Raw genomic sequence first — 72,089 nt, forward strand, 5'->3', positions numbered from 1 at the left:
AGCCAAAGCTCGGCTCGATCTTGAATGTGTGGTGTAAAATTAAAATTTACATTAGTAAGAAGTAAAACCTTAAAATCACATACGGCTCGTTAAAACTCGACAACATTAAACGAGTCTCTCATACAAAGTCTCGTTTACACTCCTACATACAAAGAGCTACAAACTTAATAAATAATCTATCAAAAAGTAATGGTGGGTCAAGTGTTTATATATTAAATATATTTACAAGAAAAATATTGAGCATGAATTTGTTTAATTTTGAAATAATAATGAAGGGTAAAGTAGTAATTTGAGTGACCCACGTGGGAAGCCAGTTCAAGTCATTAACATAACACCGCACGAGGATTGAGGTTAGCCAGCCCGCACGAACCAAGACCAATAATAAAGTGAGCATATCTCGAACCAAGGCCACACGGGTACGGGTTCCGGATAACAGATCTCATTATGATAATTTTTATTTTGGTCCCTTTAACTTTTGTTCTTTACACTAGTGCTGTATTCGAGAATTGTTAAAACAATTTGGGCTGACGGCGAAATTTTTTTTGGGCCTGACGTAAAATGGTATTTTGTTGGTCTTAAACAATTAAATTTTTAAATGAGTATACTTTGTTATGATCTCGGTGTGTAATTTTTAATTTAACAAAAACATGTTTAAATGAGTTAAGTAATTGAGTTTAAACAGTAAAAATAAATATATTATATATATAAGTTTTTTTTTAAATATTTCAGGCCTACAGAAATGAACGTGCCGGGGTCCGTCAACCGCTCCGCCCTTCTTCAAAACCGGCCATAACACTATTTTACCGTAATTTTGAAAATATAATTTGTCACCGTAAAGTTTATTACCTTTGAGAGTTTAAGGTTGAGAGACATGAAGGTGATAAGTTTTAAAGGAATTGGTACATGTTTAGAATGTTGGCATGGAGGTACTAGTGTCATGTGATATAGGTAATTATTTTGATGATAACACGGTAGACCCAACGGAAAGAAAAGTGTGTGATATTGAAGTTATTTCAAATTTTTAGCATGAGTTGAATAAGTGATTTTGGTGATTATTATTGTGTATATCTCTTGATTTTGGATTCTCCATTATTGTTGGAATTTTGGTTGATTTCAAGAATCTATCCCCCGACTAAATAAAACAAAATTCAAATGCATCAAAGACAAAACATGATTAGACTAGTATAACTAACATGAGTCTACATATACGGTAGTTAATTGTGTCTTTTGTATATAACGCTGATCTAACACTTAAACTTTACACCCTTACTCTTAGAGAATGTAAAGAATTTTATGACAAGTTTAATAGTGTTATTAATTGTATTAACTGAAAAAATCTAACCGTAGAGTTTTATATCATATTGAAAACATTTTTTCTTTAGTTTATATAACTCTAACAACCATTCTTGTTACAATATGAAAAGGTAGCACCTAATGCAACATATGAACATATCCTGAGCAATAAATGCCATAAATGACGTGTCTGGTACCATACATCTCGATTCTCCTTAAACACATCCACCAAGTTCGTGAATAAATGAATACAAATTGTACAATGTCTGCATTAGGCCCTTGTTTTAACTAGATACACATGTGGGTGATGGTACATAAGCATTTAATATGGCTTGATCACACCCGTAGTGCACCTTTTAAATCATAACACGTAATAGTGTAACACTGTAACACTTGAGAAATGCAAACAATATTTATGTCCAAATCTTTGAAATACACAATAAAAATCCAAATTAATGAATAAATATATAATTAATTAATAAGTTATTAGATAATGCTTGCAAATGATATTGAAGCCCAAAACTATAGGTTTTACTAATCACTCTTATCAAATGTACAAAAACAGTTTACGTTGTGAAATGTATAGTTTTCTTATCCTACTAAAAGTGTGAAATTCATAAAGAAGTTGAGCCAATTTTGTCAATAGGGGGAAGTTGAGGGGTAGCAAAAGTTAAAACTTAAAAGTTGGAAGTAATGTGTGGTGTGGGTCAGGGTTTGAGGTCTTTTTGGGCAAAACAATATAAAAATAAATATAAAATAAAGATTAAAACAGCTTGACCATGACAGTGTTGGTTTGATTGTATCATATTTTGTCTTTTGTTTGACCGAAAGTTTTATGCCATGTCCAAGACACACTCCACTTTCATCCACTTAGTTAATGACACGTACCTTTGTTTCCTCCATAAACCATATATTTGTAATTTGTCCTTCAATAAAGATTTATTCATTCTATACTAATTTTTTTTATTTATTTAATTATTTTTTAAAATATCTCAAAATTTTCATTTTTAGGAGAGATTTTCACGGGTATATCCTTTCAAAAGAGTAGACAACGAGTTTTTTATCCGACTAGAATATGACATCTGTCAGTCGGTATGTTAAAAGTTAAGTTAACGACACGTGTTTGTCAAATATTTCGTCGAGCCACAAAAACTTTTGTTTCCGTATTTTAGTTGGGCAGTGTAAATTTTCAAATATCTGATCGGGCCGCTTAGTTTTTGATGACACATGTCGTATTCTTGTTGGACAAAAAAACTCAACGTACCGACTAAAAGACAAGTTGCCGACGAAAAGATTGTATAGTACAGTTATGGAATTCTTGTATATGAGGATAAATCTTGAATCTGACTTTTAAAAATAGACATTTTGAAAATTTTACCAACTAATAATCTATTAGTTTAATTTATAAAAACTTTTAAAAAGGATAGATTGAGGTGATGCTTCTTCATTTTTTTTCTTCAAAGCTTAATTATTGAATTATATTGTCTTCAATTATTCAATCAAGTTAACACGTGATTGAATCACATTGATAATAATTTTAGGATATAATTATGTAGATGATCGGATCACATCAAGATTTTGATCTAAACTTATTAAAAACTACATATTTAGTATTTAGTTATCACTCAGACACTCACAAGTAACATATTTGGTTTATTGTCTCAGCAAAAGCTAAAAATAAAAATGATAATAAAATTGATAATTCAATAGATATTACAGTTTTAACCTTGTTATTACAAAAACAAGCAAAAAAATATTAAAAACAAATTAAATTCCCAACACCCCTCAAACTCGGGATCGTAGCCACTAAGCCATGAGTACATGGCCCAGACCGCCAATAAGCCATGAGCCCATGACCCAAATGTGGTATGCGAGCTCGCCGCCTCTGCTTCGTTTGACACTTGGCCTCATTCTTTATTCTTTAACCAAACCAAGAATTTTGTTTTGCCTACGTAGTAGAGAGGGACCACATGATAAAATGCATGTTTATCTCATACAATAGAAATAAACATGTCATTATCAAAATCATTACGCTTTTACTAAGACCCACCACCACACGATGTGGACCTGTGGTATTTATATCGGGTGAATTAGGGATTATGTCAAAGATATTGAAGTCAAGTATGTATATTGTTGAAGCTTTAGACCATGGAGCTCAAAAAGATAGTGAAGCCAAGTATGTTATATTGTTGTATTTAATTGATACACTATATTGTTTTCAAGAAGGTCATGAGATATGTAACGGGGTATATAGCATAACCACATGTGGATCAACGATAATATGTACATTAAGTCATCAAAGCAAGGGCTCACGAGTAACAAAGGTTTCTAGACAAAATTGGGTGTTTTGAGAAATAATAGTGTATTTCACTTGGTGACGGGTTGAATTGGGTGTTAGTATGATAATATAGTTAGTTATATAATGGAAACCATGGTCAAGTTAGGAGTGTCGAGCTCTTATATCATTTAAGATTCCATTACATGCTAAACACTAACACCCAATTCAACCCGTCACCAAGTGAAATACAATATTATTTCTCAAAACACAATTATTGTTGGTTGATATGCAACATAGTTGCATCCAAACCCTTATCGTTGTTGTTCACTTCACAACCAAGGAGTTCATAGATTTGTTTTTTTGTTGCTCGAGTTAAGACTTCCAATGACTCGCTATCAACTGGATTGCTCCCACAATCCCACACAAGTACACAACACCTTTAGTTGTGGAGTTCTTATCTTATCCATAGTTAATGCGCCTGAAACACGTTGGTGGTACTTTAACGTTGAGCATTTCTTATGAACTTAGCATATATTATCTATCCCCTCCACATTCAATGTGAGATTTTTCTTATGATGTGTTAAACACACGCCTCTACAGATTCATCCCATCGACGGAGTTTGCCCCTTCCACCCAATCAAAAACCCGATATTCGCCTACGTGTCATGACACCTAGACTCACTTTAGACTCATTGTACTCCATGAATTTTACTCAACAATCATGAGCAACGTAAAGAAGACTTTGATACCATTTGAAACATAGAACCCTTATACGAAGCAATACTCTCCATTTTACCCACAATTAGAGTTGCACAAAAACCCGAACTCGGAACCTAACCCGAGAAAAAACTAGAACCGAGTTTTATACTCGGGTTTTTACTACTTGAAATCCTACCCGACCCTACCCATACTCGGAACCTGGTTTTTCCAATACCCGAAAAATACCTCAAAAAGTGTAGCCCCCTAAAAAAACCAACATGTATCCGAAAAATACATGGAAAAAAGCCCCCAAAAACCCCAGAAAGCATAGTTTTTTCAATACTTGGAAACAGGTATTCAAATATTCTCTTTTAAAATACTCGATCTTATACTCGACCCGAACCCAGTGCATAAGATATGTATTTAGAAACAATACAATACCCGGACCTGAACCCGCATCCATACCCGGAACTAGGTTTTAGAAAAACCTGATTTGTGCATCTCTACCGACAATGAGCTAAAAGACTGGTTGTAGGTTTGACTAAAGGTCACCAATCTTAGGATCGTTCTCATTTAAATATGGAGTTATCTCATAAGCAACCAATACGTATAATACATGATGGCGATGTGATTTTTTTAGAACGACTGACAAACCTAGAATGCCTAGGTGCTCCATACGCCGTATGACACAATGTCTAGAGATTTCATATTAACATTTCTTGTGAACTCAATATCTTTCCTTTCTTTTCCCAGGGAACTGTAAAACACGTATCCAATGAAGAGGAGGAAAGAAAGACAACAAAAGCTTCATGATTCCTTACTTAACATGCTCTATACTTCACCTTCACCACCATCACATAATCAAAACCAATTTGACCAACAAACCCTTAATTTTGCACGGGAAATCGTCAATTCAGAATCCCACAATATCAGTTAGGTTACTCTTGGATTACACAAATTGTGAATTGCAGCTAATGAATAAGTAATCTAATTAACACAATTAATGTTATAAATTTGGGTAAAATGTTCAGATACAAATGAATTAGAGGAAGAAGAAGACGAAGAACAGAGTGAAGAATTAGGGTTTCATAAGCTTACAAGAGCTCAGAGAAAGAGATTAAGAAAACAGAAGCTTAAAGAAGCTGCTTCTGAACGCAGAGAGATTATTGGTCCGCAGTTGCCTGGAAACCAATGGCCGGAAGGTGTTCGACGAAATGCCGAAGAGAGACCCGAGAGCGTAAAAGATGGCAATAATGGTAAGATCACGCTGTTTTATCAAGGAGTGTGCATGAAAACGAAAAAAACTGAACTGAATAAAAAACCGACATTTTTTTAATGTCTATTTAAAAGTAGATCTTACGGTTCAGTTTTGGTTTTGCATGCAGTAAAAACTGAAAAAATTGAACCGAAGTACTGAATCGAATTTCTAGATTTTGATTTTTAATTTTTAAGTAATATATAGAAAGTATCCAAATGACACCACAACCCCCTTTAGGATAGCAAAAGATATAAGTTAAAATATTTAAGCCAAATTATGTAATGATGTAAGTTAAATAAGAATTTAGTAAATATGTAAGTTAAATATTTTAGCCAAAATATGTAATGATCAGTTAGTTATTAATTACCAAAACGATTTAGACCTAAATTTATTATTTTCGGCCCAAAATTTTCAAGCATAAATGGCAAAACCGAATCCGAACCGGAACCAAAACGAAAACCGAAAACGAAAATCCGCAGTTTTCATTTTTGGTTCGGTTTTAGCCCAAAACCGACCCAAACCGAACCGAGCACACGCCTAATTTTATCAAGCATTAGGGCCTATAAGTGAATGGACGCTCAGTGAACTGTTTGGCGAAAAATTCATTTATTTAATAAACAAACGAACATGAACTTAAATTTTTTGTTCGTATAACTGAACAAGCGAACATGAACACATGTTTTCTTCGTTCATTTATGTTCGTGAACATTCGTTTATGCTCATTTGTTCAAGTGCATGCATTTATGTTGGTTTAATCCATTTAACTAAGTAATTTTATTATTTTTAAAAATAATTAAACATGTATTAGCCTTCAATTGGTGTTCGTTTAGGATTGTTTATTTATTATAGTTTATGTTCATAAACCATTCGTTTATAACGAACACATACATGTTCATTTTCTTAACTGACAGACATGAACAAGAAAACCGGTTTGTTTAACTGTTCATGTGGGTGTTCGGGGTTCGCTTAAAGTTTAATGAACGAACAAAAACATTCCATTGTTCGTGTTCGTTCGGTTCTTTTGCAGTCTGCATATATGCAAGCTTTTCATGAAACTCAAAGTCTGCTTATGGTTATTCAGGAACAGAGGTATCATCATGCAGCAAAGTAAAACACAGAAGGATGTCTAAGAATAATGCAAGGGACAAACTAACACCACCTTCCACCAATGACAGCCATGGAGGTACAAATCATGGTGCCCAAAATTAACTCTTTACCTCTATCTTCTTGAATTTCATAAGAACTGATTATTAGTTCCAAATTTTGATGCAAAATCATCAATCAGTTTGTTTGTAATCATCATAATGTTTGCTTTTAGGTATTAATGAATTTATTCAAATGATGTTGGGCTGTTGGTAACTGTCTAGTGGATGTTCATGTTCCGGATTTGATATAGTATGTTGAACCGTGAGTGAGGGTTTTTGAACTCTCTAAACCATAATCGAAGTGATGTCAACTGAAACCGAAGCAAACCAAAACCTTCGAATAGCTTGAATGTAACATAACATAAACAAATATTAACCACACACGTAACATTCTAGCGTGCTAAGCTCAACGTATATTTGGACGTAACATAACATGTCAAGAGCCACTCATTATATATTTGGACGTAATGCATAAGATAATCAAAGTAGTAGGGGAGAGAATCAAATTAAACTAACTAGAAGACGTCTATTATACGGTTCTTAAAGATTTCAATGTATTGTTGGTTCAAAAATAAAAACTGTATCCACGGATAATTTCCATTTAACACATGAAAGATCTTTGAAAGCAAAACCATAAATCAACCGCTCGGACTAGTTTCAAATCAAATGGGAAAAACCGATTACAAAATAAATCGATGCTGACTTTACCGGTTTAAACTGAACCATAAGCATGTAGAACATGGAGTCGAAACTAAACCATATATGCCTGGCGTGTTTGTATAAATATGGAACTGCGTTTACGGACTTTGAATAGGATATCTTCTAGCGAAATATGGGTTCGAGACTTTGAGATACGAGGCCCACTTGCATATAAGGCAAACTAGCAAAACATTAAGCACCTCCGTGTAGATATAGGTGCTGTTTGTTTTTTAAGAGGTAAATCGTCTGCAGTCTGCGGACTACATCTGCAAGCATCTGTAGCAGAAGAGGTGGACCAAACCTCTGCAATCTGCAAGAAATAGACTGTTTGTTTTTAACGTCTGCAAACTGATAAAATAAAACAGAGTGTTTTTAAACAAACCGAATCGAACAAACTAATGGTAATCATCAAAATGCATGGTAACTCATCAAAATGTCATTTTTATTATATAAATATAATTCTTAATAATAATAATAATAATAATAATACTGAATTGGGATTAAAAGTTAAAACCTGAACAGGGGACATGGTCGGGTCCGAGTTCGAATCTCCAATCAATCGTTCATGTGAGGCATGAAATCATTGTTCCAGATCAACTCATCGGAGGTTAAAGGGTCTTCCTTTTCACCGCCCCAGTACTTACGGAGCTTGATGGTGGTGGGTGGTCTGCCGTAGTCTCCCGGAGCAACACCGGTGCCCGGTACTTACGGAGCTTGGTGGTGGGTGGTCCGCCGTAGTCTCCCGGAGCAACGCCGGTGGACCATTTCCGGGGCTTCTTGTTGGGCAAGATTATCTTGGTCGGCAAAGTGGCTGAATTGGAGTCTTGTTGATTGATGGGTGTTGCTGTGCAGGTTAGTGAAAGATACCTACAACTGATTGCAGCCATTGTTATTGTTATTGTTAATTGATTGGAAGTGCTTTGAAATATGCTTGAACAATGATGAAAAAAATAAGAAAAAGAGGAGAAGAGGTGAGAAGTGGGTTGAACAATGCTTCTAGGAGAAGAGGACGTGCAGACGTTTTTTAATGAAACGTCTTCGGAAAAACAAACACACTGCATAGCCCAACGTCTGCGCGTCCTCTTCTCAGTGCAGACAAAAGAGGTACAGAAGTGCTTTTGAGGAAAAACAAACAACACCATAGTCTAGACATCTCTGTTACCAAGATTAATAGATGAAAGAAAAAGGAAATTTAGAAGAGAAAAGATAGTGAGGGAAAGTGAATATATTATTTAACTACGTGTTTCCGAGATTGAAATAAACAAAAAAGAATTTAAGAAATTTGAAGGAAATTAGAAAAAGACTTTACTTTCCAAATCTCTACCATATTATTTATTTTAATAATATGGTTTAGGGTTTTTACTCCATATATTAAATATCTTTTCTGAGCGGGCTTTACGAAACTTAAGTGTTAGCTCGTTAAGTATAACTTAAATTGGAGCTTTACGAACCTAACTCTATTTTTTTTAACAATAATTTTTCCTAAAACATTAAATATAGCCGACTCGAATAATTTACGGATAAGATTGGTACCGTATCAGTAATGAAAAATACTGATACCGGATTTATAAAATAGTGGGTACCGAATATACCGCATTGAATTTATCAGATACCGGTACTCGTTACAAAATACTCATATCTACTTAAAATCACCACCGGTACCATATGCAAATACCCAAATTGGTACCATATGCAAATACCCAAATTATCAATATCGATTACCGGTAACGTACCGGTATTGTCATATACAATACAAAATCAATAGATAATGAATAAGGCAATAACTTGAGTGACCAATAGCAATTAAATATTAATAATTATAAATAATTTCTGGAGCCTTATTCTAGGGTTTGAATCAAACGGATTATTGACGGAACGCTCACTCCGATTTCAATCTTAATCGCCGGTTATATTCCACTGGTAATCACAATAAACTGTTATACATTTACGAGCATATTTGCAGTTTTTATATCTTCGATTCTAGTCTTATTAATAAACATATATCAATTAGAACTGCGAAACTGATACAGTTAGGTTCAATTTCACTATTAATGTTTGCTCTGCTGCGTAATTCTGTTGTAGATTGCTATTATTATTATTATTATTATAATTCAGTTTCAAATGAATTTTAGAATATGAGAGTGAAATTTGTGTGTATTGAGTATTGACTTTGTTACATTGATCGTTCTCTGATGATTGCTTCATGAATCGTCTGATTTGTGCTACCGGTAAACACGCTGAGCTGTCGTACATTTGCGAGCATATTTGCAGTATTAATATCTTTGATTATGAATAAATATGGAGTAGAAATGCGAGACTGATGAAGTTAGGTTCGATTTTGCTATAATGTTTTGCTCTGTTGCATAATTTTGTCGTTGTATTATTATTGTTTTATTTGCATTTTAGAATATGAGAGTGAAATTTATGTGTATTGAGTATTGACTTTGTTGCATTGAGCATTTTCTGATGTTTCCTTAAATAGCCGGATTATTGCTACCGATAAACACGTTGAACTGTCGTAGATTAACGAGCATATTTGCAGTTTTGATATCTTTGATTCTAGTCTTACTATGAACAAATATCGAGTAGAATTGCGAAACTGATGAAATTAGGTTCGATTTTGCTATAAATGTTTGCTCTGGTGCATAATTCTGTTGTGGATTGCTTTTGAGAGTGAAATTTGTGCGTATTGAGGTGGTTATATTGATCCTTCTCTGATGATTGCTTCATAATTAGGTTAGAATTGGTCTTACTCTCTGTGGTCATAGATTATTGTTTGGCTTCAGGCAATCACATTTGGTTTTAGGATTTTGGATATTTGTGATTAGTGTTTATTATTTATGCGATCATGCTACTTTTAGTGTTATCAGCACTTAATAGTGAAAATGGAGAATGCTGATTATATCATCATGAAATTTGACTTCACAGACGTAATATACTGATTGCTCAAGCCTAGGGGTGTAAACAAGACAAGCTCAGCTCGGTTTGTTTTTACTCATGAGAGCTCAAGTTCGGATCGTTTTGACTTATGAGAACTTGAGCTCGGCTCGTGAGTGGTTTTTAAAGCTCAGTTTGGGCTCGGCTTGTTTATTATTTATGAGTTTACATATGTTTTTAATCATTTATTGATATTTTGAGAATAATCTTAAACTAGCCTAAACATGGCTCGGGCTCGTGTGCAGTATCTTAAACATGCCAAGAGAGTTAAAACTTAAAAATACACAAGGCTCGACGAGCCTAAACTGTTGGAATATAATTTCTAGGTTTAGTATCGTTTGCCTACGGGCACGGTTTATCTTTATATAATGTAACTCTATTGAATGGAATTGATCAACCAATATTTTACCATGTTACATAAACGATCTTCTCATACAAGGCTCGAGCTCGGGCTCGATAAGTAAACAAGCTTTGTTTGGGGTTCGGCTCGAGCTCGATAAGTCTCGGCTTGTTTCGAGTTATTTATTGATCCGGTCTTGAGTAGCTCAAGAGTGGCTTGGCTCGTCTCGTTTGCACCCTTATTCGAGACTTGAAGGGGACAAATCATAATAATATTTGCTTGTCATTCATTATTATGAATCTATTGACTGTAAGAGAGTTAATGGAATAGATCATTCCTTCATTTGTCTTGTTACAGCACACTTTAACAGTTTACTAATAACTATTGATGTTGTTAATAACCTAAAGAGTACTAATTTTAACATGTTATTGATATCACAAGTGATTGAATATGCGTTCTCTCTGATGTTCTTTGAAATCTAGAAAATATTTTCGACTTCCTTAAATGGGCGTTCCTAAGCAGAAGTGGACACAAGAAGAGGAGGCTTCTCTCAAAGCTGGGGTCATCAAACATGGACCCGGAAAATGGAGCACAATTCTCAAGGATCCGGAGTTTCGATCCGTTTTGTGGTCACGTTCCAATGTGGACCTTAAGGTGCAAAATGAATTTTACATATGTACATTCAGAATTGTATAAATTTAATCATATGTTTACAGTATATTGATGATTTTGTTTTATCTGGTGCAGGATAAATGGAGAAACATGCACTCGTTTGCCAGTGGATGTGGGCCCCGTCAAAGGGCTAAACTTACAAAGGCAAAAATGCAGCCTGAAAATACTATCATTGCTTCTAAAGAACCTGGCATGCAAATTTGTCTTCCAACTTCAAATTCAGATTTAAAAAAGGATCCATATTCTTTACTTTTAGAAGTGAAGCAGGAACGTTGCACGATGAACAGTACTCCCAAGATACTGACAAAAGCTGAAATTGATGCTGAGCTGGCGAAGATGTGGAGCATGACACCTCAGCAGGCTGCTGACATGGCTGTAAAGGCTGTTGCGGAGGCTGAAGCTGCAATTTTAGAAGCCGAAAGGGCGGCAATGGAAGCAGAGACTGCAGAAGCTGATGCAAATGTGGCTAAAGTATTTGCTGCTGCTACTGCTGCAGTGCGTGGACTCAAGTGAACCACCCTATGCACATGGTAAAACATTAAGTTCAAACTGATCACCTGACTTAGGCTTGACAAACTGGTCGCGTTCAGGTTCAGGTTCGAACATGTTCTGGCCAAAATGGACTTCGGTTGACATGAGTCGTTTTAGAAAAAAATTACTTAAATAAGTTCACCCAAAATATACTTTCTTAGCGTGGCTAGTGGTGGCGGTGGGAGATGGTAGATACGAAGGCAATAATGGCGGCGGCGGTGGGTCGGCAGTAGTGTTGATGGCGGGCGGCTGCGCCTAGTCGATGGTGGCGGCGATGGTGTCAACATCAACGAGTAGGCTGTAGAGGCAAACAATGGCCATGGGTGGTGCTAACTGCTAACCCATTTTTAATACGTTTTATAATAGTTACCCATTTTGATCGTTGACTAGTTTACGTTGATTCATGTTGACCCGTGGACTGATTTGAGATGACCCAAATGAACCCATATATAATTTATTTTTGCCGAAATCAGCCCATTCTATTGCCACTTATAACCTGATTGGTAGCAACATTGAAGTAAGGCTAAGCCTGACAAATTGAACGGGTCAGGTAACGGGTCAAAATGGGTTCTGACCAAAATGAGTTCGGGTCAAAACGGGTACTAAGTAGATTGTGTTTTTGTTTAAATGGATCGTGTTAGAAAGAAAAAAGTATCAAAATTGATGAAGGTGGGGCGGTGGCGGTAAGTAGGTGGTGGCACACTCGATGGTAGTTTGTCCTGCTCACCCCTTTGGAACCATGTTAAGTTAGCAAGTTTTATAACACTTGTTCGAATATGGGCTCTGTTAATTTGAATAAATCCATATTGACCCATTAACTATTTTCTTTACCCAATTAAATCATTTCTTGATGAACGGCTCATTTGTCAGGTACTGCAGAGTAAGATGATTGTCGTAAAACTTAACTATTTATTCATGTGCAGATTTCAGTGGCGATGAAACAAGGTTCTCAACAAGATGTGCAGGATACATGTCAATTGTGAAGATGTGCAGGATACATATCAATTGTGAAGGTTTTTGGTCATGAAACACTGGTTCTCTTTTGAGGTATAGACCAGAAGGTATAACTAGATATGCACACGATACTTGTGTTTTTAGTGTCAGAACAAGTTTCTTCTTGTTGAATCGGAAATCAGTTGTGTTCGGGCTTTCATATGCACCAGAAGGTATAGACCAGAAGGTATAACTAGATATGCACACGATAATTGGGTTCCAATGAAAGTGGGTATTATTGCATGGAGGGCGGCACAAGAAAGATTACCTACCTTGATGGCACTAGCCGCAAGAAACATCCACTTGGAATCTACCCGTTGCCCGCTTTGTGGGGATTATGATGAAACTAGTGATCATCTCTTTGTGTCATGTCAGAGTTCTCAAGTTATTTGGCAGGTTATTGCTCAATGGTGCAAGGTTCCAACCTTATATGCCTTTAGTATTAAGGATCTTTTGGATTTTCATCTCACTATTCAAGGAACAGAGAAGCGGAGGAAGGTTATTCACGCTATGGTGCTTATTACAATTTGGAGTATATGGAAGTTGCGCAATGATAGAGTATTCAATCAAGCGGAAACCTTGCACTCAAAGACCATCGAAGAAATAAAGTCCTTGGGTTACTTGTGGGTAAGATGTAGATCGAAGGAGTCGGATATCACATGGAATTCTTGGAGGAGGTTTGATGTTTTTACTAAATGAAGTTAGTTGTATATGTCTGATTAATAATTTCTTAGTTCCGTGAATTGGTGCTATTTGGTGTATTATGGGGTATATATACTCTTTAGCCGCTGGCTAAGCGGATGAATAAAATTTTTGTTGGTCGTTCAAAAAAAAAAAAAAAAAAAAAAAAAAAAAAAAGTTGTGTTCGGGCTTTCGCTATACATAAAGGTTGAGTAACATACTAACATGTCAAATGTTTTCGGTTCAAAACTACTGCTTTTTGATATGGGTCTAGAAGACCATACCACTAGAACGCTATTAGTTTCTTCGTTTGACTTGAAACAAAGGTTCTAAATAAAGGTGTACCCGGAACCAGACGTGTATTGGGCTGGGTACAGGACTTGTGTCATTTTTGTGTATGAGATTAGGTGATACCCGACCCGATTACCCGAACCATATACCCATATGGCCATATCATATACCCGGATTTTTTTATTTATTTTTTTAACCCCTGTCTAATTTCTATTAACACTTCATTTTTGTAGTTCACTATATGAAAAATTAATTTTCTTTTGAGTTATTTATTTTATGATATTATTTATATATTTTTTATTTTTTGAGGTATATGTATAAAATTATAAAAGAATTATTTTTTGTGAGAACACTTATGTGTATCATATTTTTAATTGTTAATAAATCTTGTATAAATAAAAAGTATACAATAATTAAATCGCTAAAAACTAATAGAAATGTACTTGTAAATCCAAATGGGTATACTCGGTACCCATAGGTATGGGTAGGGATGAGATCGGGATCGTACCCGTACCTTTACCCGAAAGTACCCGTATCTAAAATCAGTAAATCTTGGTATCCATACGCGTACCCAAATTATATGGTACGGGTACGGGTACATGTACTTTGGGTACGGTACTCGCTTTGGTACCCTTTGTTATTTTTTTAAATCTCCACTAAACTAGGTAACGGTACGATACCGACAATCAATTTTCAATAATACCAAAACCATTATACCATAATGAGAACCATAATACCGCGACCAAAACATAATACCAAAGCTAAAAATGAAACAAATCAACCATAATATAAAATTCATTCTCTTTTCCTTTTCTTTGTTTATTGATTCCTTAATTTCTATAGAAAAACAATAAAGAAAATTAATACATGTTATTTAATGATATACACAATTACACATACATGAAATAAAAATATACGAATACACAATATATGAATACACACATATTGATTGAGAATGAAGTTATTCAACTAATATATATATATATATATTATGTTATGAAAATCCCGCTTGAAAATTAAGTTATAAATGCTGGAAACTTAATAAAAACCCATACATATTCTAAACGGGTACCATTAGGGGTGTGCATGGGTCGGTTTGGGGCGGTATTAGGCCAAACCCGTAACCATAACCAATATGGCGGTTAATAGATAACCATAACCATAACCGATCCGTTATGGCGGTTTCGGTTAATCGGTTTTGAAGGTTATAGCGAGTTGGTTATGGGTCGGTTAATCGTGACCAAACCAATGTATAATCGAGCCTAAAACTTTGGTACTAGAAAAATAAAAATGATATGACATAGTTTAACAAAATATATAATTCTTAATATTAATAATATATATTCATCAAACAAACCGATAAATGGATTAACTCTTTAGTAAAATTAAATCATATACTATAAAAATGAGCGTTATTAGTTTATTACCTTCTTTAATTTTCTCATAATTATAAACCGTGTGTCTAATCATACTCCATAAAGTTGAGAATCTTGTAAATGGGGCGGTTCGGTTTTGGCGGGTTTGAAATTATCTTTAACCAAAACCGACCCGTATTTGGCGGTTTTCAAAAATTCATTAAACCGACCCGCTGGTTATGTCGGTTATCGGTTAAAATCGGTTCGGTTTTGTCGGTTATGGTTCGGTTAATGGTTATGACGGTTAATTTGCACACCCCTAGGTACCAGTACCCGTAATATCCGTACTTGTACCCGTACCTATACGGCTGTACTCAAAAGTACCCGTACCTATAATCAGTAAATCTAGGTACCCATACCCGTACCCAATAGACATGTATGAGTACAGGTACTGAACAGGTAAGGGTATGGGTATTCAGGCGAAAATGCTCATCCCTAAATACAGGATATAAGACATAGTTTTACAACAAGATATTCCAATACTTGGCCCATTATCATCCATTGTTATCTATCTCAAATCAAATAGAAAGATTGTGTATTATACTCCTTTTCAAGTTATTATTAGTTAGCTATTAAATATATTTAGAAACCTATTGTATTATATGATTATATAAAATAAATGTGCGATTCACGTTTTGAATTAACTATAATAATTGACTTCTAACCATATAGTTGGAGTAGGTATGTTACATACTATTAAAAAGAGAACGCAACACTCATTTGATTAAGTTTTTTAACAACCACATTATAAAATTGGTGGCTCCTAAAAGCAAAACCCTGTCATTATCTATAAAAACAAAAAATAACAAATATAATCCAATCAATATACAATGACTTTTATTATAAAAAAATACAACACTTTTAAAAGTTGTGTTTTTCAACTTATTGGTAGCTGCAAGTTACTCCATCGGTTCACTAGTCGTCCTCATCATTATCGTATTCGGTAATCCTACTAATAACAAAGCTATGGTTGAGTATGAGAAAGATAAAATGCTAACAACCTTACCTATGCCATGTAGGAATAAAGAGAGTGAGAGACTGTTTTTAGTGAAACCGCTGTCTCGATAATAGTTTGGATCAAAATGGACATAAGGCACATAACAATCAATCATTGGGACCCTGATCGATTGTTGTATGTACTCTTGTCTTTTGACTATCAACGTCACCACATGATAGGTCTGATTAACATTCTGTCAATTTTAACATTATTTTCACGAAATTAGTAAAATAATGTTAAAATTAGTGTAATTTCACTTTTGCCCACCCAAAGGTCTGCAAGCCGCAAGCTTCGGTTCACTAGTCAAACAATGTAATAACTAACTTTTGAAACTGCGAAAACATAATCAACGTGTGACAAATTTCAAAGAGAAAATAACTTTCTTTCCATAATCATTGATTAATAATACTACACCTACACAACTTTTATTCAAAGTTCCAAACATGTAATCATTATATACACAACACTTAAAAACAAAAACAAAAAGAAGAAAAATAATAATAACACATAGGTTCGCTAACATTATTTACCATCTTGACTAGAATTCTAACTTGAAAACAACTCATTTCCAAGAATTTCTCTTAGCAACACCTTGTAGAGTAATATGTTATGCATACTCCACTCATCACAGCCCGGGCCCTATGCCTGAAGATACCCTTTCGCTTCCAGATAAGATATCACTTTCTCGGCCATAGCCTCAGGTGGCGGACACACCTCTCCGTCTTGTTGCAACACAAGCTGCGCAAACACAGACAAATTTTATGGTTTACCCTAATTAGAGGTCAAGTAAAATATTGCACACGTAGTGCGTACCTCAGAATTTAGTGGTGGTTCATATGGATCATCAATCCCGGTAAAACCTATGAGGATGATAATGCAAAGTTTAGTGGTGGTTATAATAATAATCAAAGCGGGTTGAATTTACCTTTAATCTTTCCGGCCCGTGCAAGCTTGTATAGCCCTTTTGGATCTCTAGCCTCACATACGCATAATGGGATATCCATAAACACCTGTAAGTTACAAATGTGTCATACACTCATATCAACGGGTTCTACAAATCAAGAAATTTACTAAAATAACCTCGATGAAGTCTCCATCTGGAAGTTTAGATCTACAAGCATCGCGATCTTTTCTGTAGGGTGATATCGCGCTAGCAATGCAAATAATTCCAGCATCAGCAAATAGCTTAGCAACCTCTCCTAACAAATTAAAGAATATTAATATTATTAGAATCCGGGTATTTAGTTTACAAAAATTTGATCAAGATATATGGGAACAACAAATCCCACCAATTCTTCTTATATTCTCTGCGCGATCTTCGGCTTTGAAGGTAAGGTCAGAGTTAAGACCGTGTCTCACATTATCACCATCAAGGACGTATGTCAATTTGCCTCTAGCGTGCAGGATTCGAGTTAATGCACAAGCCACAGTACTTTTCCCTAATTTGTTGAACCAGTAAATGAATTACGAATATGAATATCAAACTCTAAGATTAATTGATCAATATTTACAGCGATTAGATGATTTAGATCCTTAATTACTGAGAATTTGTGAGTTGCAGGATTATCAGATTCTTAATTATGTTCAACTGTGTAAACAAGCTAAGCTCGGGCTCGACTAGGCTTGACTTTGGCTTGTTTTGAACTCTTTTTTTGAAGCTTGAGCTCGGCCCGTAAGTTGTGTGTTCAAGCTTGGGCTCGGCTTGTTTATTATATATTGATTAATTTACACACACACACACTTTTAACTATTTTATGTAGTTTGAGAAAAACCTTAAACGAGCCTAAGCTTGGCTCGAGCTCAGCTGTGCAATGTAATATTTATAAATAAAAGTCCAAAAGAGTTTTAACTTAAAAAATGCACATGGCTCGAGCTCAATAACTGATGAGCTTTATTTTAGGCTAGGGCTCGACAAGGCTCGGCTCGCTTACAGCTTTTTATCAAGATGATCTTAAGTAGCTCACAAGCGGCTCGGCTCGTTTACACTTGTAAACGAGCCTAGCCTGAGCTCAACCAGGCTCAAGCTCAGCTCGTTTTGACTTGCGAGAGCTTGGCTCGTTTCAAACTCTTTTCCTAAAGCTAGAGTTCGGATTGTGAGTTGTGACTTGCGAGAGCTTGCCCGTTTATTATATATTTATTAATTTATATACACTTTTAACTACTTTATGTATTTTCTCAGAAAAAACTAGAACGAGCCTTGTAAAATTAATAAATAAAAGTCCAAAGAGTTAAAACATAAATTGCACAAAGCTCGAGACCAGGTTCGGGCTCGGATCATTTACAGCTTTTTATCAAACTGATCTCAAGTAGCCCGTGAACGGCTCAGCTCGTGAGTTGTTTTTTCAAGCTCAAGCCTAGCTCGTTTATTATATATTAATTAATTAATTAATTTATATACATTCTTATGTATTTTTTAAAAATCCTTAAACGAGCCTAAGCTTGGCTGTGCAGCGTAAAAATAATAAATAAAAGTCCAAAAGAGTTAAAAACATAAAAAAAATGCACAAGGCTTGATAAGTAAACGGTAAACGACTCTTTTCTAGCTTTTTATTGATCCGATCTCAAATAAGTCGTAATAATTAATGAAGTTAAGGTAATTAATAATTAGTTAATTACCGGAACCACTGAGACCAGTAATCCAAATAACACATCCTCTCTGCTTCAACAACTCCTGCCTATCATTCTTCTCCACTGAACACTTATGCCACACCACATTCCTCGATGCTTCTTCAAACATAATCATCGAACCTACATACAATCTTATTATTATTATTATTATTATTATTATTATTATTATTATTATTATTATTATTATTATTACCGTTGGATTCATCAGAACCGTTCGTAACCGCACAGACGTTGGATGATTTCACATCAACGTCTACGATTGTGTATGACGCCATCCTCGATCCGTCGGTTGCTTTAATTAGCGTCAAATTCCGGCGGCATTGAAACGACGTCGTCGGGAAACTAGCAAACCCTGGCGGATTAGGACGGTCAACGGAGTCAAAACCCGACGGAGATGTGAACATCGGTGAGAGGTTTCCGGCTGCCGTCATTGATTGAGTCAGTTAGGGCGCGAGATAATAATAATAATAATAATAATAATAATAATAATAATAATGAAATTGAATGTGAAATTAAAATGAAATTGGAACGAAATGTGAGTTTAGTTTTTGTATATTCTGTGAATGTAATGTTGTGAAGGAATCTGGAGGTTATAAATATGACAAGAAGGAAGAGAGGAGAAAGATGTGGTGTTGGTGGAGATAAATGGACGGCTACGATTGGTTTTAATAATAATAATAATATGAAAGAAAGATCTAAGAGGATCTTCAAGGATTCAATCAATCACATAAATGGAAAGTTTTTTTTTAATTGCAAAATTTATCTAATGGTATGTGTAGTGGATGAACTATAAATTTGGGTGAATTGTGATACGTAATGCTCAGTCTGCAAATGATAGGACTTTGTTTTTAAAATGTAATTGTGTTGTAGCCTTATATATATATATATCACACATATCTATACTATATATAATACATCAAACAATGGTAAATTAAGACACACATTTATAAGTAATTTACAACACTTAAAGCATGAGGTACATGTGTTAGTAAGGGTAAATATGTATTTTAAACACAATCTATTCAACTTACAAGTTTGGTCCCTCATCTTTAACCATATTATGTTTTTAATTTAACTTGTAAACTAACTTCTCACCTATGATTTTTAAACAACTATTGCCTTTTCATACTATTCTATGGAGTAATCACTTTCTTTTATTAGTATAGTAACATAAGATAAGATAAGATAAGATTATTATTATTTTTAGTAGTTTTTAAAGATCGAGTTTATTTAACAATATAGAGACGTCTTAGTTAACTAATGATTTTAAAAAGTGAATAAGTTGTTTTTTGAACGGCAAACTAAGTAACGCCGGGTACTCTGTACGCGGCCCCCAATTGCTAAAGGTAGCCCGAGCCGGCCACTAGTCTGGACGGACGGATCCCTTAGCGGTCCACCTATTGAGGGATTCACCGGATAAAACCCGACCCCCACGCCCGCCAAACGGCACGACAGCTAGGAGCCGGTAAAACCGGGTGTGATCAGGACTCGAACCCTGGCAAGCCAGTGTCATCCCTCATATCTTCCATATAAATTGGTGGTAGTAAGGTTTGAACCCCCTACCTCTCACTAGTAAAATGAGTGCTCTACCATTGAGTCACAACCAATTTATAAAAAAAAATTAATAAGTTTAAATATGTTTTTTAAACAATATACTTTTATGAATCAAACAATATGTTTTTTACATTATTTTTAATATTATTATTCATACATGGAGGTGGTGGATTAAGTGGTCTAGTGATATAGTATTTACTATTTCAAAATAAAGGTGATGATTTTAAATCCTTATAAATGTAAGGTTATGTGCAAATAAATTTGTTGTTAAACGAACTTCTTATTTATTATACAGGTGATATGATACTGTGTAATTAATGTTTATTTTAAATAAGAAGGGTGTTAATGAATGAGGCCACCGAAAATTTTAATTTTACAGATCTAGTTCACTAGCTCGATTTTTGTATCCTTTACACTATGGAAATACCCATCTAAATGCCGATTAGATAAGTGTTTCTTCATCAATATTTTTTCAATATGTGGTAATTGTGGAATTGATTAACCGAAAATCATCTTAACCAAAATATATTTATTGTTAAAAACGCATCACAAAAATTAATTTCCAGTTTAGGTTCAGTCTATGCCTCAAAACCAGCCAAGTCACACCTTGTCGCTAAAACTATTATACCAGACAACCAACAAATATTATGTTTATATTATAACAAATAAATTAAATTACAAAATCTCATTTAGGATAATTATGTTAGCATTTGTATACGATTATAAAAATCGTAAAAAAAACATAAATACATTTAAACACGTTTAAAACTTTCTCCAAACGACCACTTACAATAACTTAAAAAATCAAAACAAGGATAAAGAGATTTAATGCGTGTTATAAACAAATTGATAACCATAAGATAAATATTTAATTCAATCACACCTAATAATATAACTTGGTCAGCTTTTATTAATTTTTTTCCGGATAATCTTTCAACAAGGACGTGTCAAAAAAAGCTAAAAGATAAGAGGAGGTTATGGCTTCAAACAAACCCAATAGAGCGTGAAATTTAGTCATTCGAAAAAAAGGATGTATCCTAAAAGATAATCTTTGAACCCGTGATCTCAAGGTGTTATGAGCCTTGTGAGTTACCACGCTGCTTTACTAGGCGACAAGTCCCAAAAGATCATCTTTGAACACGTAATCTCAAGGTGATGACTCATGAGTCTTTCGAGTTACCAAACTGCTGTATTTGACGCTGAAGAAAAAAACAGTAAACCAACATAAAACAAGGATGAATGCACCCTCTATCATATTTGTACAAATAGAATAACCTTTTTATAGAACATTGAGAATGATAAAGAGGTTGTATATGATCATCGATCATAGAAATTAAATAAAGAGAGATCTTAATCCTTACCAACTCTATTTTCTCGCCTCTAGCAATAAGCATGTATCCGGCTAGTCCAAAGTCTCGATAGTTAGTTTCACTAATTAAGGCTTTCTATTTAGCATTGGTTCTTGACTTCAAGAACATCTATTACATGTTAGAAGTGTGCCAGCTAAATGATACATAATAATAATGTCATTGGACATCCAAAATATACCTATGAATTGGAGTATTGGCTATTGATAAACTACTATCATGTAACAAACGCCTTCAATGTTGGGAAATGTATAATAACGATGTTTACATGGTCAGACCATGCATCGACCGCATCCTTTTTAAAAACAACTTGCTAAAAAGGTTACAAGATCGATCAATTGATTTAAGAGTCCATGCCAAAAATACATTGAACATGTTCAAATAAATATAGGTATCAAACAAAGGTACTATCCAACTCACTAGTCATTACATATGTGGTGTCTACCTAGATGAATATTTTAAGTCGAAATATATGTACCGATTTTTTTTCCCTCTTGTAAGGACGTGTACTTTTCTATAATTTAAATTTAAAAGATTTAATATATTAAATCGAAAGATTTGTTCTGATGATCAGCATCTTTTGATTTATAATGATACTTGTTTAGAAAAATAAAATGGGTCAATAGCCTAATACGTATTCTAGTTCCGGTCTATAAACAACCAAAAACCCTAACGTTTTCCATTGGCCGTCGTTACATTCGCCGATCGAGAGGTACACCGAACAGCAAAGACGAAGTTGTGTGTGGCATGAGATAATGGTTAAGACTTGGGATTTTTATAGTTTAATGTTCGAAACCTAACTCAATGGATTTTCTCATGATGGTGGGTTTCTCCTTGATGGGGTTTCTCAGTGAGTCAGGTTTGAAATGTCAAAATCTGTATGGACAGTTGGCATCCTGTCTCTAAAAGATTCACCCAAATATTGGGGGTAGTTCAAGACGATGTTAAAAAAATGAGTGTGCTTGGTATTTAATTTATGTTTGTTAATAGATTTTAATTCTATATATAATGTTATAGTTTCAACTATAAAGTTTGGGTTAGGCTAAATGTACCCCCCTGGTTGCTTGTCATACCCCCTAGTGGAAAAACCAACTTTCATATTAACCCTTGAAATCATATAATTACCAAATTAGCACAAAAGTAAGGATTTAATATTATTTTTTTTACAAGTTGAGTTTTATTTATGATTTCGAGTTTAGGATTTTGGGTTTCGGTTTTAGGGTTTAGGGTTCGGTTTCGGGTTTAGGGTTTCGGTTTTAGGGTTTAGGGTTCGGTTTTGGGTTTAGGGTTTAGGGTTCGGTTTCGGGTTTAGGGTTTAGGGTTCGGTTTCGGTTTTAGGTTTTAGGGTTTTGGGTTTTTGGTTTATTTTGTAAAAGATAAAGTGGTAAAATTAGGATATTATAAATATATATACTATTAAAATTAAAAAAAGATATTATAAATATTTACAATATTAATATTAAAAATATTAATATTAAAAAAAAATAAATTAATAGTAATACTTGATAGTTTTTAATTTAAAATATGTAGCGGAGGTTATCAAATGAAAGTAATGTTGTAGGGACTAATATGTATATAAATTATGTTAAGAGATAATTGTAATTTATGTAATAAGTTCAGGGAGGGAGTATATTTAGTAAAAATGGAGTAAGGGGTACGTTTAGCAGCACCCTAAAGTTTTATCATTTAATAACCCGCATTACATTAAAAGAGCAAACTCTCCCACATGCGCATCTTTACCATGTAATTTTGTAACATACCGTGTCCATAACTTAAAGTTCATAAATCGAGTATTCTTACAAATTAGCTTATTTAAGTAAATAGACTAGATTTGTACTCGTCACATTGCGATGATGCATTAATGTGCATTTGGTTAGTATAAATTAGGTTTTTTACGATACCAACACTAAACTGAAAAATTACACACGGAAGAAAACAATAACACTAGTATAATTTATAATAAAAAGATAGCATATATTACAAAAGACTGTTTTTAGTGTGTAACAAGGTCTACAAAATGCTTAATCATTTCATTCGGGTTGCCCCGAATTAGTTTCTAGAAAACCTATGAATAGACCTCAACCCGTGGCGATGACGAAAGTCAAAACATATGTGATTGTCAATTTACCTGGACTCGTATATTTATGTAGTCGGGTGTATAAATATATTATATAATTTTAACAAATATAAATATAATAAGCAGTATACTATAGCTAGAAACTTAAAAAAATTTAAGATCTGGTTTTAGATAACGAACTCATCAATAGAAAATTATTAATCCCATATAACTATAAACATGAAATCCCAAATGTGTAATTAATAATAGTTACTTTATAAATATAAAACCAAGTATGAGCCATATCGGTGCACTAACAAAGACAGAAGAAGCAGAAGCAGCAGCAGCAGCAGCAGCAGCAGCAAACTACAAAGGCAACAATTAAGAATCTTGTCACGTTCTAAACTTGCAAGTACTTTTAGTCTTTTACTTACTTTTTAATGCATATCACGTGATATACTGATCCATGATGTTAGACTATCTTCAATGAGCCATTTGAAGATAAATCATTGAAGGCCTTTGAATGCTAGACGTGTTCTTACATCTTACACAAGGACATCATGCATGTGCCCTTATGAAAAGGCGAGTCGGTAAAAAAGAGTCATACAAATATTGTGTGAGGTGAAAATTAAAGAAGGTTAAGATATTTGTAGGATTAGAGATGAAATTGAAGTTTTTAAGGATTTATAATGATATTATGTCATAGATGACGTGACAGTTAAGGGCGTCTAAGAGCACACCTAGCATTGGAGACGGTCTTAGCAGTCCAGTCAACTGGCACATGTTCTTACAAATTTAGTAAACTTAGTTTCACCTCCAATAGTAAGGAACCCTTAGAGCATTTACATCCCTTCTTTTATTTTTAAATTCAATTTTACACTAAAATCGTTACATTTTTCTCCCTCGTTTTCAATCAAATAATACTTTTTAATACATTTACAATTAGTTTTTCTCTCACCTTCACACACAAACCATTTCAAAAGTATTAAAAATTATAGAGAGTAAACATGAACTTTTCAAATACAGAAAAATCACTGCATTTTCTGTCTTCTACTCTCGAAACACCATAAACCACTTTTTACATTATAAAACCTTACTCACAATTTTTTATAAACAAAATGTGAGTGCTCTTATTTGCCTACTCAACTACCACCTCATCACCCATTTTTTACTTTAAGTTTAATTACTAATAAACTATTATATAATTTCACAAAAGAAACAAATTACAATAGAGAGACAAGTAACCAGACAATAAACTGTGTCACAACCCATTTCGAATGACAAATCCGATTCTAATGAAAACAAGGTTACGGTTCTTCGACGTTGATAAGTTACATCACATGACCCGCTGAACTCTTTTAAAAAACGTAACGACATCTGAGCCAAGAGACCAAATATATCAACAACAAAAGAAATAAAAACATATGATATCATCAAATTATCAAACTATTTAATTTAAATCAAACCAAAAGGGTTACTATATAGTTACTTCAAACCTAAAGAGCTAAATATAAAACTTACAATAAAAAAACAAAAACATCTCTTTTCTAGACTTCATACTCATCTTCTCCGCAACAACTCTCCATTATTATTATTATTAAACCTGTTACCAAAACTTATGATATATTGATATCATCAAATTATCAAACTCTATGGAGAAACAGAACCTAGACCTCATATTCATCCCATCACCACTTATGGGCCATGCAGGCCAGCTTATTGAGCTAGCCACCTTGTTTGTAAACACCTTTAGCCATATCACTGCCACCATACTTATTATGAAGCTCCCGGGTGACCCGATTGGTACCGGTTACACCGACTCGTTTACCGATCAAACAAGATTAAAATTCATTCATTTCCCACCTATGGATATTCATTTGTTACATGACTGCCCAACTGTTGGCTTCAAAGCTGATGCAGTCATTAACTTCCATAAGCCCATGATAAGAGAGTTAGTTGCTAGCCGGGTCAACGGGTCTGGATCCGGGTCGGGTCGGATCAACGGGTCGGGTCGTGTCAATGGGTCCGGATCTGGGTCGGGTCGGGTCAGGTCAGTCCATTGGTGGGTGACATGTTTTGTACACCAATGATGGATGTTGCCAATGAATTAGTGGCTAGTCGGGTCGACGAGTCCGGATCCGGGTCGGGTCGGGTTGGTGCACTGGTGGTTGACATGTTTTGTACACCAATGATAGATGTTGCTAATGAGTTTGATCTAGCTACATATGTGTTTTTTCCGTCGAATGCCGCATTTCTCGGGGTTATGTTTCATTTTCAGATGCTACAAGATGAACATGATGTTGAAATTGTGGAACTGAGGCGCTCGGGTACCGAGTTATCGGTCCCGAGCTATGTTAATCCGGTTCCGACAAGTGTTGTCCCAAATGTGATTTGGGATAGTGATCAATGGTCGAAACGGTTCGTTCGTTATACCTGAAAGTATAGAGAGGCGAAGGGTATAATCGTCAACACGTTTCGAGAGCTTGAGCGTCACGCGCTTTGCTCGTTTGATGTTAATGATAACACGCCTCCGGTTTACACCGTGGGCCCGCTACTAAAACCTTTAAAACCGACACCGGATGATGAAGTGTTGAAATGGTTGAAAAGTCAACCGAAGGTGTCGGTCGTGTTGTTATGTTTTGGGTCGAGGGGGTGGTTTGGTTCGGACCAGGTTAGGGAAAGAGCAATGGGTTTGGAACGGAGTGGGTCCCGGTTTATATGGTCCCTACGTGGGCCGCCTTCTTCCGAGGAGCTTAAGGGGTTCCCGAGGAATACACGGATTTTAATGAAGTCCTGCCAGATGGGTTCCTAGAGCGGACCCGGGAAAAAGGGAAAGTGGTGGGGTGGGTCCCACAGACGGAAGTGCTGGCTGACGTGGCGACGGGTGGGTTTGTGTCGCACTGTGGGTGGAACTCGATACTTGAGAGTGTTTGGTATGGGGTCCCGGTTGCCACGTGGCCGTTGTATGCAGAGCAACAACTAGACGCGTTTCAAATGGTTAAGGATTTGGGTTTGGCGGTCGAGATTTCTTTGGATTATGACCAAATGGACAAGAATCAAACACTGGTCGGCTGAGACGATTGAGAAGGCGATACGAGAGTTGATGGATGGCGGTAGTGCGGTTCGAGCCAAGGTGAAGGAAATGAAAGAGAAGAGCCGTATGGCGATGGAAGAAGGCGGTTCATCGTTCACGAGTTTGAGGAAGCTTGTTGATGATATTATCTGACTTTCATCAGGTGCGTGAGTTTTTGATGGGTAAAACAGACAATATTAGTTGGTATGTGTGATCGGATGTAACACTTTGTCAATAATCAAACATAAAGAATTAACTGGTTGCCTAACATTAGGGGTGTGCAAGAAAACGAAAAAACCGATCTGAAACCGAAAAAACTGAAAAATCAAAACCAAAAAAACAGAATTGAAACAAAAACCGACGATTTGGTTTTATGTTTTTGTAAAAACCGAACTAACGGTTTGATTTTGGTTTTGCATATGATAAAAACGAAAAAGCAGAACCGAATTCATAAGTTTTTTTTTTATATATTTTATATTAAGTAATCCATAAGAATTTAACAAATATGTAACTCAAATATTTTTGGTCAAATGTATAATAACCTATTATTTTACGATTAACAAAATTATTTATACCTAAATTCATTATTTTTTTTGCCAATTTTGTTTCGGTCATAAATTTTTCAAGCTAAAATGGCAATAACCGAAAAAACCGAAACCGGCGGTTTCAAAAACTCCAAAAACCGAAATTTGATTTTCGGTTTGGTTTTAGCCAAAAACTGCACCGAACAGCACCACGCACACCCTTACAATCAATAATACATACACAAAAAGAAAAAAATCGTTGGTCCAAGCTTGGACCGAATAGAAACGAAAGATCAATGTTTAACAAACTTCATACATCTCTAGTTTTTAAAAAAATCGCGCCTATCTTGGGTCGAGTTTGATCAAGGTTTAAGAGCAATGGCGAAGCCAAACTTGGGAGTTCTATGCAAGGCTTTCGTGTTGACCTCAGTAGATAACGAAACGAGTGACTTATAAATAAATTTATGCTGCAAAACCGCGCCTAACTTCCTATTATTATCAACCTTAGCCTTCACCAATGTTTGATCATCAAACACATAACACCCTCCAACCACAAACTTGGTCTTGTTGGTTGATAACCTTTGTGAAATCTTGGCTGCAACGGCAGTCTTTTCGAGAACATTAAAGCTATACATATATAACGCTCTTATCGTGTCCCCATTGTCACCCCTGCAAAATAATTTGTTAACTAGTATATTTAACGTAGTGATTTTTTAAATAGCAAATACGTACAAGCACAGCCGGCTTTGAGGGGTGGAGGGCGACTGTCGAATTTTTTGCTGGATTAGGTGATTTAAAGAAAAAAAAACTGGTTTTAGGTGGTTGACTAGAATTTAAGTGGTTTTAGTTAATTTGTTATCTCAGATAGCGGATTACAAGTACACGTCAGCTTACTTTCCACGTGGCTGTCCACGTCATCCAATTGTTCAACAAGTGTAATCCGCTATTTGAGATAGCGGATTCCACATGGACGACACTTGTAGAACAACTGGATGACGTAGATAGCCACGTGGAATGTATGCTGACGTGTACTGGTAATCCGCTATCTGAGATAACAAATTAACTAAAACCACTTAAATTCTGGTCAACCACCTAAAACCAGTTTTTTTTTCTTTAAATCACCTAATCCAGCAAAAAAAATCGGCGATCGTCCCGGCCCGATCATCCTGGTAGGCCTGAATTTTTTTTTTCTTTTAAATTTGTATATAGTTTTTTTTAATAAAATATGTATTCTTAATGTTTAAACCCAATTACTCAATTAATTAAAACCCATTTTTATTAAAAAAAAATGTTTTTGTACAACGCGAATCATAACCAAGTAAGCACATTCAATAATTAATTGTTTAATAAAATTATAAAAAAACCCTTTTACTTAAGGCCCAACTTTTTCTCGTCATCGGTCAAAACTTTTTTAACGATTCTCAAAGACATCCCTACTTACAAGATTAAAGAAGCAGTGGAATATAGTTTGTTGAAATTGATGCCAACTGCAATATTTTTGAATTTGCTAGAAGATGTTTTATAAGCTGCATTTGCACCAATAGCTAATGTTGGAGTACCAATAGTTGCAGCAATATTAATAGTTGGAGCTTTATTCAAACTCATTGTTGATGTTAGAGTTGCATGCTGATGAAAGTATTGTACCTTAAGCTGCACTAAATAAAAAATACATCATTTCGATGATTTAAATCGAGTTATACAAGTAACGGTTGCAATGAAGAATGTACCATGCTAGATTCAAAACCATGGAGTCTGAATGTAGCAATAATGTCTGTTGATGGCACAATGTTCTTCGCAGCCAACGTCAAACTGATCTGCACAATTGAGGTGATGATGAAGCTTTTAGCTAAACGTGTCATGTTCGGGTCAACCTCGCAAGTTAACGGGTTGACCGATTTAGCCCATATATTTTTTATTTTAATTTTTTAAGATCTAATTTTTTTCGTAAAAAATTAGATTGGTTACGTATTTTATTTCAAAATTTAAAACTAAAAAGAAAACAAAAATAATATTTTATAATTAAAATGTCACTGTGTCATAAAAATTTTGTATAAAGGCGGACTGAATAACATGAGACAAAAAAGTGAAAAACAATAAAATAAAATTTTAAAAAAATAAATTAAGGTCAACAGGACAACACGACAAGATTTAAAATTTTGCACAATTGACGTGTTCAGGTCAACCCGATACATTTCATGTAGGGTTTTTGAGATCGGGTCATTTTTGGGTTAAACGGCCAACACGACACGTTTCACACCCCTAAATTAATGACTGGATTTGGGAAATGACTATGTACAGCTTTGAAATCTACCATCGATAATCCTCTTTTGTTTGTTGCGGATGATCTAATCGCCTGCGATCAAGCAATAAATCCGTAACAATGTTCACAAATCATAAAAAATGAATTTGATAAGATCGTCTTATCTGCGATCGATTGATCATTACGTACCACTCTAGCAACCGTCGCAGTTGAAATCGAAAACTTTTGATCGAATAGGTAATCCTTTGTCAGCGATTCTACAAATAAAGCTAGAATAAGTGACCCAAGATCGCCTCGTTAAATGCCTTAGGCCTCAAATCGAGCCCGGCTTGAGCGATCTCGCTAAGCTTCACATATCAAGCTCAAGCCATACGTCCTTTTTTAAAACCTTTTCTTTTATATAATATCTATTAGTATGTATAAAAACTTGATAAATTATAATTAAGTAATATAATATAGTGTATTATATACACAAATTATTACTATAAATATATGTAAATAATTATAAAAAATGCATAATTCTAATAATTAAGTAATTGTTAAATAATAAATAAGCCAAGCTCAAGCTTTAGAATAGAGTTTTATTTGAGCTCGAGCCTTTTAAGTTATAAGAAGTAGAGTTTGAGCCTTCTTAAATTAAAATGAGAGTAGGCTTGGCTCGATTAGTTTACACTCTTTGACTTGAAGAATAAAGGAAGATGAATAATTACCTTTGGATATCTCGCCAAAGTGGGAGAATACTTCTGGTCCCTTTTTCATATTTTACTTGAAGGTAATAATAATGAAGAAACATGAAATGAATCTGACTTGATCCAAGACGATGTTTCTTGGTCTTCGAGATGAACGAACCACGACTCGATCTTCTTCTCCGGTAGCTTGAGATCTAACCAAATCTCGGATCGCCTTCTCCGCTCAGATCTGCAATGGCTTTTGGGGGTGTGGAGGTGACTGCTAAGAAATCTCGAGGATCTCTTGTTTACAGACACAAAAATGGTTATGGTGGTGGCTCTTATTGAGAACAACCACCCTTAATAAGGAGGTAGAGACCTCCTTATATAGGGAGCCCCATGGCTACCATCATGGTACCCTAATGGGCCTAGCCCAGTTAGGGTTACCTCCACAAAACCCCCTCAGCCCAATAATATTGTATTAGTCCATATAATAAAATAAGCCAGACATAATAAATTAAGGTCGTAAGCCGGGTTTAGTACCATACCCCTACAAGCCCCCCATGGTGTATGGTAGGGGTATGGTACTAAACCCGGCTTACGACCTTAATTTATTATGTCTGGCTTATTTTATTATATGGACTAATACAATATTATTGGGCTGAGGGAGTTTTGTGGAGGTAACCCTAACTGGGCTAGGCCCATTAGGGTACCATGATGGTGGCCATGAGGCTCCCTATATAAGGAGGTCTCTACCTCCTTATTAAGGGTTGTTGTTCTCAATAAGAGCCACCACCATAACCATTTTTGTGTCTGTAAACAAGAGATCCTCGAGATTTCTTAGCAGTCACCTTCACACCCCCAAAAGCCATTGCAGAGAAGGCGATCCGAGATTTGGTTAGATCTCAAGCTACCGGAGAAGAAGATCGAGTCGTGGTTCGTTCATCTCGAAGACCGAGGAACATCGTCTTGGATCAGGTCAGATTCATTTCATGTTTCTTCAAATAATATGACTTCAAATTTAACACAAGTAAAATTAAAAAAAAAACTCATGGCATTGGAGTCATCATATTCTTCTACCACGTTATATCAAATAAGTAAAAATTAAAAAAAAATTAAAAAAAAATAAAAACAAAAATATAAATTATTAAGATTGACTCTTTAATCCGAAAACCTAATGGGTTACAATATAAGGGATGAAACCAAAACTTAAAAAAGTGACAATTTATGATCTGTCAAGTTACTATTCATAATTTGCAAATGTTTTATGTAAAAAAATAATAATGATGTAATATTGGAGTTTTTTTTTTCTTTTTTTAGATAGCATTTGGAACCAACCCAATATCTCTGGGTGAGATTTTCTGGAGGAGATGTTAACCGTTCATACTATTTTGACGTATTATAATTGACTCACACATTGACAAAGCTTAATGAGGGCTCGAGGTCTCCACCCCTTGTTTTTTTGCACAATTGTGTAAATTTATTTGTTTTCGTCCGAAAATTTGTATCTATAGTGTAAATTTAGCCTTTTTTGACTGAAAATTTGAGCCCGCCCCCCCGTGTTACGGACTGAAACCATTGCAAGGTATGAGACTTGTCCCACATCGGTTGTATGGGCAGCAGATGTGGGGTTTATAAGCCAAATGGGTTCTCTCACCTATCAGACTAGTCTTTTGGGTTGAATTCTTCTATTTGGCTTGTAACATTGGTATAAGAGCCAACCTCGGAGTGGTGCCCGCGGAGTGGTGGGCTGGAGTGAGCCAGCCGTGACCAACGTGGCCGTGACCAACGAGGACCCGGAGTGGTGGCCTGGAATGAGCCAGCCGTGACCAAAGAGGACGTTGGCCCTTAAGGATGGTGTATTGTTACGGACTGAAACCATTGCAAGGTATGGGATTTGTCCCACATCGGTTATATGGGCAACTGATGTGGGGTTTATGAACCAAATGAGTTCCCTCATCTATCAGACTAGTTTTTTGGGTTGAGTTATTTTGTTTGGCTTGTAACACCCCGCGTTTAAGATTTTTTTGAATACATTTTGAGTCCCCCCACCCCACCACCACAAGCTCGTCCAAACTTCGTCACCGCTCACAAAGTGAGGTTTCGAACACTAAGAGGGTGTTTGGCTGAGCTTATTTTTTTTTTGCTTTTTGCTTTTTGGAGGAGCAAAATGTCCAAAATGCCCATTCAAAAGCACCTAAAAGTACCAAATTGAAGCTTTTTTGCTTTTTGGAAGGACATTTTGGACATTTTGCCCCTCCAAAAAGCAAAAAAAATAAACTCAGCCAGACACCCCATAAGTTTATTCACGATTAGTTTTATGTTCTCATGAATTCATAATGATTTTTATGTATCAGTATTCTTGTTTGTTGAAATTTGTGTTACATTGGTTTCAAACTTTCAATGTTTGATATTAAAAAAAAAGGTTTACCTGTTGTTTGTAACGGGGAGGGATGTTTTGTAACAAGTTGTCTGGTTGGCGGCCTATAAACATGGCATCATCGTTCTGTAAGCCGATAGTTGAGGAATTTAGAATCATGCCAAAATAAATATATATATACTTGTTTACTTGATTGGAACCCTTTCCTAGTTTCCTTAATAAATTATATTAAATTTAAGTTCTAATGTAGTGTTTGGTTGGTTAATGAAATAAAATCACGCGTTACCTCCTTCATTCGTGTCGAGTTACCGCCTCAATGGCTGGGACCGACAACGCTTGAGTTTTATCACCGTCTGGGTTTACCGACCAAATAAACGCCGAAAATTTTGGTTTTAGTACCGGTACAATGACCGCAAGTAACCAAAACCGACCGAATTCGCATCAAGTTACCGACTCAACACATGAGTTTTACCACCGCTTGAGTTTAACCAACATGTCCGAGCGCTAGCTAATAATAAAAGAACAAATAAGGTCAAAAGGATCGTATTTCTATTAACCCATGAATATCCATGTCATGTTCAAGTCCACTTGGATGATACACAACCAAATAAGTAACACGACCCGTTTAACAACCCAAGCAATAAAAGATAATATTTATTATTTGATAAAGTGATTCATGCATGCAGGAAGAGAAGAGAAGAAATATATTATTACCCGGTCATTCCGTTTCCATGACAATCGGATCACTCTCTTCTTCTCTCTGCACTCTCTGTTTTCTCACAATTTTTTACACCTTTCAATCTCACGTGTAATTGCAGATGAAGACGAAAGTCACCAACCGAACGGTTATTATAACAACCTGTAACGGTTTTATTCCGTTAAACAATTGATCCTTCGTACGGACATAATTAAGCGAGCAACCGGAACGAGATCGATGGAGACGTATTTGAATGATAATTTCGGCGAAGTGAAACCGAAGCATTCGTCCGGTGAATCCTTGAAGAGATGGAGGACTCTCTGCGGTGTTGTCAAGAACCCTAAGCGACGCTTTCGCTTCACTGCTAATATGGCTAAGCGCGATGAGGCTGCCGCCATGCGTCGCTCCAATCAGGTTCGGCTTTTTCGGTTTTTTCCATTGAGGCATTTTCACAAACACTTGTGGCCGTTATGAAAAAAGTTAAAAACATTTTATACAAACTATTATCATTATAAATATATTTTATAGTTATAAAAAAAATGCATGAATAAAATAATGAAGGATATAATTAAGTGAATAATAAATAAGTTGAGCTCGAGTCGAGTTCTACTCGAGCTCGAGTGCTTTAAGTTGAAAGGAGTAGAGTTTGAGCTCTCTTAAGTTATAGCTAGCCGAGCATGAGCCCTATGGAGCTCGGTTGGCTCGACTTGTTTTTTACTTTTTTATTTGTGCACTTTCACAGACACCTGGTGACTGTTGTGATAAAAGTTAAGAATGTAACGATCTTGCAGAGCTTCACATATCGAGCTCGAGCTAGTTGGCCAGGCTAGACGAGCTTTTTATTTATATAGTTTTTATTAATATATGATATAATAACTATAGGTATGTATAATTATGATATAAATGTTGGAATACCGTATGCCCGAGACACATAATTAGGTTAATGTGGCTAGCCGTGTTTGATCCAAGTCGGGTCATACCCAATAACGAGTTAGACACACACCAATTATATATTTGTTAAGATAAGATCTATAAAACAAATACTGAACACGACACATTCAGAAAATCGGGTTTCTGAATATTTACTTGAAAGTGTTAGATAAATTAATTGGTTAATTTATTTATTCAAATAATTATTATTGGAATGATTATTTAACTATGTATTCTTTTATAAAATGGTTTATAAAAGATGGGGTGTTTATATATTTTATAAAGTATAAAATAAAAAAAAAAATAAATAAATAAATATATTGGGGCCGGTTTTGGGTGGGCCCCACACCCCATGTCTTGATCAATAATATTGTCATGAAAAGGTTGAGTGTTGACTAAAACAAATACCAAACACCATGTTATGCATGATGGTGTATAATGATGAAAAGGAAAAGAAAAGATCAAGATATATAATACTTTCAAGTAAACAAAAAAAAACACAACTCTTCCTTTCTTTCTTTCTTTCTTGTTTACGGCCAAAAGAAAAAGGAAGGGCTCGGGTCTCGGGTTTTTCGTGTTCAAGCTTCCTAGCATAGCTCGGTGTGTGTTGGAGGCTCGGGGTATATTCCGTTTGAGGGTTTTCCTTTGAAAGTCTAACATTCACATCATCATCTTCTTCAACCATCTACTAAACTCTTAAAGGGTTAAGAATGTAAGTGTTTACAAGCTTGATAGTTTAGCTTTTCCGTATCATTTGATCCTTGCTTCGGGTTTCTAGTAAATAGATTATTGGTAATCTTATAACATGAATAAACTAGGTTATTCATGAACATATACATATATAAACACATGGATACATATGTTTAGTTTGTAAATATCACGCTTCCGCCTTAATTGTGACTAGTTAAATGGTTAACTAAGCTTGTTAATTTCATAGAAACCCAACAAATGGCATCAAGAGCCGGGATACGGGAAACTAAGCTTCGGGTTCTCGGTTTTATATTTTTTCCCCTTGAAAGATTTTATACAAAAATTAACATGCATGATTTTTTTTTGTATTTAATCTTGTTATTGTTTTTGGCTTTGTTCAAAAAAAAAAAAAAAAAAAAAAAAAATTAAAACCGAGTAAATGGGCCGAAGCCCAATTCGGGTGAATTTGGGCCGAAGCCCACTTTAATATGGTTATTGGGCTAACCGGAAATTAAAGGGAAAAACTATATGGGCCGAAGCCCATTTTTGGTTAAATGGGCCGAGCCCATGAGTTTTTTTTATTGGGCCGAAGCCCATGTGTTTTGCACATGTGGGCCGAAGCCCATAATCACGTTATTGGGTCAAGCCCAAATTGGGTTGGGCTAGGCCCGATAAAGCCAAGGGGTTTTGGAACGGGTTCCTAAGACATAACGGGTTATGTTTGTTAATACTAGACCGAGCCGTAGACCAAGTGGATGTTTGTTTGTGGTTGATGTTGTGATTGTAGTTAATTATTCAAGTTTCGGTTTGTAATAATTAATTAGGGGCAATTTTGTAATTTTGTAATTATTTATTCATATGGGTATGTAATAAATAGGTTATTTGTAATATCTTTATTTTATAGAAAAATGTATTAGGACATTTGTTTTGTAAAATAAAGAAGATTGCAAAATTGGAAGTTTGGGCCTAATTGGGCCGGGTATGGTAATAATGGGTCTCACAAGCCCATTAAGGGATTCAAGCCCAAAAGGACCTAAGCCCACCAATTGAGCCCAAATGGAAGCTTATGGAAGCTAAGGCCCAAGTTCAAGCCCAGTGGATCACAACGGGGTTGAAGAAGATGCTCGAAGCATTTGGATGCGGGATCGAGTGGGAGCTACAACATCCATGTGTCATGTGTCCCTTAGGATTGGACCTAAGACACACACTTGTTTCGGCTAACAAGTGTGGTCTAATTTAGTGGCTCGTGTCTAGTATAATTGTGTATGCTTGTTAATTGATTGTTTGATTGTGTGGTTGTTAGATATTAGGATATCAACTTCGTCACATAGAATTAATTAACAAAGCATAAAACGGGTTCTAATAATTATCGGTAATTACGTGACACATAGTTTAATAAAATGGATTTATTAACTAGCCGTCTCACGCCCATAATAAAATGGCTTTATTATAAATTAGAATTTTGAAAAATGGTTTCAAAATATCGTGTTACTAAATGCATGTTAGAACATGATTTAAAGTTTTACAACTAGAATTATTAAAACTAAAAATTCCCTTTTTAAAATTAAGGATAATAAGTTAAAACACCATCCTTTTGTATAACGCTTAACATATTAGTAAGCTCTTAGTGGGAAAAAGGTCACCTAACCACGTAGAGTAAATTAATATGTTGAGGTAATATTGGCATATAAATGGGAAAAAGGTCACCTAACCGTTTGTATGTTAATATTACAAGTTGATACAAGTAGGACGACTTAAATTAGAACCATGTGAAGAGGGTCACCCAAGCATGGGGTCTAATAGGTGTTGATGGGATAAACATGCCGACACGAAATATGATTTCGAACCGGTCCCATAAACTCTAGAAGTTGCAAAAGGGTTTGCAATTGTTATGAATAACTACCTTGATAAACCGACAATGGGAAAAAGGTCACCTAACCGGAGTCGGGTTTATCGTTGGATTCTAGATTTTAATTATTAATTATATTTGGTATATATAAAAAGGGTATTAATAATTAAAAGGTAAAACACTAAAATGAACTTAATTAAAATTCTGCAGATGGCCGCACACGTCGACGACAACATAATCCCTAACGTCCAAAACGTATCTCTCCGATCTATTCTCGCTAAAGACCGTCTTAACCACAATAACTTTTCGGATTGGTTCCGAAATTTAAGGATTGTTCTAAAACAAGAAAAATTATATCATGTTTTGGAAACACCTATCCCCGAAGAACCGGAAGAGGGAAGTGAGGTCGAATATATGAATTGGGTCAAACTCACGGAAGATTCCATTCAAGTGTCATGCCTCATGTTGGCGACTATGGTTCCCGAAATCCAAAAGGATTTCGAAAACCATAATGCGTACGACATGATTACTCAACTTAAGGAAATGTTCCTTAAGCAATCAAGAGTTGAAAGGTTCGAAACGGTTCGAGCCTTGCATGCATGTAGAATGGATGATAATCAACCAGTTTCAACTTATGTACTTAAGATGAAAAGTTACATTGATCGCCTCGCCAAGCTCAATTGTCCCATCTCAAAAGAGTTAGCAACGGATTTGATCCTTAACTCTTTGTCGAAAAGGTTCGACACTTTCGTATTAAATTATAACATGAACGGGTGGGACAAAACCATTGGAGAACTTCACTCAATGCTTAAAACAGCCGAGGCGAGCATGGGCAAAAGGGTTTTACCCATGTTTGCGATCAATGAAGGTAGATCCAAGAATCGATCTCAACCCAATCTTAAGGCTAAGGTAGCCAAAAGAAAGGGTCCTCCTGTGCATCTTAAGGGTAAGGGCAAATCACCGGTTATGGCAAAGAAACAAAAGGTTATGGAACCGAGGGGTCATAAGGATGATCCTTGTTTTGGTTGTGGGGAGACCGGACACTGGAAACGCAATTGCCCGGTCTACCTAAAAGAGCTAAAAGACAAGAGGAATGCGGCGCATACCTCGGGTAATGTCTTTATGATTAATGTTGAGCTAAATCTTATTTCTTCTAACACATGGGTATTGGATACCGGATGTGGAACTCATATTTGCAATTGGTTGCAGGGGTTCAAAAAGAATGAAGACTTAAAGAAGGGCGAAGTGAATCTTTTCATGGGCAACGGTGCAAGGGTGCACGTGGTCGCTAGAGGAGACTTCACTTTATCGCTTCCAAGTGGTTTGGAAGTTGTTTTGAGAAATGTTTTGTATGCTCCTAGTTTGACTAGGAACATTATTTCTGTGCACCTTCTTAGACAATGTAATTTTGACTTTAAATTTGTAAGATCAGAAATGCATGTATCATCTAATGGTATCTTTTATTTTAAAGCTGTACCAAACAACGGTATTTATGAATTGGTTCATGATAATACCTTAAATAGCTCATTATATCAAACTTCTACTAAAAGACTCAAAAAGGATTTGAGTGATTCCTACATTTGGCATTGTCGCCTTGGACACATAAACAAGAATCGTATAAATACTCTCCAAAAGAAAGGTCTTTTGAAAACAAACGAGTTAGGTTCGTTTGATGAGTGTGAATCTTGTATTCAAGGCAAGATGACCAAAGAGCCTTTCAAAGGTACAAATGAAAGGGCTAAGGATTTGTTAGGTATCATACATACGGATGTATGCGGACCTTTCAAGCCAACTAGTAGGAATAGTGAAAGGTACTTCATTACCTTTACCGACGATTTTAGTCGATATGGGTATGTTTATCTAATGAAACACAAACATGAAGCCTTTGAAATGTTCAAAGAATTTCAAAATGAAGTACAAAATCAGCTCGACCGAACAATCAAGGTACTCCGCTCCGATAGAGGAGGCGAATACCTAAGTGATGCTTTTCAAAGTCATCTTAGAGATTGTGGAATTATTTCACAGCTCACTCCTCCTGGAACTCCTCAACATAACGGAGTATCCGAGAGGAGGAATCGAACACTGTTGGACATGGTTCGATCAATGATGGCACGAAGCTCACTACCGCCATCATTTTGGGGATATGCGCTACTCACAGCGGCTCGTATTTTGAATATGGCCCCGACCAAAAAGGTGGATCGAATACCCTATGAAGTGTGGCATGGAAAGGTTCCATCCTTTTCATATTTAAGGGTATGGGGATGCATAGTTTATGTTAAACGTGACACCCCAAATAAACTTGAGGCTCGATCCATCAGGTGTATCTTCATAGGATACCCAAAGGATGATATAGGATATATATTCTATGATCCTAGTGAACAAAAAGTGTTTGTTTCACGCAAAGGATACTTCTTAGAAACTAGGTTCCTTATGGAAGGACCTAGTGAAAAGAGAGTGGAACTTGAAGAGGTTCAAGAATCACTGGATGATACACAGTTGGTCGATACTAGCTTTCAACACGAGGATGTTGAAGATGATCAAATGGTTGATCATACACACGTTGCTCGCAGATCTAATAGGATTAGTCGACCTCCCAAGAAATATGGATTTCTTGTGGATGATTGCTACTTGGTCGATTCGGATGAACCGATCTCCTACAAAGATGCTATGTCACAACCTGATTGTGACAAGTGGCTTGAAGCCATGAGCGCCGAGATGCAATCCATGCACGATAATCAAGTTTGGGAATTGGTTGATCGTCCACTTAACTCCAAACTGGTTGGATGTAAGTGGGTCTTCAAAAGGAAGACCGATATGCATGGAAATTTAGATACTTACAAAGCACGACTTGTAGCAAAAGGTTTCACGCAAACTCAAGGGATTGATTATGATGAAACCTTCTCGCCGGTCGCGATGCTTAAGTCGATTAGGATATTATTTGCCATTGCAGCTCATTTTGATTATGAGATATGGCAAATGGATGTCAAGACCGCTTTTCTAAATGGATATCTTGAGGAAGATGTCCATATGGTTCAGCCTGAAGGTTTTGTCGATCCATCTAATCCAGATAAAGTTTGTAAGTTAAAGAAATCAATCTACGGGTTGAAACAAGCATCACGGATGTGGAATCATCGTTTTAATGAAGAAATCAAAGCGTTTGGTTTCGTCCAAAACAGTGATGAGGCGTGTGTGTATAAATGGGCTAGTGGGAGTATAATCATTTTCCTTATTTTGTATGTCGATGATATACTTTTATTTGGAAATGATATACCAAGTATGGAAAACGTTAAAGCGTGGTTAAGTAGTCGTTTCTCAATTAAGGATCTTGGAGAAGCGACATATATCTTGGGAATAAAGGTCTATAGGGATAGACAAAGGAAATTGATCGGACTCAATCAAAGTGCGTACATTGATAAAATCCTGAAAAGGTTCAGGATGGAAAACTCTAAGAAAGGTTTGGTACCTATTCCTAGAGGAACCGTGTTAAGCTCATCCCAAAGTCCTAGCTCTAAGGAAGAGCAGGATAGGATGAAGCATGTTCCTTATGCTTCGGCAATAGGATCTATTATGTATGCAATGATGTGCACTAGACCGGACGTCTCGTATGCTTTAAGCATAACGAGTAGATACCAGCACAACCCAGGTGACAGTCATTGGATGGCTGTCAAGAATATATTAAAGTACCTTAGAAGGACTAAGGATATGTTTTTAATATATGGGTCTGGTGAGGAGGAACTCGTCGTAAAGGGTTACGTGGATGCGAGTTTCCAAACTGACCGAGATGATTCTCGATCACAGTCGGGATATGTCTTCATTTTGAATGGAGGCGCTGTCTCTTGGAAGAGTTCGAAGCAGGATGTTGTCGCGTTATCCACTACAGAATCTGAGTACATCGCCGCTTCAATGGCAGCCCAAGAGGCTGCATGGATGAAAAAGTTCATCATGGATCTAGGGATTATCTCTACCATTCAGGAGCCCCTAGAGATATTCTGTGACAATGAGGGTGCTATTGCACAGATCAAGGAGCCTCGTGCTCATCAGAAAACGAGGCACATTGAGCGCAGATTCAACTACATAAGGGATGAAGTTGAAAAGAGAAAGATATGTATTCATAAAGTTCATACTGATCAAAATATTGCGGACCCACTCACGAAGCTCCTCGATAGGCCAAAGCATGAGGGTCATGTTTGTGCATTAGGACTTCGGTATTCTAGTGAGTGGATTTAATCTGTGTTTAGTGTTTGTATAAGAACGAATATAATGGGTATCTCATGAAAATTAATTATGTTTAATTGTTCAATGAGTTATGTTCTATATTTGCATGTTTAATCCATGAATGACTTATGTTGTTCTAAACGTCCGTAGTCGATCATGCTTGTGGGAACAGGCATGAAGGTAAGACTATTATGAACTGGGATTGGTTGATATTCATGTGATGAATATAGGGCATAGGTTTGCCACCAAGGTTTATAAATATTTGTGGGATACAAATATTGGACATGATCCGCTCTCAAGGATCACTGCATAGAGTTAGTGCAACTGATCATAAGTAATCCTTGAGTAAAGGCGAGTATTATTGTGTCCTTTGACCTGAGATGCATATTGGATCTGTTTTTCCATCAAGTCTGATAACTTGACTCTCTTCTTTGTTTTTCGGTAACACGATGACGTAAAAGAAAGAGCTCAGATATCATACGAGATGTCAACAAGGATGTATGCAGTCAAGATGGGATTTGTTCCTCTTATGTGTTGAGAGTTTAGATGTCTAAGGCCTGTTAAGTTAAATCAATGAGAGAATGATCAATCTGTGTCTCTTCGATTTGACAGGACATCTAGTAACAAAGGGATATAATGATAAGACTTACCTATATCATATCAAGTATGGACTTGAAGGGGATGATGTTATTGAATGGCACTTAGTCAAACACACTAGTGGTGGTGACCTGTTGTTAGGCGGTATTCACCATTAGCATTAACTTCTTATGAGTCACGTGCAAGTGGGAGATTGTTGGAATACCGTATGCCCGAGACACATAATTAGGTTAATGTGGCTAGCCGTGTTTGATCCAAGTCGGGTCATACCCAATAACGAGTTAGACACACACCAATTATATATTTGTTAAGATAAGATCTATAAAACAAATACTGAACACGACACATTCAGAAAATCGGGTTTCTGAATATTTACTTGAAAGTGTTAGATAAATTAATTGGTTAATTTATTTATTCAAATAATTATTATTGGAATGATTATTTAACTATGTATTCTTTTATAAAATGGTTTATAAAAGATGGGGTGTTTATATATTTTATAAAGTATAAAATAAAAAAAATAAAAAAAAAAAAAAAAAAATAAATATATTGGGGCCGGTTTTGGGTGGGCCCCACACCCCATGTCTTGATCAATAATATTGTCATGAAAAGGTTGAGTGTTGACTAAAACAAATACCAAACACCATGTTATGCATGATGGTGTATAATGATGAAAAGGAAAAGAAAAGATCAAGATATATAATACTTTCAAGTAAACAAAAAAAAACACAACTCTTCCTTTCTTTCTTTCTTTCTTGTTTACGGCCAAAAGAAAAAGGAAGGGCTCGGGTCTCGGGTTTTTCGTGTTCAAGCTTCCTAGCATAGCTCGGTGTGTGTTGGAGGCTCGGGGTATATTCCGTTTGAGGGTTTTCCTTTGAAAGTCTAACATTCACATCATCATCTTCTTCAACCATCTACTAAACTCTTAAAGGGTTAAGAATGTAAGTGTTTACAAGCTTGATAGTTTAGCTTTTCCGTATCATTTGATCCTTGCTTCGGGTTTCTAGTAAATAGATTATTGGTAATCTTATAACATGAATAAACTAGGTTATTCATGAACATATACATATATAAACACATGGATACATATGTTTAGTTTGTAAATATCACGCTTCCGCCTTAATTGTGACTAGTTAAATGGTTAACTAAGCTTGTTAATTTCATAGAAACCCAACAAATGGCATCAAGAGCCGGGATACGGGAAACTAAGCTTCGGGTTCTCGGTTTTATATTTTTTCCCCTTGAAAGATTTTATACAAAAATTAACATGCATGATTTTTTTTTGTATTTAATCTTGTTATTGTTTTTGGCTTTGTTCAAAAAAAAAAAAAAAAAAAAAAAAAATTAAAACCGAGTAAATGGGCCGAAGCCCAATTCGGGTGAATTTGGGCCGAAGCCCACTTTAATATGGTTATTGGGCTAACCGGAAATTAAAGGGAAAAACTATATGGGCCGAAGCCCATTTTTGGTTAAATGGGCCGAGCCCATGAGTTTTTTTTATTGGGCCGAAGCCCATGTGTTTTGCACATGTGGGCCGAAGCCCATAATCACGTTATTGGGTCAAGCCCAAATTGGGTTGGGCTAGGCCCGATAAAGCCAAGGGGTTTTGGAACGGGTTCCTAAGACATAACGGGTTATGTTTGTTAATACTAGACCGAGCCGTAGACCAAGTGGATGTTTGTTTGTGGTTGATGTTGTGATTGTAGTTAATTATTCAAGTTTCGGTTTGTAATAATTAATTAGGGGCAATTTTGTAATTTTGTAATTATTTATTCATATGGGTATGTAATAAATAGGTTATTTGTAATATCTTTATTTTATAGAAAAATGTATTAGGACATTTGTTTTGTAAAATAAAGAAGATTGCAAAATTGGAAGTTTGGGCCTAATTGGGCCGGGTATGGTAATAATGGGTCTCACAAGCCCATTAAGGGATTCAAGCCCAAAAGGACCTAAGCCCACCAATTGAGCCCAAATGGAAGCTTATGGAAGCTAAGGCCCAAGTTCAAGCCCAGTGGATCACAACGGGGTTGAAGAAGATGCTCGAAGCATTTGGATGCGGGATCGAGTGGGAGCTACAACATCCATGTGTCATGTGTCCCTTAGGATTGGACCTAAGACACACACTTGTTTCGGCTAACAAGTGTGGTCTAATTTAGTGGCTCGTGTCTAGTATAATTGTGTATGCTTGTTAATTGATTGTTTGATTGTGTGGTTGTTAGATATTAGGATATCAACTTCGTCACATAGAATTAATTAACAAAGCATAAAACGGGTTCTAATAATTATCGGTAATTACGTGACACATAGTTTAATAAAATGGATTTATTAACTAGCCGTCTCACGCCCATAATAAAATGGCTTTATTATAAATTAGAATTTTGAAAAATGGTTTCAAAATATCGTGTTACTAAATGCATGTTAGAACATGATTTAAAGTTTTACAACTAGAATTATTAAAACTAAAAATTCCCTTTTTAAAATTAAGGATAATAAGTTAAAACACCATCCTTTTGTATAACGCTTAACATATTAGTAAGCTCTTAGTGGGAAAAAGGTCACCTAACCACGTAGAGTAAATTAATATGTTGAGGTAATATTGGCATATAAATGGGAAAAAGGTCACCTAACCGTTTGTATGTTAATATTACAAGTTGATACAAGTAGGACGACTTAAATTAGAACCATGTGAAGAGGGTCACCCAAGCATGGGGTCTAATAGGTGTTGATGGGATAAACATGCCGACACGAAATATGATTTCGAACCGGTCCCATAAACTCTAGAAGTTGCAAAAGGGTTTGCAATTGTTATGAATAACTACCTTGATAAACCGACAATGGGAAAAAGGTCACCTAACCGGAGTCGGGTTTATCGTTGGATTCTAGATTTTAATTATTAATTATATTTGGTATATATAAAAAGGGTATTAATAATTAAAAGGTAAAACACTAAAATGAACTTAATTAAAATTCTGCAGATGGCCGCACACGTCGACGACAACATAATCCCTAACGTCCAAAACGTATCTCTCCGATCTATTCTCGCTAAAGACCGTCTTAACCACAATAACTTTTCGGATTGGTTCCGAAATTTAAGGATTGTTCTAAAACAAGAAAAATTATATCATGTTTTGGAAACACCTATCCCCGAAGAACCGGAAGAGGGAAGTGAGGTCGAATATATGAATTGGGTCAAACTCACGGAAGATTCCATTCAAGTGTCATGCCTCATGTTGGCGACTATGGTTCCCGAAATCCAAAAGGATTTCGAAAACCATAATGCGTACGACATGATTACTCAACTTAAGGAAATGTTCCTTAAGCAATCAAGAGTTGAAAGGTTCGAAACGGTTCGAGCCTTGCATGCATGTAGAATGGATGATAATCAACCAGTTTCAACTTATGTACTTAAGATGAAAAGTTACATTGATCGCCTCGCCAAGCTCAATTGTCCCATCTCAAAAGAGTTAGCAACGGATTTGATCCTTAACTCTTTGTCGAAAAGGTTCGACACTTTCGTATTAAATTATAACATGAACGGGTGGGACAAAACCATTGGAGAACTTCACTCAATGCTTAAAACAGCCGAGGCGAGCATGGGCAAAAGGGTTTTACCCATGTTTGCGATCAATGAAGGTAGATCCAAGAATCGATCTCAACCCAATCTTAAGGCTAAGGTAGCCAAAAGAAAGGGTCCTCCTGTGCATCTTAAGGGTAAGGGCAAATCACCGGTTATGGCAAAGAAACAAAAGGTTATGGAACCGAGGGGTCATAAGGATGATCCTTGTTTTGGTTGTGGGGAGACCGGACACTGGAAATGCAATTGCCCGGTCTACCTAAAAGAGCTAAAAGACAAGAGGAATGCGGCGCATACCTCGGGTAATGTCTTTATGATTAATGTTGAGCTAAATCTTATTTCTTCTAACACATGGGTATTGGATACCGGATGTGGAACTCATATTTGCAATTGGTTGCAGGGGTTCAAAAAGAATGAAGACTTAAAGAAGGGCGAAGTGAATCTTTTCATGGGCAACGGTGCAAGGGTGCACGTGGTCGCTAGAGGAGACTTCACTTTATCGCTTCCAAGTGGTTTGGAAGTTGTTTTGAGAAATGTTTTGTATGCTCCTAGTTTGACTAGGAACATTATTTCTGTGCACCTTCTTAGACAATGTAATTTTGACTTTAAATTTGTAAGATCAGAAATGCATGTATCATCTAATGGTATCTTTTATTTTAAAGCTGTACCAAACAACGGTATTTATGAATTGGTTCATGATAATACCTTAAATAGCTCATTATATCAAACTTCTACTAAAAGACTCAAAAAGGATTTGAGTGATTCCTACATTTGGCATTGTCGCCTTGGACACATAAACAAGAATCGTATAAATACTCTCCAAAAGAAAGGTCTTTTGAAAACAAACGAGTTAGGTTCGTTTGATGAGTGTGAATCTTGTATTCAAGGCAAGATGACCAAAGAGCCTTTCAAAGGTACAAATGAAAGGGCTAAGGATTTGTTAGGTATCATACATACGGATGTATGCGGACCTTTCAAGCCAACTAGTAGGAATAGTGAAAGGTACTTCATTACCTTTACCGACGATTTTAGTCGATATGGGTATGTTTATCTAATGAAACACAAACATGAAGCCTTTGAAATGTTCAAAGAATTTCAAAATGAAGTACAAAATCAGCTCGACCGAACAATCAAGGTACTCCGCTCCGATAGAGGAGGCGAATACCTAAGTGATGCTTTTCAAAGTCATCTTAGAGATTGTGGAATTATTTCACAGCTCACTCCTCCTGGAACTCCTCAACATAACGGAGTATCCGAGAGGAGGAATCGAACACTGTTGGACATGGTTCGATCAATGATGGCACGAAGCTCACTACCGCCATCATTTTGGGGATATGCGCTACTCACAGCGGCTCGTATTTTGAATATGGCCCCGACCAAAAAGGTGGATCGAATACCCTATGAAGTGTGGCATGGAAAGGTTCCATCCTTTTCATATTTAAGGGTATGGGGATGCATAGTTTATGTTAAACGTGACACCCCAAATAAACTTGAGGCTCGATCCATCAGGTGTATCTTCATAGGATACCCAAAGGATGATATAGGATATATATTCTATGATCCTAGTGAACAAAAAGTGTTTGTTTCACGCAAAGGATACTTCTTAGAAACTAGGTTCCTTATGGAAGGACCTAGTGAAAAGAGAGTGGAACTTGAAGAGGTTCAAGAATCACTGGATGATACACAGTTGGTCGATACTAGCTTTCAACACGAGGATGTTGAAGATGATCAAATGGTTGATCATACACACGTTGCTCGCAGATCTAATAGGATTAGTCGACCTCCCAAGAAATATGGATTTCTTGTGGATGATTGCTACTTGGTCGATTCGGATGAACCGATCTCCTACAAAGATGCTATGTCACAACCTGATTGTGACAAGTGGCTTGAAGCCATGAGCGCCGAGATGCAATCCATGCACGATAATCAAGTTTGGGAATTGGTTGATCGTCCACTTAACTCCAAACTGGTTGGATGTAAGTGGGTCTTCAAAAGGAAGACCGATATGCATGGAAATTTAGATACTTACAAAGCACGACTTGTAGCAAAAGGTTTCACGCAAACTCAAGGGATTGATTATGATGAAACCTTCTCGCCGGTCGCGATGCTTAAGTCGATTAGGATATTATTTGCCATTGCAGCTCATTTTGATTATGAGATATGGCAAATGGATGTCAAGACCGCTTTTCTAAATGGATATCTTGAGGAAGATGTCCATATGGTTCAGCCTGAAGGTTTTGTCGATCCATCTAATCCAGATAAAGTTTGTAAGTTAAAGAAATCAATCTACGGGTTGAAACAAGCATCACGGATGTGGAATCATCGTTTTAATGAAGAAATCAAAGCGTTTGGTTTCGTCCAAAACAGTGATGAGGCGTGTGTGTATAAATGGGCTAGTGGGAGTATAATCATTTTCCTTATTTTGTATGTCGATGATATACTTTTATTTGGAAATGATATACCAAGTATGGAAAACGTTAAAGCGTGGTTAAGTAGTCGTTTCTCAATTAAGGATCTTGGAGAAGCGACATATATCTTGGGAATAAAGGTCTATAGGGATAGACAAAGGAAATTGATCGGACTCAATCAAAGTGCGTACATTGATAAAATCCTGAAAAGGTTCAGGATGGAAAACTCTAAGAAAGGTTTGGTACCTATTCCTAGAGGAACCGTGTTAAGCTCATCCCAAAGTCCTAGCTCTAAGGAAGAGCAGGATAGGATGAAGCATGTTCCTTATGCTTCGGCAATAGGATCTATTATGTATGCAATGATGTGCACTAGACCGGACGTCTCGTATGCTTTAAGCATAACGAGTAGATACCAGCACAACCCAGGTGACAGTCATTGGATGGCTGTCAAGAATATATTAAAGTACCTTAGAAGGACTAAGGATATGTTTTTAATATATGGGTCTGGTGAGGAGGAACTCGTCGTAAAGGGTTACGTGGATGCGAGTTTCCAAACTGACCGAGATGATTCTCGATCACAGTCGGGATATGTCTTCATTTTGAATGGAGGCGCTGTCTCTTGGAAGAGTTCGAAGCAGGATGTTGTCGCGTTATCCACTACAGAATCTGAGTACATCGCCGCTTCAATGGCAGCCCAAGAGGCTGCATGGATGAAAAAGTTCATCATGGATCTAGGGATTATCTCTACCATTCAGGAGCCCCTAGAGATATTCTGTGACAATGAGGGTGCTATTGCACAGATCAAGGAGCCTCGTGCTCATCAGAAAACGAGGCACATTGAGCGCAGATTCAACTACATAAGGGATGAAGTTGAAAAGAGAAAGATATGTATTCATAAAGTTCATACTGATCAAAATATTGCGGACCCACTCACGAAGCTCCTCGATAGGCCAAAGCATGAGGGTCATGTTTGTGCATTAGGACTTCGGTATTCTAGTGAGTGGATTTAATCTGTGTTTAGTGTTTGTATAAGAACGAATATAATGGGTATCTCATGAAAATTAATTATGTTTAATTGTTCAATGAGTTATGTTCTATATTTGCATGTTTAATCCATGAATGACTTATGTTGTTCTAAACGTCCGTAGTCGATCATGCTTGTGGGAACAGGCATGAAGGTAAGACTATTATGAACTGGGATTGGTTGATATTCATGTGATGAATATAGGGCATAGGTTTGCCACCAAGGTTTATAAATATTTGTGGGATACAAATATTGGACATGATCCGCTCTCAAGGATCACTGCATAGAGTTAGTGCAACTGATCATAAGTAATCCTTGAGTAAAGGCGAGTATTATTGTGTCCTTTGACCTGAGATGCATATTGGATCTGTTTTTCCATCAAGTCTGATAACTTGACTCTCTTCTTTGTTTTTCGGTAACACGATGACGTAAAAGAAAGAGCTCAGATATCATACGAGATGTCAACAAGGATGTATGCAGTCAAGATGGGATTTGTTCCTCTTATGTGTTGAGAGTTTAGATGTCTAAGGCCTGTTAAGTTAAATCAATGAGAGAATGATCAATCTGTGTCTCTTCGATTTGACAGGACATCTAGTAACAAAGGGATATAATGATAAGACTTACCTATATCATATCAAGTATGGACTTGAAGGGGATGATGTTATTGAATGGCACTTAGTCAAACACACTAGTGGTGGTGACCTGTTGTTAGGCGGTATTCACCATTAGCATTAACTTCTTATGAGTCACGTGCAAGTGGGAGATTGTTGGAATACCGTATGCCCGAGACACATAATTAGGTTAATGTGGCTAGCCGTGTTTGATCCAAGTCGGGTCATACCCAATAACGAGTTAGACACACACCAATTATATATTTGTTAAGATAAGATCTATAAAACAAATACTGAACACGACACATTCAGAAAATCGGGTTTCTGAATATTTACTTGAAAGTGTTAGATAAATTAATTGGTTAATTTATTTATTCAAATAATTATTATTGGAATGATTATTTAACTATGTATTCTTTTATAAAATGGTTTATAAAAGATGGGGTGTTTATATATTTTATAAAGTATAAAATAAAAAAAAAAAATAAATAAATAAATAAATAAATATATTGGGGCCGGTTTTGGGTGGGCCCCACACCCCATGTCTTGATCAATAATATTGTCATGAAAAGGTTGAGTGTTGACTAAAACAAATACCAAACACCATGTTATGCATGATGGTGTATAATGATGAAAAGGAAAAGAAAAGATCAAGATATATAATACTTTCAAGTAAACAAAAAAAAACACAACTCTTCCTTTCTTTCTTTCTTTCTTGTTTACGGCCAAAAGAAAAAGGAAGGGCTCGGGTCTCGGGTTTTTCGTGTTCAAGCTTCCTAGCATAGCTCGGTGTGTGTTGGAGGCTCGGGGTATATTCCGTTTGAGGGTTTTCCTTTGAAAGTCTAACATTCACATCATCATCTTCTTCAACCATCTACTAAACTCTTAAAGGGTTAAGAATGTAAGTGTTTACAAGCTTGATAGTTTAGCTTTTCCGTATCATTTGATCCTTGCTTCGGGTTTCTAGTAAATAGATTATTGGTAATCTTATAACATGAATAAACTAGGTTATTCATGAACATATACATATATAAACACATGGATACATATGTTTAGTTTGTAAATATCACGCTTCCGCCTTAATTGTGACTAGTTAAATGGTTAACTAAGCTTGTTAATTTCATAGAAACCCAACAATAAATAGTTAAGTAATATATAGAGTTTTATATAAAAAAATTATTGTTATTACAAATATTTAAGGAATTAATAAATAATAAATAAGCCGAGTTGGAACTATAGAGATGAAATTCTACTTGAGCTTGAGGTCTTTAAGTTAAAAGGGGTAGAGTTCAAGCCCTCTTAAGTTAAAACGAGTTGAGCTGAGCCCGAGCCTCTTGGAGCTTGGGCTTGGCTTGACTTGTTTATTATTCATGCATTTTCACAAACACCTGTTGACGACAGCTTGCTGGCGAGTCTAGACGAACTTTTTATTCATACAGTTTTTATTAATATGTTTACATTATTATTAGTACGTATAAAATTATGATGAACATAATTAAGTAATATATAAGTAATTATAAATATGCATAGATAAAATTATTAAGTAATTAATAAATAACAAGTAAGCTGAGATTGAGCTTTAGAGGTAGAGTTCTACTAGAGCTCGAGTGCTTTAAGTTAAAAGGAGTAGAGGTCGAGCTCTCTTAAGTTAAAACAAGCCGAGCCTGAGCCTTATGGAGTTTTTGCTCAGCTAGTTTTTTATTCACGCATTTTCATATACACCTGGCGACTGTTGTGAAAAAAGTTAAGAACATAACTGAAATTAGGAAATTACACACTAGGTGACTTATGAATTGTATAGTTTGACTGATTACAGGAGAAATTGAGGGTGGCTGTGTTGGTTTCAAAGGCTGCATTTCAGTTTCTACAAGGTAGGTTTTGGTACTGATTTAAAGTATTTATGTATTGTATTTCAGTGAACCGTTCAAAATCTTTCACCGGGAAGTTCGTTTGTGTTTGTTTATTTATTAAACGAATGAACATGAACAAAAGAAATTGTTCATTTAGTTAAATGATGCCATATTCGTTCATTTATGTTCGTGTTCATTTGGATTTGTCTATTTTCGTTAGTTTTATGAAATTAAGGTATCACCTATTGCAATTTGGTCTAGTTTTATTAATTAAAAGCCCAACAGATTGATGTTTACGTTTACTTTTAGTTGGTGTTTGCTCAATTCTGTTCATTTGTGTTCGTTCAACTATTTTCAGTTATGTTCGCCTTTGTTAGACTTTCGTGAACCATTCATTTATACTATTAACGAACAAACATTAGTGAACACACTCTTTTCTTAACGAACGAAAATGAACAAGAAAATCTTTTTGGTTTGTTTGTTCCTGTTTGATCATTTATTCGGTTAAAGTAAAACGAACGAACATCCGCTAATTGTAGCTGCCTATCACATAATGTTTGATTTCATGTCAAATCGAGTGCAGGGGCTCAACCAGATGACTACACAGTACCTGATGAATTCAAAGCTGCTGGTTTTGACATTTGTGCTGAAGAAGTAGGTTGTATTGCTGAAGCCCACGACCCGAAGAGGCTTAAACTCCATGGTGGAGTAGACGGTGTTGCCAAAAAGATCAAAACATCAACAACTGATGGACTTTGTACTGAAAACAACCACGAGCTGACACAAAGGCAAGAACTTTTTGGACTTAACAAGTTTACAGAAGCTGCACAACGCAGCTTTTGGGTGTTTGTTTGGGAAGCCCTTCAAGATATGACCTTAATGGTCCTTGGTGCATGTGCATTTGTCTCTTTGATTGTAGGAATTGCAACAGAAGGCTGGCCCAGAGGAGCTCATGATGGTTTAGGGATCGCAGCGAGTATATTATTGGTGGTTTTTGTAACATCAACAAGTGATTACCGCCAATCTTTACAGTTTAAAGATTTGGATAAAGAAAAGAAAAAGATATCTATACAAGTTACACGAAACGCGTACAGACAAAAGTTATCAATATACGAGTTACTTGTTGGTGATATTGTGCATCTTGCTATAGGTGATCAAGTCCCTGCAGATGGAGTCTTTCTTTCTGGTTTTGCAGTCTCCATTGATGAGTCTAGTTTAACTGGTGAAAGTGAGCCGGTTATGGTGAGTTCTGAGAATCCATATTTGTTGTCTGGAACCAAGGTCCAAGATGGTTCGTGTAAAATGATGGTTACAGCGGTTGGCATGCGAACCCAATGGGGAAAGTTAATGGCAACTCTTAGTGAAGGTGGAGATGATGAAACACCATTACAGGTTAAGTTAAATGGAGTTGCTACAGTTATTGGAAAAATTGGTCTCTATTTCACAATGGTGACAGCCATTTAACTCGACAAAGAAACGAATGGGAGTCGTGGTGAAGCTTCCAGAAGGTTCTACGAGAGCTCATTGTAAAGGTGCTTCTGAAATAATATTGGCTGCTTGTGACAAAATGATTAATACATATGGTGAAGTTGCTAATCTTGATGAGTCATCAGTCAACCATTTAAAAACTGTGATTGATAAATTTGCTAGTAAAGCACTTAGAACATTATGTCTTGCTTATATAGACCTCAAAAATGATGTTTCTGACACACACAAATTGGTTATGATGTTAATATTTATCTCTCTATATATACACCCAAGGGAAACCCTTTATTAGTTAATTATAGGTAATATGGCCCATCAACAATTACCAAACCAATATATAATAAGGTATAGTTAATATTTTGATCTATTATAATAAAAATGATTATAATGGCCATATATAAATATATATAATTATATATTTAATCTTACATTCTCCCACTTAGCCGAGTAATCATTTATTATGAGTATTAGATAAGCCTGATCAGGAGTTAACACTCAATTTAGCTTTAAACTTAAACTGGAGCAGAGAAATACAGTCATTGAATTGAACATCAGCTCAAGACCCCCAGTAATCATACTGTAGTTCTTATTTAAAACCTAAGTAGTTATGATCAAAATTTTCAAGTAAGCCCTTCAGAACATATTAAGAGACGTACAAAATCAAAACTGATGAGGAAATTTAATAGTTAATCATTCATAGTACGATATGCTGTTGTACGTGTTCATTAATAAACCCCTCATGATTATAAGCGCTTTCATAATACTTATGGGTAATAGACCTTTAGTTATAGGATCCTTAAGCATATCATGAATGTATTCGATATGAAAATTTAGATTCCTCAATTCGTTCATAAACGAATAATTAATTTCATATCAAAATTTAATGCAGCACCTATCAAACTGTTACTGTTTGAGAAAACATGGTAGCTGATGTTATCACAATTAGTCTTCAATATATAAGTTATTTGGAGTTTAATAAAACTTATGAGTCCACTAATAAATATTCAACAACATTTATTGACAACAACGTTGTAATTAATCAACATATTATGTTGTTATGACTTAGGTTGTTGTTATCAGTTCATTATGACTCCTCAGTGAGATAGATTTATCTACTGACATAAGAATATATCCCGAAAATTACATTTTCTTATCTCTGAATATGACAAAGTTTAGAGTAATATACCGGTTTGAATTCTCACTTATTCTTTTAAATTATAGTCTTTCGTTTCTTTTAAAGATATTTTAATACTCTTTTAGATGTTTCACATTAATCTAGGCATATCTAGTGTGTTACAATTTTGAGTAATATCTGAACGAGTATAGACTTGAACCTACATAAGACTTCTACTTAATGAAGCATAAGGTAATAATCTCAATGATCCTATTATCCTCTAAATAGAACAATATTGTTTGTTACATGTGTAAGGACCCATTTAAGATAAAACTTATAGAACAAAACTAATGTCCCTTTGGGTCTATCTCAGAATGTTATGATATCTATTATGTAAGGGATATCTTTGAGATATTTCATATCAAAGTGTGTGAACAATGCTTTGACTTATGTAACATATACTTGTCAGAAGAATGTCATCTATATAATGACAAGTTTGCTTTTAGTTGCTCCCACTCATCTTGAGGTATGTACATTAATTCACTTGGTTTTTGATGAAAATAATTGTATAAGTATTTCATCAAATTTTGATGTTTGCATTAACCCATATATGGATTTTATTGACTTATAGACTAAATATTCATTAACCTTCAGTTTATAACATTTAGGTTGTTTTATGAGCATGTAGATATGTAAGTCAGTTATTAGGGAAATTTATTTTAATGTTCTTCTAACGTTGCTCTTTAACTACTTTAACTATTATAAGCTACTTGAACAGTGATGATCCTCAAAGAAATGTTTTATAATATAGGTTATAAGATTCTTTGATGATTTATTCCCTTTTGAATATAACCTTTAATAATCAATTATGCTTCTTAGGTGCTGTTTGTTTTTGAAGACAAAAAATGTCTGTAATCTGATTTCATCTGATTTAATGTATGCAACTGAAGATGTGGTCTGAAGGTCTGCAATCTGAAAATATAATACTGTTTATTTTATAAATTGGATATCGTCTGCATAAGTTGAAAAGTAGTTAGATATCATATATATTACAGTAGATAAAAGTCATTTAACGTTTGTAGACTGCTAAAATAATTGGTAGTGGTGTACGAACTATGGAAGTGGGTGGTGGTAGACAATTGTGGTAGGCGGTGAACGGTGGGTGGTGGTGATGGACGGTTGTGGTGGTGGGTGGTGGACCGTGATGGTGGTCGACAATGGGTGGTGGTGGTGATGAACGGTGGTGGTGGGAGGTGGCGGCGGGGTGGTGGTGGTGGTGGATGGTGGTGGCGGCGGACGGTAGGTGGTGGCGGGTGGTGGCGGCGACGAACGATGGGTGGTGGTGGTGGTGGTAGCGGACGGTGGTTGTGGTCGACGGGGGTGGTGGTGGTAATGGACAGTGGTGGTAGTGGGTGGTTAACGGTGGTGGTTGTGAGTGGTTGACAGTGGTGTTGGGTGGTGGTGGTGGTGGTTGATGACCGTCGTTCAAGTCAATCAAAAACCTAATTATTCTAAATAGTTAGAGCAAGTAGGGTATCGTATCACAAGGAGTATGTGGTCAATGTGTTTCGTGTACAAATTTAATATTATGAAGTAACTGGTTTTTAGTGTTGATCACACAAGCAATAGTTTGAATTTAGAGAACTAAGTAACGAACAAGTAAACGAGTATTAAGAAGTTAACAAACAAATCACACCCGGGAATTCAAGTAAGCAACCAACAGTTATCTCATGCAACCTAACAGATTAATTATTAACGATTAACTAAAAACTGATCAATCAGACAAAACCTTAGACATCAACAATCACTTTACACACGACACTGGTTATCAAACAGTCCTTGCCAGTGTGACTCAGTTAAGGGCAATTGTATGTTTTATCATATTCAATCTAACCAAACAGTTATATACTTATATGATTAATTATCTAGCAACTGGTAACAGATCGTTCAGACCAACGTAAACCTAAACCGTCCGCACAGACATAAATACTAAACATCAATAATCACATATCAATCATCAATAATTATACACAAGTGTTCTTAATCACATGAGAAAACTGTAAAGATTACAAACTATACATCCCGGGTGCGATTCCAGGAGATTAGCCGAGCTGTGACATCATCAAATCTTCGATACGGATGATATGGATCATGCGGGAGGTCTTGGCACAAGCTATGGTGATGGAAATCGCCTCTTGGAGCTGCTGGAATCGCCTTTGGTTCGTCAAAACGGAGTTAGGGTTTCATATGATGAAAAATAAAATATAAACCAAAAATCTCGTCTGCACCCCCCATCGCGATACGCGATGGGGACTTCAATGGTCCATCGCGTATCGCGATGGACCAGAAAGTCAAAGTTATTTTTAACCCCATAGCGATACGCTATGGGTCTCCTCACCAGCAAATATCATTAAATTTCTCATTTCGCGTGCTGGACATCCCGGGTCTTCATTTCGTGCTACAACAGGTCCATAATGAGTACTTTAACGTCTGTGACCTGAAATCCAATAATACACGTATGAAGTATCGATAGTTCTAGAATAAACAGTTAAAACTAAACAATAAACAAACTAAAACATATACAAATTAACCGACCATCAGTGGTGGCGGCAGACGGTGGGTGGTGGTGGTGGTGGTGGACGGTGTTGGTGGGTGGTGGTGGCGGCGGACGGTGGATGGTGGTGGTGGTGGCGGACGGTGGGTGGTGGTGGTGTTGGACATTGGGTGTTGGTACTTTGTATGATGTTAAGAAGTGTGAAGATGTGTGAAAAAAACTTATTTTTTAAGACCATAAAAGCAGTTTTCAGATCTTTTTTTAATTTAAAAACAAACAGTCTTCAAGAGCTTATGTCTGCGCGCCCGCAGACATATGCTCCTTGAAGACCTTATAAGTAAAAACAAACACAACCTTAGTGTCTTAACATTTGTGTTAGGATTTAGTTTAGTTATGAACACCTTTAGGTGATCCAACCAAATCTCAAAACGTTAGCGACTTATGGAGTCAATTATGATTGATGATAATGGTTTAATTATAAGGGGTATGATCATTAAACTTTCCAACATCCAATTCAACTTTAGTTAGGGAGGTTACATAAGCATCAAATTTAGTAGGTTTTAAAACCTAGATGGCCTCCTAAGTTGATTATTGGGTAATTTTAAAAGTCTCAGTTTTATGGATTAGCTCTTAGTTAGGTTGCTATCATTTTCAGGATTCTAAGTGTGTAAGATTTGGCGCAATATGGTGTACAAGAGGTGTAATTGGAGTAAAATTTAATATCTCTCTCCCCCCTGCCTCTTGTACTTCTAACAAGTCACTATAAAGACTTTTACTGCTCCCACTGACCTTAGAAACCTTTAGAAAATTAGCATACTTAGGGTCAGTATTTAAAGACCAATAGATTATAACAGAGAAACAAGTTAATAATATAAGTTGTTGCAGTTTCTCCTGGTGAGGATTAATTTAGTAAGAAATCTGAATTTGTCCACGTTTAAGCAACAATGAAATATTTGTAAGAGTAGTAGTAAATTCTAAAGAGATAAGTTTTGATGGAATAGTGTTATGATGGAGCAGTTTCTTGTACAAGGGGTGTATTTGAGATAATATCAAGTTTTCACTCCCCCACCTCTTGCAAATCTAGTAAGTTATGATTGAGACACTTAAGGCTCCCACTGATCTTTAATATCTCTAGGAAAAATACAAGAGAAGTTTCAATGATGTACATGACGTGGGAATCTGTCATATATATGTTAGACTTGATTTGATTCCATTAACGTCCAGATGTCATAATAAACTTAAAGGAAATATTTAGAAGAAATCATATTAAGTATATATGAACGGATCTCTTTAAGACCGCAGACCATAGAATACTGATTAGATACAAGTAAATAGCATTTTAAATGATAAAAGAATTATGTCTGAATATTCCATTTAAATAAGTTTCACGAATGTCAGTGAAATATAACTTATGGTTGACCCATACTTATTCCTTAAGCCAAGTAATGTTTAGGGCATTTAACACATGATTTAAAATCACTAATAATGAGATTATATGAAAAATCACCCTCATCAACCATGTCATGATTTCCCATGAAATTTGATTTTAATAGATTAATATTATAGGTCTCATTTGTCTTTCGTTAAATTTTTATTTGCATTATAACAAAAGTTGTGAAAGTATACATTATCATCTAGTTCTATTTTATAAATGTTTCAATCAAAATATTGATAACAAATAATATGAGAGTTTAAGGTAAGAGTGACTTTATGTTGGCTATGCAAACCTTATAACTGTCATAATGTAACTGAAGTATTGATACTAAATTCTGATTAATCTTCAGAATATTTAAGGTATCATAAAGTGTAATTAAAAGACAGTTTATCATGGTTCTAATAACCTTAACATTTAAATTTGTCACTAACACTCATGTTAGTTATTTGTTGATTTCGGGTAAACATATAGAACTCAACAAATCATGTGTTAATGAGAATATTAGGATTAGCAGACTTATACATCATTATTATACAACTATCAATTTTAGCCAGTTGTTCTTTTGAATTATGGATAGTCTTGTAATTTATATGCCTAATCTAATGGCATATTTTTGCAATTGGACTTCTCCTTAAGAAACCTAAAGCTGGAAGTAATACTTGTATTTTGTCTATGAACCTTAGAATTATCCTCTTTTAGGTTTTAGTGGTAGTGAGTTGAATAACATCTTATTTCTAGCACCAGTCATTTCTTTTCGTATATATATGTTGCTGATCAACACACTCATTTTCCTTTGTTACTTCTGAATGTTATAGTTGATTCGTAAGGCACCAAATTGTACAGCTGAAAATTTTAGTATGTAATGTACTAAAAAAATGTATTTATTTCCATGTGTAAGCCCTTAATTTTATGGGTCATGGTATTTTACATTATGATGTATTCGGTAATGCCATTTAACCTTATAGTTAGAATTTTCAAGAAAGAATGCATGCATCTTATGAGTTATTTTGATTAGTCTTAGGAAAAACTAAATCAAGAATAACTCTAGTGATAGCATTTATTTAAATTAATTATTGATTATCATTATTATAACAGACATTATGATTGACGCATCCCATTTGTTATGCTCTAGTTTTTAATATAATGATTGTTATTAGAAAGAGCAATAGGATAGCCATATCATGTCTTAATGAATAATTAAAATTGAGAAAAGCTAAATGTTATTATAACTCTTGATGAGACAAAATTCAATTGTATATTAAGATTAGAGTGGATGATTTGGATGAGATCGTTATTTATGGAAGAAAATATAGTGAGTAATATTATGGGATATTAAAATAATATAGATTAAAGTTTATGATCATTAGATTAATGAAGGATCATTAATATGAGGATCACTATATTTTATTGAAGATGTGATATGTCTATTATTAACATTAAACTAATAGACTATAATTAATAGTTCTACTTAAACAAAAAATAAATCACCTTTGAACAGAATTAAAAATTATTTAAGTATATGTGCAAAACAATTGTAACACATCACATTTGGGCAGAAGTGGGACAATTATTTTAATTATGCACGGGCTAGTTTTGCTAAATAAAATGTAACAAATCACCTTTGGACAGAAGTGAGACGTATGTATCATGTTAGGCAAAACTAACAAAAGCTTTTCAGTTATACTTGAATGATAAGGTAAATGTAACTCATCACCTTTGGGCAGAAGTGTTACATCAAAAGTTCATTCAAGTTAAGCTTTTATGTTTTGTAAAATTTTATAATATTTAAGGTTTACAAAACATTTAATTAGTTAATAGCGGAAAATGCTTAGAGTAAGGATTTTTAAGTTTCCGGTAGGACCTTATTTTGCGGAATTAGTTCTCGGAAATTTTGGGTTCCCAAGAATTGCCAGTTTTTGGCTTTTAGTGGGTTTTTCAGTATTTGGGTGTTTACATGATTTTATGGAGTTTTATGGAAAATGTTGATTCCGGTATTAGTGAGTTTTCGGGTTTATGGGTTATGACCCCAAATCATTTTAGAAACTCATAAACTCTTAGAACACATAAGCTATTTTAAGCCCATAATACATGATTTTTAAATAGCCCGTGAACCCGTAAACTGGTTTAAGCCCTTAACCCATGATCTTTATTAACTAAATTAATAATGATAAGATTTGGTTCAAATCTTTTTAATGATTAACAATTATATCTGTTTCCTATTTTAAGGGGATTCAAATCTTTTAAGAAAATATTAAAACTTCTAAGTTATCCAAGATTTGAAAAAATATTTTCCCTAAATAATCATTAACAAATTTTGATCTAGATTTTGAACCAACATATGTATAATTTTCGATAATAATGATGAACACGAAGAACATCATCGAAATTTTAACAATTAAACATAAAAAAAAACTTGGAATCGAAATCTTTAAACATGAAATTAACATATTTCGAAAATATTTGAGTTTACTAAATATGAATTTTAGCGATTTTAAACAGTTTCATGTATTGTTTTCGTAATAGAACATGGAAAAAAAAGAAACCTAAAAAATTAGGGTTTATCAAGTCCATGTCTTCTTATTCAATTACAGATTTACGGAAAACATGAAGAACTGATTAATCAACATCACTCTGATGCCACATGTTGATCGGTTCTTCATGTAAGCAATAGAAAACATGATAAATATTAAACCTATGAACCTGTTACAGCATGGAGAGTAGTAACCGCAGCAGGGTATGATGTAGTCGACATGCTTGTCATCTTGAGCGAGTTCCCCTTTAGGATGTATAGTTAAGGATGGTTTTAGGGTTCTTGAGAGAAACCCAGTTTTTGGAGAGAGGAGGCACACAAATTGTTATGTGTGTGTAATTAGGTTATGATGTTAATATTTATCTCTTTATATATACACTCAAGGGGAAACCCTTTATTAGTTAATTATAGGTAATATGGCCCATCAACAATTACCAAACCAATATATAATAAGGTATAGTTAATATTTTGATCTACTATAATATAAATGATTATAATGGCCATATATAAATATATATATAATTATATATTTAATGTTACAAGCTAACGATTATTCAAGATTCTACCGCTGTTGATCAATAGTTGGTGTTGGAGTGGTAAGGGAGAAACTTGGTTTTCATGTAACCCAAGTTTGATTCCTGCCCCCCCCCCCCCTCCCCAATTTAGTTTCGGTGGCACCAAGTGATTTGGGAGACTATGCGAGTAGCTGATGTTCATTAGTTGGATTTTTGAACTGAACATGTTTACCTTACCGCACTGTCGTGCATTCGGGCGAGTGTTCACGGGCATTAGCCTTAGGCGAGGGTTTTTCCCGGATTGACAAACGAGCGTATACCTATGTAATAAATTTAGCCAGTAGCCTATTTGAAGGATTCTTTGACCGTTCAAAAAAAATCTTACTTATAGGTCGTTTAATTATGGTCATTTTCTATGCCCTTTTCTAGTAACTCTATAGATATGAAGCAAACAAAGTATTTGTTAAATGGAATATGAAAAATACTATTTTTACATATTAGCTAAACAAATGTAAGCATGGAAAGAGAGAATAAAAACAACTGTCATATGCTAAAAGATTTAGACGATTTTCAAAAATTATTATATTGATGCATTTGAAAATAATAAAAGGGATTAGTTTCTTGACTCATGGCAAAAATTTTATTAGAAAACCTAATTGATTGGCATAAAGTCGTAAACTAACATAATCTTTGTTTGGCACCAACTAAAGAAACTGAATTAATTTTATATTATTTATATTATTTCTTAAGTAATCATATATTATATCTTTATATTATTTCTTAAAAGAAATTTTATACAATAGTTGATTGTTGAACTCATGGCTGATTATTTATACAAACATAAAGCATGGTGTGTAATTATTAATTTAGCCTAATATATAGGTGGGATTTGATTTGAAATTTCATTTGTGCTTTAAATGTTTGATCGCCTCAAGTTGAGATACCAAGAGGATTGCGAGCTCGTTGAGAAGTGATCAATATTCGACGTGGTACTAACCAGTGTAAATAGAAGAGAGAATGGAATGAATAACTTTCGTTTACAAGGGGAGTATTACTAGGATAAAAAGTTAACAAGTGTAGTATATATTTGTCATTTAATGTGTAAATTGTAGAGCCGATGTGTCCCTTATCGTGTACCACGTGATGTCGGTGTCCAAGGTATTACCCACTGAGTAATGTTATAAATCGATACTTTTTATAGTGTAGTACATGCAAGTCACCACATCCACATTGTTGAAGTATTGTGTAGTCACATCCTAGGGTGTGTCATGTTAATAATTTTATAAGCTATTTATGCAATGTTACATTTTGAACATATCAATAGAAAATCTCTTTAATAAAATTGATAGAAACGATGTTACATTAACAAAATATTATTCGTTGCTTTAAGAAGAAACATGAAAAGAAAGGATGGGGGAGAATGTGTGTGTCATAGGATAATAAAGACATGACATAGTGAAGAAACACTAAGTGACCCCGGCAGATTAAGGATAATCTTAGGGTTAAGTAGGTGTTTCCCACGAGGGTTAGGTCCGGCAAAGATGGTTATTCTTCTCAACCTGCAAAACAGACACCGTAAGCTCGTCACTGAGAAGGGGGGGTTCCTCCTTGTGACCACCCTCCAGCGTGAGAATCAGACTAGATTGCTCTGAATATAAGTGTATATTGAGAGAAATAGCTAGAGAGAAGATGATGATACCGTTCCAAGGTGTTGGAGTATTTATAGCCGAAGGTAGGTTTCCAAGCAGGTACGGCCAGCTGTATAATATTCCTTTTCCACCAACTATGGGCTATGTTCGTGCCACGATGGGAGTTGGTGGGTAGGCAGCGGCTGATAGTGACATTTTGTACTGGAGCGTGCTCCTCCTCGTACTATTGTCGGTGAGCTGTCACCCTGTGATTGGTTCATGGGTCGCTTTCGTCAGATCTTGTCCATTTGTCCATACCTTGGTAGGTATAGTACAAAAGATCTTCTAGAAGCGTACGGACTGGCTCTTTTGGGCGGGAATATTCCCGCCCTGCTCATTCCTTCTTCAGGTGACATTACTGAAGTATTAAGAGTTAGTGCCTTATGCGTGTAGCCTTACTGTTAATGCGGGTAGTCTTCCTTCTTGGCTTGTACCCACAGCTGCGGGGACAGGCAGGGTACTGTACCAAGGGAGGCTTTCCTGCGGGAACAGCTGGCTTACTGCGTGTAAGGTCTTCATCTCTCTGAGCATGGTGGGTCCTGCGGATCCAATTGGTCTTTGCGCAGACGTACCTCTTCCAGGTGAGTCTTGCGGGTCCAACTGGGCTTTGCGGGGACCTACCTCTTCAAGTCCCCCAGTCCATTGTTCTTCTCATGAATTGTTAATAAGTGAGGTGAACTTTTGGACTTTAAGCAAGGGGTTTTAAAGGGGTTTTCGTTTTTTAAGGTTCTCCGTGGGGATTCTTCCCGCAGTTTTCCTAATGTCACTTGCAGAAAATTCCCGACTTTTTCTGCCTGATCTTTGGGTATGATGCGGGTAGGTGCGTAACCTCTCCGCAAGTCGGGAGCGTTGAGTTTCACTTGTGTAGATTCTCCACGGGGTATTGGTAGTTTTAGACATAGTGATCAGTTATGTTAAACAACCAATTCCACCTTGATGCTTCAAACAATCTAGTTCTCAACGTTCCCGCCATGCGGGGGTGTTATTTCCCTTTCCGCAAGCATGACCCATAAGATCCATCTTGGGTTCAATTCCCTGCAAGTGCTGAGTATGTGAAGGGTTTCGCCTTGACACTGTACCCGCACTTGTCTTATGGTTTCTTGTTTTCCAAGGTATCTTCTTGGCTTCAATTCCCTGCAAGTTCTAAGTATGTGAAGGGTTTCGCCTTGACACTGTACCCGCACTTGTCTTATGGTTTCTTGCTTTTCAAGGTAAGGGGGTATATTCCCTCTTATTTTTGAATCTTTTTGAATCTTTTTGGAATTCGAAGAGTTGGTGAAAGGATAAGGACAGTCCAAACGGTTGAAGGGACGTTGGCGTCTTCTGACGGTTTCAGGACGTGCAGGAAGTTATGACGACGTGACAGCATGTGGTCAATCAGGACGCTTTTTCATGCGCGTGGGCGCGAATTTCATGACACGCGCCATTCCGACACCAGTTGCCAGCTTGCTTTATCCACACGTGTCGTCATGTCATTGCGCCTGCGCTTTCTCTCTCATCCGCATTAAATTCATCGCATTAATTGCGATGAGTATATAAGGGGGGAGAGGGTGTATCTCGTCCCATACCTTCACTTCACTCTTCCTCCTTTTAAGCGATTTCCGGCGAATACTCATCTTTTCCGGCGAGCATTCTCCTGAAACCGCTTTCTTTCATCTTTAACATTTGAAAAATGTCTTCTTCTACTCATGACCCAGAGGTTAACGTCGAGGAGTCCGACGTTTACCTCGAGAACCCGACGTCTACGTCCGATAAGGACGATAAGAGTACTGCCGGCGAGTGTCAGTGTACTCTTTCTGTCGATGTATACCATTACATCGTCAAGAAGTTCATGCTGGAGCCCTATGAGCCAGAGTTCCCGGAGGCCCATCAGACGGTGTACGATGCCCCTAAGGGCAAGATAGGGGTTTACGCTTTGTTCTTCTTATATGGGAATCTAAGATTCCCATTAACGAAGTTCGTGTACCGTGTTTTAGAGAAACACGGTGTTCATTTGACGGAGGTGCACCCAATGGCAGTTGCTAAAGTTCGCCATTTTGAATGGGTGTGCCGTATTTTGGGTATCGAGCCTCTAGTCGACCGCCTGATGACCTTCTATACCTGGAGGTGCATCCAGGGTTGGTATACCCTTGTCACTCGGATCAAGGGTTTGAAGATCTGCGCTACCAAGCGTAGTCTCCGCTCTTGGAAGCGTGAGTTTTTCTACATTTCCGCTCGCGTCGTTCCCATTGCGATGACGTTCAAGAATGGGAGGGCACTTCCTAACCTTCCGGCTTCCAATTACCAGGAGACGGAATGGTTCACCAAGATCTCCCAGATTCAGACTCCGTTTTATCGCTCCGCGGAGTCTGGGATGGTGATGCTTGGGATGAGCCGCGTGGGGAAGGATGCCGGGTCTGGGACGCCGCAAATACCCATCGTTCTCGAATACGGTTTGAACTATCTTCCTTTTGGTATGCCCCGTCTTTTGTGTTGGTTTAGGGTTTTCCTTCTAACTTATCGTTTTTATTTCAGAAGGGAACAACTTACATTCGCTCTTGCACCCGCGGGAGACTGGTGGTCCCGCACGATTGGGTACTCGTGATCTCGATGAGAACGAGTTGCCCATTTTGGAGCAGACTGCGAATAGATTCGTAGAGGTCTACCCGCCAGGCCACGAGATTTTAAGCGCCACTCGGCCAGGTAAGGAGTTCTTTAATCCTCGTCCTCTTCATGCTCAAACTTCTGCTGGAATTCCTCTGATCTTGTCATCTTCTGATGAGGGATCCGCAAATGGGCCTTTTATTGTGAGGAAGAAGAAGGCGGCCGGCGTGAAGGGCAAAACGAAGGTTGCTACCTTCGTTGACCTGGGGAATCAGTCTGATTCCGAGACTGAAAGTGAGGAGGCGGCGGGGAACCTTGGTGGTGGCGGCGAGGCCATTGTCTCAGAGGTTGAGACAACGGATGTCACTTCCGAGCCACCAAGCGCTGCGAAGGTGACTGGCGTGAAGAAGCCAGTTTCATCGGGTCCATCTCCGCCTGTCAGGGCTTTCAAGATCAAGAAAACCACTAAGTATACTTTTTGTGTACCTTTTCCGCATTTCCTTCCGCCTTTGTTTTTTATATCTTTTTTTATTCTTCATGCAGGAGTGGACTTATCTGCTTTCGAGAGCGGTGCGAGAGGAAGCGGTTCAGGACCCACGACGATAGGTTTGGTCAACCTATCCGAGGCGATGACCCAGGCGGCTGCGCCTGTTTCTGGTACTGGTTCAGTTGCTCATACTGTTGAAGCAACTGTTCCGGTTATGACGTCATCCGTTATGGCTGCTGTGCCAACGATAGCGTCCAGTTTCGTTGCTGCGTTAAGCAGTTCAACTTCTCCGCCGGCCGTCACTGCCATCTTTACTACATCCTTCACCGGACCGGCGGTGACTTTTTCTGTGAGCTCATCCGCAGCGGCTACCACGGTTGTGAGTTCATCTCAAATGAGTTCATCTCCGATGGTTTCTACCTCAGTGGCTTCTACAGTGTCACATTCGGCGTCAACGACTACCTCATCTTTGGCCGGTTCTTCAGGTATGTTTAGAGTTGGGGCCTCTAGACTTACCTCTGTTGATGAGGGGGTCCGATCTTTGCCTCCTTCCCATCTCCTTGACCTCTTGGATGGGTATCCTTTAGGTTCGGGTGATGGGTTCAGCGGCTATCAGCCTGTCATCGACCCTATAGGTGCGTGGGGTTACTTTTGCCTGTTATCCATCCTTGTCATTTTTTCCTAACTATTTTTTGTTTTTGCAGTTTCGGATTCCAATGAGGTTTATGCTCCAAGGTGGAATATCCGCCGGGGAACAACCCTCCGGACAGCTGCAGACTGCGTCGATTGGACGCGCCATGCCGCTCCAAGCGGTGCATTGGGGGAGGCAATGGCTAGCTACCAGGAGGGCAAGTTGTCCAACGAGCTCCGAATTCTACTCGCCCGGATGCAGCCGCGTGTCGAATTACTTTGTCGTGAAAACGACAAGTTAAGGACTGCGCGTAGCTTGGAGGGGGCTCAAGTGCGATCGCTGCGGGAGGAGAACAAGAAGCTTGCTGCCACCGCTGCTGAGAAAGAGAATGCCTTCAAGGACCTTGAGGCCAAAATCCAGGCCAGGCATGAGGCCCATTCCAAGGCTACCCAAGCTGTTAACGAACAGCTTAGGTTGGCCTAGGAAACTGCGCGTAATGCAACCGAAAGGGCCACCAAAGCTGAAGCTGTTGCTGAGCCTCTACGCGCTGAGAATGAAGAATTAAAAGCTAAACTGGAGAAGCTTCAGCAGGCTCATGAGGCTTTGGCTTTGGAGGATGCCAAGAAGCTACATGAGCTTTTGGATCAGAAGGGTGTGCTTGATCGCACTGAGCGCAAGCTTAAAAGCGTTGAGGAGGCTGCTGCCAAGGAAGTGCTGCTTGCCAACTTAAACAAGAATGAAGCAGAACGCGCACGCGATCAAGCTCACGCTACCCTTCAAGAGGCTCTGTCCAGTAAGGATTGGCTTCTACGAGAAGCGTTGCCGCAGGTACGCATAGCTCCATTATTCTTTGCTTTTTGCTTTTTTCTTTATACTTAATTTTTTTTTTGTAGGTTGTGCATCGGATTTTCGCGAACACATCCTATGATGATGCCATGAGTGCAGCCCTCAACGCTTCTCATGAGGATGGAGAGAGAGCTGGTTTCTTGCTTGGTCTAGGATTTGCAGAGAAAGGCATCCCGCCTTCCAAATTTCCTCTACACGATGTTGACACTGAAGCTGCCTACGACCAAGCTGTGAACCAGTATGCTGCTTTCTCTCATCCGGTTGTGGAGAAGGTGAACGAAGTTGCTGTTGCTGATGACGGGCTAGCTGTTCTCAAATCTTTCCTTGAACAGCCGCAGTCAACTGATGGTGCGGGTTCAAGTGGGTTTGGAGGGAGTGGTCCCGAAGCCTGAATCTTGAGATTCCTCCCAGCCGTTAGGATAGATTTGTATTTTTTGTAGGCGGGTAGATACCTGGCCATTTTGTAATGTTTGAACAGCTTTTATTGTGAATATAAATGTTTTGTTAACGCCTTGCCTTGTAAACATTATATGATTTGTTCATGCATATTTTAGTTTAACTTAGCAATTTTCTAAGTGTTTTGAATAAGTTAACCTTTCGACGCGTGTCAGATGATAGGTTAATGTTCTGTTTCCTCTATCATGATTGTGCGGGTAGGACCGTCACTTTCACTTAGTAGGATGACCAAACTTCATCTATGTCTGACCTGCGTGAAGGTTTTCCTCATATTCCCCTTAGAAATTTTTGCTGTTTTTGTGTTTATGCGGGTTGTGCCGCTTTCCACACGCAACGACTTACTTCCTCCCTCACTTATTTATGCGGTGAATACCGGCATATCAGTGTGGTCAGTTCATAAGTATAAAGGTAAGGCTATCAACATCAATGTGATAAGGAGAATCATTTCCATTAGAAGTGGCTCTAGGCCTGTTCGTTACAAGTTTGGAATTGATCTACATGTAGCATCTGCGTAATTGAGCTCCATTCCATGTTCTTGGGATGGGGGTGCCATCGAGCCTTTCGAGCCGGTATGCGCCCTTTCCCAGAATTTCTTTAATAATGTATGGCCCTTCCCAGACCGGGGCCAGCTTTCCTGGGCGCTCCTGGTTCGAAGCCTCGTTGTTACGCAGTATGTAGTCTCCTATATTGAAGTTGCAGAGTTTCACCCGCGTGTTGTAGTACTTTTGCATTTGTCGCTTGTAGTTCTCTTCACGCGCTGCGGCTAAGTCTCTTCACTCCTCGGTTAGCATAAGGTCTAACCGTCTTTCCGCATCATTGTCTTCTGGTTGAGTAATGACTCTTGGTGAGGGTAGACCAATCTCGATTGGAACCATGGCTTCAGTGCCATAGGTGAGGCTGAACGGGGTTTCGCCCGTGCTTGCTTTTTTCAGCGTTCTGTTTTCCCAAAGGACATGTGGAACTTCGTCCACCCAGCCGGATCTATGCTCCAAGAGTCTTTTTTTTATGCCATTAACGATGCTTTTGTTTGCTCTTTCCACCTCACCATTACCCTGCGGGTGTGCCACTGAGGTAAAGGTGTGGGTGATTTGAAGCTCTTTCAGCCACTTTTGTAGCTTCTGGTCAGCAAAGTTGGTGCCGTTATCGCTCACCAAATTCTGTGGAAGTCCAAAACGACAAATAATAAATTCCCAAATAAATTTTTTGATATGTTTTGCAGTTGTTTGGGCTAGGGGTTTTGCTTCTATCCACTTGGTGAAGTAGTCGATGGCTACCACTAGGAACTGAACGTTCCCTGCTGCTGTGGGAAATAGGCCTGTCACATCGATGGCCCACTTCTGGAATGGCCATGAAGAAGTGACTGGAACAAGTTCGTTCTTCGGGCGATGCGTGTTGGGTGCGTAGAGCTGGCAGGATCTACATTTTCTGATGTAGGCCAGCGCATCCGTATGCATCCCCGGCCAAAAGTATCCCGCGTTGTTTAGCTTGGCTACAACTGCGCGTGGACCTGCGTGTACTCCACAGATGCCTTCGTGTACTTCCCTTAGGAGGTAGTCGGCATCTTGGTCGTCAACGCATCTGAGGAGTGGGCCAAGAAAATTACGCCTGTAAAGTATGTCATCAACAAGTTGATAGTTCAGTGATTTACAGCGTATCTTTCTTGCCTGTGTCTTTGACTCTGGTAGTACACCCGTCGCAAGGTAATTTATGATTGGCGTCATCCATGTTTCCGTGCCGGTTGGGATGACACAAATTTCCTTGTGCGGGACTGATGGTGCACCAAGAAGTTCAACGCGGATGTCCTTTCCCAAGTGGGTGAAGGCCAACGATGCAAGCTTACTTAACGCATCCGCAGATTTGTTTTCGCTTCGCTTGATGTGCACAACTTTGCAATCGTTGAAATCGCGCATAAGGGTTTTTGCTTGTGCAAGGTACAGGGCCATTGTGTCGTTCACGGCCGTGTACGTCCCGTTTATCTGGTTGGCTACTAGCATGGAATCCACGTGGGCTTCCAAGTTTTTCACTCCCATCTTACGCGCAATTCTTAATCCGGCCAAGAATGCTTCGTACTCCGCTTCGTTATTCGTGCTTGGGAAATACAGCCGAATAGCGTTAAGTGTATTCTTGGCCTGATGGGTTAGTTAGTTTCAACCCTGCGCCTGAACCTTCGTTGTTGGCTGCTCCATCAGTATAGAGTCGCCAGACATCGTTAATGTCTTGTGCTGGAGAGGGTTGAGCCTCTTCCTGGCACTCTTTTTCCCTCGAAGCGGGGACTTCTGCAATAAAGTCGGCCAAGACCTGGCCTTTTATGGCTGGTCTTGGCTTGTACTTTATCGCGTATTCTCCCAACTCAATTGCCCATTTGGCTAGACGCCCTGACAACTCGGGTTTGCCTAGAACGTTTGCAAGTTTGAAGTTGGTGAGAATGGTGATTGGGTGGCCTTGGAAATATCGTCTTAGCCTGCGTGAAGCCTGTACAAGCGCTAAGACTAATTTTTCCAGGGTGGAGTACCGGGTTTCCACGTCTGTTAAGACGCGGCTTACATAGTAGATGGGCATCTGGATGCCTTTTCGTTCTACTAGTAAGACTGCCCCGGTTGCTCTGTCTGTGGCGGAGAGGTAGAGAATTAATTCCTCCCCCACTTCTGGCGTTGTGAGCGTTGGGAGTTCGATCAAGCGTGACCGAATCTCTTGAAAGGCTGCTTCCGCTTCTGGTGTGTCCAGCGGAAGTGCGTTTTCTTCAAGCAATTTCTCAATGTTGACACGAATGGGAACGACCTATCCGCATGGTTTGCCAAAAAGCGGTTAAGTGCGACTAGTCGTCCATTCAGTGTCTGAGCCTGTTTGATGGTAGCAGGTGATTCCATTTTCATAATGGCTTCGACCTTTTCAGGGTTTGCTCTGAAGCCATCTTTGGTAACGATGACTCCTAAGAACTTCCCTTCTTCCATCCCAAAGGAACACTTGCTCGGGTTAAGCTTCATGTTTATCTTTCTGAGCGTGTTGAAAGTTTCTTTGATGTCTTTCAACATCGCTTCTAGCTCGAGGCTTTTGATGACCAAGTCATCCATGTAAACTTCCAAGTTCCTCCCAATTTGGGCATGAAACTCTTTGTCCATCAGGCGTTGGTATGTGGACCCGGCATTCTTAAGTCCGAATGGCGTCATTTGGTAACAAAATGTGCCATCGGGCGTCCGAAATGCGGTTTTATCCTGATCGTCAACAGCCATGTGGATTTGATGGTACCCTTTATACGCATCAAGGAAGCATTTAAGGCGAAACGGTGCTAATGAATCTACCTTAAGGTCAATTTCGGGTAACGGGTAACAATCCTTGGGGCATGCTTTGTTTAGGTCTTTAAAATCTATGCACATGCGCCATTGTTTGTTGGACTTCGGTACCATGACGGGATTTGCAACCCATGTTTGATATTTACTAACGCATACGATGCCTGCGTCAAGGAGTTCCTTGACTTGGGTTCTGCACGCGTTAGCCTGTTCAGCACCCATTACGCAACGCTTTTGTATGACCGGCGCAAATGCCGGGTCACACTTGAGCTTATGCTCAGCCTTACTTCGAGGTACACCAGTCATGTCAGCTGGTGTCCACGCGAAGATGTCGGCATTTTTTTGCAACAAGCGTTTGGGTAAGGTGCGTGTGGGGTTAATGATCGTTGGGCCAATGGTAACAGCCTGGTCAGGGTATTTGCCATTGAAGGCCCATTCTTCTGGTTCAGAGGTGGTTGGTTTAGCCATTTTTGGTTTGGGTTTAGATGAGACAGATGCGATGCATACCTGGGGAATGCCCGTGATCATAGCAACGCCCTCGGCTGTTGGCCATCCCATCATCCCATGGACCGAAGACACTACGGCATTAAATCTTGCCATCCCATCTCTCCCGAAGAGAATGTCGTATGTGTGGTGTGGCTTCCTCATTACAACGAAGTCCACGTCTTCTATGCGGGAGTACTTCTCGTCCGTGAGAGTGACGGGGAAGGATAGGATACCCAAGGGGGTGTTTGTGCTGCCATCGAACCCTTCCATCGAGGCGTAAACTGTTTCTAGGCATTCTTTGTCTTCGTCGTCTAGCTTGTCGAAGAACTGCCTATACATGACCGTTGACGAAGCGCCATTATCAGCAAGAGTGCGGGAGGTGATGTAGTGCCCCAGCTGGCTTTTGATGACCATGGGGCCTTCTTTGTTGGGCCCTCCTGGCACACGCGGGAAGCGCACTTCAGCTTCCTTCCACGCACTTGGCTCTGTTGTTCGTCGTTTTCTTCCTCTGACGTTGCCATGAACCATGTGAATGCTGATGTCGACGGGTTTTCGTCCATTGCCCTTGTACCGATTGTCATTCCTCCCTCCGTTCTTGATTGACGCCACGAGGTGTGTGAGTTTCCCATCTTTGACGAATGTTTCGACGATATCCTTCAAAGATGTGCACTCCTCCGTGGTGTGGCCTTTTGTCCCGTGGAAGTCACAGGATTTGCTCTGATCAGCGTTATGACGCTGTCGGATTATTGGAGCCTTTGGCCATGGGAGCTTCTCGGTGGCAAATATCTCGGTGACGCTTTTGGTG

General features: G+C 37.3%; 3 protein-coding genes and 3 pseudogenes across 6 annotated transcripts; 4 read left to right on the forward strand and 2 right to left on the reverse strand.

Annotated features, from left to right (window-relative positions):
- The first annotated feature begins 5,056 nt into the window (after positions 1-5,056).
- Positions 5,057-11,907, forward strand: LOC143600283 (uncharacterized). Of its 3 annotated transcripts, XM_077078016.1 has the most exons (5): positions 5,057-5,202; positions 5,302-5,526; positions 6,610-6,711; positions 11,132-11,303; positions 11,397-11,737. In XM_077078016.1, the coding sequence occupies exons 1-5, from the start codon at positions 5,097-5,099 to the stop codon at positions 11,548-11,550; spliced, it is 759 nt and encodes a 252-aa protein (XP_076934131.1). In that variant the 5' UTR covers positions 5,057-5,096; the 3' UTR covers positions 11,551-11,737. The 3 variants fall into 3 exon arrangements, 2 of the variants coding, with proteins under 2 accessions (XP_076934131.1, XP_076934132.1); XR_013147446.1 differs by lacking the exons at positions 11,132-11,303; positions 11,397-11,737 and having other exon boundaries at positions 5,071-5,207; positions 6,610-6,841; XM_077078017.1 differs by lacking the exons at positions 5,057-5,202; positions 5,302-5,526 and having other exon boundaries at positions 11,397-11,907.
- A 1,160-nt stretch (positions 11,908-13,067) lies between these two features.
- On the forward strand, positions 13,068-13,544 carry LOC143600287 (uncharacterized). The gene has a single exon (XM_077078020.1). It carries the CDS (start codon positions 13,068-13,070, stop codon positions 13,542-13,544), a length of 477 nt encoding a protein of 158 aa, XP_076934135.1.
- A 3,084-nt stretch (positions 13,545-16,628) lies between these two features.
- LOC143600285 (adenylyl-sulfate kinase 3-like) lies at positions 16,629-19,356 on the reverse strand. The gene is made up of 7 exons (XM_077078019.1): positions 19,051-19,356; positions 18,846-18,977; positions 17,519-17,668; positions 17,310-17,428; positions 17,155-17,239; positions 17,043-17,089; positions 16,629-16,967 (listed from the first exon to the last, which is right to left on the reverse strand). Exons 1-7 carry the CDS (start codon positions 19,286-19,288, stop codon positions 16,869-16,871), a joined length of 870 nt encoding a protein of 289 aa, XP_076934134.1. The 5' UTR covers positions 19,289-19,356; the 3' UTR covers positions 16,629-16,868.
- Positions 19,357-25,433: 6,077 nt separating this feature from the next.
- On the forward strand, positions 25,434-29,267 carry LOC143600290 (anthocyanidin 3-O-glucosyltransferase 2-like; annotated as a pseudogene). Its single transcript, XR_013147448.1, has 3 exons — positions 25,434-25,888; positions 25,966-27,070; positions 28,859-29,267. The product of XR_013147448.1 is annotated as an anthocyanidin 3-O-glucosyltransferase 2-like (transcript).
- LOC143600288 (mitochondrial outer membrane protein porin 2 pseudogene) lies at positions 27,794-29,290 on the reverse strand (annotated as a pseudogene).
- A 4,383-nt stretch (positions 29,291-33,673) lies between these two features.
- On the forward strand, positions 33,674-52,651 carry LOC143600289 (calcium-transporting ATPase 2, plasma membrane-type pseudogene; annotated as a pseudogene).
- The last annotated feature ends 19,438 nt before the right edge of the window (positions 52,652-72,089 follow it).

This window comes from Bidens hawaiensis, unplaced genomic scaffold (genome assembly GCF_021521415.1).
Source record: "Bidens hawaiensis isolate Kalapana, Puna unplaced genomic scaffold, B.hawaiensis_p1.1 tig00053902_1, whole genome shotgun sequence".
Taxonomy (NCBI): domain Eukaryota; kingdom Viridiplantae; phylum Streptophyta; class Magnoliopsida; order Asterales; family Asteraceae; genus Bidens; species Bidens hawaiensis.

Coding starts and splice junctions, on each gene's coding strand:
- LOC143600283 (XM_077078016.1), top strand. CDS start 5,097: ATGCTCTATACTTCACCTTCACCACCATCACATAATCAAAACCAATTT. Junction 5,527..6,609: donor CGTAAAAGATGGCAATAATG/GTAAGATCACGC, acceptor ATGGTTATTCAG/GAACAGAGGTATCATCATGC. Junction 11,304..11,396: donor GTTCCAATGTGGACCTTAAG/GTGCAAAATGAA, acceptor TATCTGGTGCAG/GATAAATGGAGAAACATGCA.
- LOC143600287 (XM_077078020.1), top strand. CDS start 13,068: ATGAAAGTGGGTATTATTGCATGGAGGGCGGCACAAGAAAGATTACCT.
- LOC143600285 (XM_077078019.1), bottom strand. CDS start 19,288: ATGACGGCAGCCGGAAACCTCTCACCGATGTTCACATCTCCGTCGGGT. Junction 17,429..17,518: donor AGAGAATATAAGAAGAATTG/GTGGGATTTGTT, acceptor TTAATTTGTTAG/GAGAGGTTGCTAAGCTATTT. Junction 16,968..17,042: donor AACCACCACTAAATTCTGAG/GTACGCACTACG, acceptor GTGTTTGCGCAG/CTTGTGTTGCAACAAGACGG.